The 72089-nt window shown below is 34.1% G+C and overlaps 7 protein-coding genes across 7 annotated transcripts; 4 read left to right on the top strand and 3 right to left on the bottom strand.

Moving 5' to 3' along the window:
• Window positions 1-4341: 4341 nt before the first annotated feature.
• LOC144545995 (jacalin-related lectin 19-like) lies at window positions 4342-6070 on the bottom strand. Its single transcript, XM_078294543.1, has 4 exons — window positions 5815-6070; window positions 5408-5617; window positions 4794-5027; window positions 4342-4581 (listed from the first exon to the last, which is right to left on the bottom strand). The coding sequence occupies exons 2-4, from the start codon at window positions 5549-5551 to the stop codon at window positions 4534-4536; spliced, it is 426 nt and encodes a 141-aa protein (XP_078150669.1). The 5' UTR covers window positions 5552-5617; window positions 5815-6070; the 3' UTR covers window positions 4342-4533.
• Window positions 6071-22598: 16528 nt separating this feature from the next.
• LOC144545994 (mannose/glucose-specific lectin-like) lies at window positions 22599-25221 on the bottom strand. The gene is made up of 6 exons (XM_078294542.1): window positions 25093-25221; window positions 24745-24954; window positions 24138-24368; window positions 23725-23934; window positions 23111-23344; window positions 22599-22898 (listed from the first exon to the last, which is right to left on the bottom strand). Exons 1-6 carry the CDS (start codon window positions 25093-25095, stop codon window positions 22851-22853), a joined length of 936 nt encoding a protein of 311 aa, XP_078150668.1. The 5' UTR covers window positions 25096-25221; the 3' UTR covers window positions 22599-22850.
• An 11100-nt stretch (window positions 25222-36321) lies between these two features.
• LOC144545631 (agglutinin-like) lies at window positions 36322-39865 on the bottom strand. The gene is made up of 7 exons (XM_078294193.1): window positions 39677-39865; window positions 38222-38444; window positions 37996-38009; window positions 37605-37835; window positions 37192-37401; window positions 36582-36815; window positions 36322-36369 (listed from the first exon to the last, which is right to left on the bottom strand). The coding sequence occupies exons 1-7, from the start codon at window positions 39863-39865 to the stop codon at window positions 36322-36324; spliced, it is 1149 nt and encodes a 382-aa protein (XP_078150319.1).
• A 12133-nt stretch (window positions 39866-51998) lies between these two features.
• LOC144545630 (uncharacterized) lies at window positions 51999-53496 on the top strand. Its single transcript, XM_078294192.1, has one exon. The coding sequence runs from the start codon at window positions 51999-52001 to the stop codon at window positions 53130-53132; it is 1134 nt and encodes a 377-aa protein (XP_078150318.1). The 3' UTR covers window positions 53133-53496.
• A 2197-nt stretch (window positions 53497-55693) lies between these two features.
• Window positions 55694-58984, top strand: LOC144545629 (uncharacterized). Its single transcript, XM_078294191.1, has 3 exons — window positions 55694-56109; window positions 56668-57191; window positions 57915-58984. The coding sequence occupies exons 1-3, from the start codon at window positions 55694-55696 to the stop codon at window positions 58982-58984; spliced, it is 2010 nt and encodes a 669-aa protein (XP_078150317.1).
• A 2510-nt stretch (window positions 58985-61494) lies between these two features.
• On the top strand, window positions 61495-62579 carry LOC144545628 (uncharacterized). The gene is made up of 4 exons (XM_078294190.1): window positions 61495-61768; window positions 62031-62231; window positions 62374-62509; window positions 62569-62579. Exons 1-4 carry the CDS (start codon window positions 61511-61513, stop codon window positions 62577-62579), a joined length of 606 nt encoding a protein of 201 aa, XP_078150316.1. The 5' UTR covers window positions 61495-61510.
• Window positions 62580-64396: 1817 nt separating this feature from the next.
• LOC144545429 (uncharacterized) lies at window positions 64397-66141 on the top strand. The gene is made up of 4 exons (XM_078294005.1): window positions 64397-64480; window positions 65594-65660; window positions 65826-65924; window positions 66021-66141. The coding sequence occupies exons 1-4, from the start codon at window positions 64428-64430 to the stop codon at window positions 66123-66125; spliced, it is 324 nt and encodes a 107-aa protein (XP_078150131.1). The 5' UTR covers window positions 64397-64427; the 3' UTR covers window positions 66126-66141.
• The last annotated feature ends 5948 nt before the right edge of the window (window positions 66142-72089 follow it).

Here is a 72089-nt window from a genome sequence, read left to right as displayed (position 1 = left end):
GAAGATCGAATTTTATTCCTCTTCAATTCCTTGCTCTATTCTCCATCCAAATAAGATGTTAAATTAACAAATGACATTATTTTTATCAACTCTAAATGGAGGGCAAAATTTCACATTGAAATTCTTCTAATACCTTGTTTCTATAATAGGAGAGGTAAATTAAGGACGGAAGGGGAGGGAAAAAAAGTATAGAAACAAATTTTGTTTGAGAGGGTAAGATCAGTGGAGATTATTTTTTATCCATTCCCGTTTAAAAGAAAAAAAAAACAACTATATCCCCCACAAAAAAGAAAGTGACATTCACATGCTATATTTCCTATTAATAAATATAATTTTACTAAATTATTAGTTATAAAATATATTTTTTGATTACAAAACGTATAGTCAATATATGCGTAGCATGACCTGAATCAGTTTTGTGCATCTTCTGCCATGATTAATTAATATAGCTAGCAGCTTAGCACAACTATGACATTTTGGAGAGAGTTTTTGAGATTTGGAACTGATAGAATCATATGACTCAGATTTTGTATCATAGTTGTGCTATTATTGCAAGAATGACTAAATGCATGAAACACATGCTTGCATGTGCCTTAGATTCAGCACGTGTTCTAGATCTACCTTAGATTTAGCACGTGTTCATACAATTTCAATTATTCTGGTCCCCACATGCACCTTATCAATTCGTCCGTTAGAATTCAAACTCAAAATAATTACTGTATTCTAATAAAAATTCTAAATTAGTGGGGTAATGCATGTGCATCAAATATTTTTTATTCTTGGTAATTTTATAGTTGTATGTTCTAATCCATCCATGCTGCTTGTACACATTTGTTATTTTTGCTTTTTGTTATAACAAAATCACCTAAATTAAAATTTTCTGCATACGGGCTTAAAAATATAATTGAAATAATTATGCTAGATGTTGGGGTTAGCTCGATAATGACCCTACCGAGCAGTTGCTTATGACTGTTTTGGTTTAAAATAAATTAAGCTATTTCTTTGTTTTTAACTTTTTATCGAACATTTTTTTGGTATCAATTCAGATCTTTGAACGTGAATGAGAGTAAATTTAGATCTAGGACGAGGCTGTTGATTTGGTCCCTCAAGAAGAAGGCATTAAATGCATTGAGTCGGTTTCACGCACTATCTCAAGAGGAAAGGGAAGAAAATGCTCGACCATAGAACCTCGAATGATTCTGGTAAAGTGAAAAAAAATTGCAGTTGTACTTGATGTCTAACTTGAAGTTTGATTTCATATTTTACATTAGTTATGTTACATTTCTAAAATTTTGAACTAAACAATGCAGATTAATAATGTTTAAAAGTTAAATTGACAATTTTACCCTCTTTCTAAACTCAATCATTTTATTACTGTTGTTGAGATTTTAAAAGTGAACGGTGAAAATTTATAGTAAGTAGCTCTCCTCCTTGTAAGAACCTTTCTTTCAAGTAGTTTTTATCAGTCCAAATAAGAGAGACTCATAGTTTTTGGGAGGCAAGACTGAAAACTCTCGTTCCGTTACCTCAAGAAGAAAGAGCTGAGGAAATGGCAACAATATGGTGAAACTTCACTACTACAGAAATGGTCATTGTACACTGCACATTCTACATGGATTTGATAATTTTACCTAAAAACCGTGGAGAAATTCTAATTTTTTGGAAGCCCGAAATATGTGTGGGATCTCTACACGGATGTTTACTAAAGAATCAGTGTAGAAAGCCGTGACAGAGCTACACGGACGTTTATTAGGAAATGTACACGAATTATTATTTAAATAACAGTGTAGAAAGCCTTGAGAGAGCTACATGGATATTTAATTAAAGAACCGTGAAGAAAAGTCGGCATTGTACACGGATGTTTGTTTAAATTAAAGTGTAGAAAGCTTCTGAGAGCTACACGGCCGTTTCATAAAAAGCCGTGTAGAAATGTGTCAATTATACACAATCTTTTGTTTAATTAATAGTATGGAAAACTTTTAGAGAGCTACACGGACGTTTAATAAAAAAAAACCGTGTAGAAAGGTTATTTTAGGGTTTTGGTTATTAAAGGGGGCGCCTTTTCCATCACCAAGTTGGTTATATAAAAGACCTTCTCCTTCCAGCGCCGACTTGATCAATTATCTCTCTCTCTGTAATCTGATCATTTCTGAGGCGGATGAAGATCATGTTGTAATAAAGAAAGAGCTAATCGAATAAAGAGTTGGATGAAGATTTTCAAAAAAAAAGAAGAGGTGAGATGAAGGACCTTCAGAGCCAGACGAAGAGCCGGATGAAGAGTCGAATGAAGAGTCGGACGACTCTTCATCCGACTCTGAAGGTTCTTCATCCATCTCTTCCCTTTTTTTTTAAGGTCCTTCATCTAACTTTTTATTTTCAGCTAGCTCTTTATTTATTACAACATGTATCTTCATCCTCCAAAAGAAAAGAACCCTACTGGATAATTAACTACATCGGTATGTCATTAAAAGAAATTTACTTGATGCATAATTTCAGCCACTACATCCCCACAATTATAATTGATTATTTTTCCATGAACATCAGCAGCGAAGAGAGAACGAAATGAATACAAAAGCGAATAAAAACAAAGAAGTTTTCTAAATAAGAAATGCGCATTTCTAAAATTAAAATAACAATTGTCATGTAGAATTAGAAATTAGAAAGCAATCATTATTGGAAAATGGAGATGCTCTCTATCTTTTTTTTCACGAGTCTTTGTTCAATTCACAAAAGCTGGAAGTATACGCTTACGTGGCGTATCTTTACTCAGTCGATACGATCGCCGATACTCCGTTGAAACTGCTGGATACGTCTGGGTACGGTCGGATCCACCGTGAACCGCGGTCCGTACCCATGAGCCGCACCCGCACCTATGAACCGCGATGAACCATCGCAATTTTTCATCCCTCAACGTGATTCAAAGTATTTTCTTTTGTTTAATACGGATATTCTTTTTTGGTTTCATACGAGTCTTCTTGTTTGGCAAGTATGAAAGGATCATCCTCAGATCCCCGTTTTGAGAAATCAACAATCGTAAACCCACTGCCATCAACTTCGACACCGCTCCTGATATCGACCCATCTGTGTGAAAGCACATTTGATGGTAAAGGGGCGATGGAAAAAATATTTTTTGTAGTAGTGTATTAACTGTGTATGTTAGTGCTATATATACACGGTTCGGTAACCGTGTACAATGTACACTCCTCTACATATACGACGCTTGCTGACACAGTTGCGTTTTCTATACTAGTATTCCCATCTTGGGCGGAAATAATGTGATCATGAAGTATAATTTTATAGCAAAAAAAACCCAAAAAAATAGGACTGTATGATCTCTCCTTCAGGTTATGTCAAATTCTAATAGTTGATGTCATTACCGAATTCCTATTCTCCATCTTTGGACCAAATATCACTCTACAACAATTCCTTCTTTAAAGTCTACAGTCTACACAGACAAATTAAAAACATTTATGAAGCACTGATAATAAATAATATGTCGAACAATCAACTTTTCTTTAGGGTGGTTAAATTAATCACAAATAAAATAAAATAATCATTGCTGCATTTATTAATTCGAGATACACATATATTCAACGGGCACAGACAAAAAGATCAATAAGCAACATGATTTTGGGTGCATTCATGTCTATTGCTGTGAGTAATAGTTTATGTTTGTATACTAGCTTTTAAGAGAAAAGGGGAGAGAGGGAGGGGTGGTGGTGAAAAAAAAATATTAAGTTCTTGTATTGAACCTTGGGAGAGTGAGGAAAAGAAGGGATGCTGTGTTGTGAATTTTTTCTTTACTTGATTGGCGCGCTTACAATTATCATATTTTTTTATTTTTTTATAATTTTGGTCATTAATTAATGCATTATTAAATATGTGTATCGTCTTTTTATATTCAATATATATTTCTTTAATCGTCTGCGGTGCGTAGCATGGCATTTTGTTAGTGGATTTAAAAATGATTGGAAAAATCAAATGGGATTTGAAAGGTTTTTTTTAGCAAAAAATGTGTGTGACGATCGAATTGCCATAGCTAAATTTCACCCACAATCATTTTTAGAAAGAAATGAGGACCAAATTAAGTCTCATATCGCACCTAGCTAGCAACAAGGAGTAGTAATTATATATTAATTTAGTTAATTAAGTCTATTTGTTAAATAAGTTATTGCGATATTGAAGGCATGAGGAACCGATAAATAACATAATTGATCCTATATACGAGCAAAAGAACTTAATTAATTTCTTGCATAAACCAAACTCCAGTTACACCCGGACTCAATTTTATTTTATTGACGTGCTTAACTTATTGGGCAAAGGATCCATAACATGCATACGAAACAAAGATAAGAAAAAAAAAAAAAAAAAAAAAGGAAACCAAGATAAGAATTGAAGAATTCCTTACTTGGAATCCGTACTAGAAATTACAAAAATGCAAAGATAATACCCATCCAATCTAACACAACTGGAAAGTGAAAACGATAGATATATCGATCTCTTATTAGGGAGTTCGGCTTATTTTCACATTGCTCACACAATGTTCACACGACCACTTGAGCTGTCCGTTGTAGTTTTAACCTAAAGATTTAATAAGAAATAGTGTATCAGTTACATTATGGTTTCGATTTATATATAAAGTGCTTAATAATATTCAATTATAAAGCAATATATTGTAATAAAACACCATTGATAAAAATTAATTCAAGCAATTATCTCAAGATCATTAATTTAATTGCCGTAAAAAAAATTAATGGTGAGGTTCTTTCACCAACAGTAATAATTTTACACACCTTGATGTAAACTCCAAGTGCATCAAGATATTCTCCGGGACGTCCATGGAAGCCAATAATTTGACCACCATTTGCTGAAAGTTCAAAGGGAACTCCGTTTTCGTCTCCATATGGTCCATAACTTCCCAAGTTTGTTTCAAATTTAAGTGATTTCACAACAACCCATTTATTGAAATTGAATTCCCCGTAGTGGCCTTTTACGGAGGTGATGTACTCAGAATCCCGAAGAGTGAACTACAAAACCAATATCATAAGACAAATATCATAAACTACCCTTTTTTTAGGCTTAGTTTAATCTAAGTTCAAACCTGCCGATGAAATGATTTCATTCCGGAATAAGTTTAGGAATTCCATTTAAAATCAACTTCTATATTTAATTTTACCTGCCACATTATTCTATTTCTCATCACATAGAAATCGTATTGGTATAATTATCAATACAAGTTCAAATGGTTCTCGTAATTGTAGGATGACATGTTATGCTTTTTTACATCATAATTAATAAAAGATCAATGTGTCATTTTGCTTTACAAATAAATTATAAGACGTTTCCACTTGTCACTCACAAAATTGAAATCTATTACTATTAGTATATAAATGCAAAGAGTTGGTACCTCTGTCAATTGTCCTCCTGACCGGCCCCACTGCTCGGTACTTTCCTCACGGCCATTGCGTAGAAAACGTACAGTAAGAGCATCAATAGCACCACCATGGCGAATGCTGATCTTAACAATGCGAGTTATACCATCGACATTCATGTCTTTCACTGTCCCTCCAGTGCCGCCGCATGGCCCGATCTTGTTTATGAGAACTTGAGTTGACACCTTCAATAAATCAACACAGTCCAGTCAACATCATTATCATATGAAGAGGTACTTGATTATCAAATTTTACATTATTTAATTTTTTTTATTATTTTGTTATACAGATAGAAAATTAATTGTTCTAGAGATTTCGAACTATATATATTTTTTATATCTAAAAGAATATTGGAAAATTTCACAATATTAATTTTACAAACCTGGACGTAAACTCCAAGTGCATCAAGAACTCCATGAGAGCGTCCATGGAATCCAATAATTTGACCAAAAATTGCTGGAAGTTCAAAAGGAACTCCCTCTTCGGTTCCATATGGTCCAAAACTTCCCAAGTTTGTCTCAAATTTAAGTGATCTCACAACAACCGGCCAATTTTTGTAGCTACCAATGTGGCCTTTTACAGAGGTAATATACTCCGAAGGCTTAAGATTAAACTACAAGACCAATAACATATAACAAATTAATCAAAGTAAAAAATAATAGTGATAAAATTAAGTCACTTGGACAAAATTCATTTCAATCCACCATATGTTTATCTATTCGATATGAAATGAAAGTACCTTCTATATTCTTCCTGTCAATTAATTTGCAAAGAAAGGTTCCTATCACTGCATTATTATGTTTTTTCTTCAGCTTGAAATCGAATTGGAAAAATTTCAATTAGTCGTGGTAAAAGTGGGTTAGCATGTTCTGCCTTTCACTTCACTTCTTATGTTATTATCTTGTAATTAATGGATCATTGTTGAATAGTTTTTTTACCAAGAAATAAAATTCCCACTACTTTCCACACACAAAGTCGAAATCTATCAGAATAGAATGCAAAAAGGTTGTACCTCTGTCAATTTTCCATCTTGTCCGCCCCACAGATCAGTACTCTCCTCAACGCCATTACGTAGAAAACTTATAGTAAGAGCATCAATAGCACCAGAATGGCGAACGCTGATCTTAACAATGCGAGTGACGCCATTGATATTCATATCTTTCGCATCCCCACCTTTCCCGCCACATGGCCCGAGCTTCTTGGTGATAATTTGAGTCGATGCCTTCAATAAATCAACACACGTACAGTACACAAAATTAATATGAGAAGATGATTAATAAATTTAAGGAATTTCTCGATAAATATTTTCCTTAGAAAACCAACATTTTGACCTCTTTATATAAGAAAAGTTAGCGTCTACCATTTGTAGTAAAATTGTAGCACACTAGTGAGGATTGACTTGTGGCTGCTTTTGTTTGTTGCTTTGGTGTGTAGGCTAGAGGTTCTTGGATGAGTATATTTATATTAGAGATGTTCCAACTTTTCAGAATTCTACATTTGAAACTTACAATTTAAAACATGGGCAAATGTTAAGTACTGCATATGAGTACGCATGCATACGCGCGCGTTTTTCATGAGGATGGAGCTAGTGAGATATGGACGAATTTTTTTTTTTTTTGAAACCTTGGCAGTCATTATAATTTTCATTAATTAAACATAAATTACATTCATCGTTCTACATCTAGAACGTCATCCACATCGAACTCCAACATCAAACATCAACATCAACATCAAACATCAACATCTAAACTCAACATCTAACAACTAAAATAACAAAATAAAATAAACCCTTCCCATTAGTAAGTAGACATCAATGACTTTCAACATCGACTGGCCAATCACCGGAGGAAAGGGGGCATCATTTTTTTCATTTTTTCCATTTGCGGGTGGGAGAGGCCAGCGCGGCTTCGGCCTCCCCTTCCGAATCAAGGTTTTGTGTAGCGAGGGTGTTGGTGGGAGGATTGAGGCGCTAGGAGATGGGAGGAATGGTAGCTAGGGCTATTGTTGCCAATTCTCCCTGAAACTCCCGACGAAGGTGTTAGAAGATGATAGAGTTAGCGACTAGGGCTATCATCGCCGACTCTCTCTTCTCCGTAAAGAGTAAAGGACAAAGAAATGCAGAAGTTGCTGTCAGTCTCCGTCCTCCGGCTCTTTCGGACGGAGGACGGAATGTGAGTTGATTTGTTGTTTTCGGAGGTGGTGGAGCGGCGGCTGAGAGGAAAGAGGGACAGGACAGGGAAGAGGGATGGACCCTGAGGCGCGACTGAGAAGGAGAGAGACGAGCACGGGACTGAATTCGGCCTTGCTGGCAGAGAGGTGGTCAGCCTAGATCATCACAGAGGTCAGCTAGGACGTGGCGGAGCGGGGCGGAGGTCAGCTAAGGCGTGGCAGAGGTCAGCGGCCAGGCGGAGCTCAGGCCGTGGCCAGTAGGGCCAGGCGACCCAGCTGGAGACCGGCGAAACTCAGGCGATCAGCTCTGGCGGGGCGGAGCTGATCTCTACCTCTGTGCTGAACCCGCGGACCAGAGAGAGAAGCAGCGGCGAGCTGGCGGCGATCTACAGTGCTGGCCGGCGGCTACAGTGGAGGTGGCTAACCTAACCCTAAACCTAGCTCTCAGCGGCGAGATTGGTCTCTGAGATTAAAAGTTGGAATATCGTTTCATCTATTTTGCACTAATTATTTATTTGTTCTAGTAATTGATGTTGTGCACTCCATGAAATTAGCAAATTAATTTGCATGTTTTATTTATAATTATATGGACGAATTTTAACATATGAAAATTTAATGAGGAACTTGTAATCGTGATACATATTGAAATAAATCAATAAAATGATGCTTTTTTTCTATGTAAAGATATGGATTATATATACAACACATCTAATTAATTAATAAGATTAATTATTTAAAGTTTTTTAAATGATTATTTGAAATATAATTTTCTTGAAACTGATTTTCATTCGTGATCATAAATATTAAATCCGTCCTTCACGTTAAGCTGGAATGTTAGGCTACCGCTGCTCAATCTGTAGTAGAATTTCAACTCATGGTGCAACTTCACGTTAATATGGAATGTTTATACTCCTGTAAATGTACGAATATTTTAAGTTTATAACCAATTTTCATCTTCGTATAATCGCATTTTTTGTGGATTATTCTATACATATATAACGATTTAGATACAATATTGATAATTATTTATCGACTAAGTTTGAAAATTTTACCTTAAAATTTGATTTACACTATTTATAGAATACAATGAAAAATTTAAATAAATAAATTCGAAGTGAGTTTAAATAAAGAACCGATTATCAATGCGCTCCAACATTCATACAATATTCTTTATTAAAAAAAAATGTGTACGAATGTTGGAGCACATTTATACATAATTAAGCAAGCACTGCTTTATACATTGAAGCTGTTATACATAGTTAAGTAAGCGCTGCTTAATTAGGAGTTGTAGCATTTCAACTCAAGTGAATATATATGTTTATATATACTCTTGTCATCATTCAGTACATGTACGAATATTATATCGAATTGTCTTCTTTGTAAATTCTCTTCTTTCTGGATTATTCTATATATATAACGATTTAGATACATTGATAATTTATTATTCACTAAGTTTGAAAATTTTCATTTCAAATGGCCATGATTTATACTATTTATAGTATACAAAGAAAACAAAATAACTAGATTGAATGCGAGTTAAAAATTTAACAGTTATTGATAAGACATCAAATTAATTACATTCAAATCATATGAAATTTAATATACATCTAATTTGTAACCAAATAACTATTTGGGACGAGTCTCTAATAGTAGCTATCTGACCCATCATATATAAATATAATTATAATTTTAATGGGATGCTCCTACGTACGTATGATGAGTTTCATATTCGAGTTAAAACAAATAAATATTAATTAAGGTCGACCAATCGACCATTGATACAAATTTCGAATTAAAAAATCTGCAAATTATTATTTCATCACAATTCCATGCCTGCATGATAATATATATGAAACATGAATTACATGCGATTTCATGCGATTACCTGCGATTTCTTCTGTGAATCCATAAATCAAGACCATGCCGTATTACGAAAATACCAAGGCTTTTTAAATTTCTTAGTAGTAGAACGTGCTTGTTGAAAATTTGAGTGGTGGTTGCATAAAGGTTTTGAGGTCCGATAAGGGTAATGAATTTGCATCAAATGAGTTTTTTTGTTAAAAATTTTCTGAAGAGAATGCTATTAATCTTTAGAATTGTAACCTTCCAACAACATATAAGCTACTAATATTTTTTTTTTCCTAAAGCGAGTTCCCCAACAACTGTAGCGACACCATCCGCTAAAATTTTTAGCCTTTTTGATGCATTGACCTCCCTGAACCTACAATATTAAATTGAGAATTCCTAATCCTCAACTTTTCAAGGAATCCTTCATCAGTGGTTGTGAATGACTGATCATTTCATCCTTTCGACCTTGGTTCCGTAGGAGCAAGTCATAAAGATTGATAAATAGAGCAACCGTATTTAGTAATTCGCAGAGAATTAGAAGAACGAAGGTGCAGAATGACTGAAGATCGAATTTTATTCCTCTTCAATTCCTTGCTCTATTCTCCATCCAAATAAGATGTTAAATTAACAAATGACATTTTTTTTATAAACTCTAAATGGAGGGCAAAATTTCACATTGAAATTCTTCTAATACCTTGTTTCTATAATAGGAGAGGTAAATTAAGGACGGAACGGGAGGGAAAAAAAGTATAGAAACAATTTTTGTTTGAGAGGGTAAGATCAGTGGAGATTATTTTTTATCCATTGCCGTTTAAAAGAAAAAAAAAACAACTATATCCCCCACAAAAAAGAAAGTGACATTCACATGCTATATTTCCTATTAATAAATATAATTTTACTAAATTATTAGTTATAAAATATATTTTTTGATTACAAAACGTATAGTCAATATATGCGTAGCATGACCTGAATCAGTTTTGTGCATCTTCTGCCATGATTAATTAATATAGCTAGCAGCTTAGCACAACTATGACATTTTGGAGAGAGTTTTTGAGATTTGGAACTGATAGAATCATATGACTCAGATTTTGTATCATAGTTGTGCTATTATTGCAAGAATGACTAAATGCATGAAACACATGCTTGCATGTGCCTTAGATTCAGCACGTGTTCTAGATCTACCTTAGATTTAGCACGTGTTCATACAATTTCAATTATTCTGGTCCCCACATGCACCTTATCAATTCGTCCGTTAGAATTCAAACTCAAAATAATTACTGTATTCTAATAAAAATTCTAAATTAGTGGGGTAATGCATGTGCATCAAATATTTTTTATTCTTGGTAATTTTATAGTTGTATGTTCTAATCCATCCATGCTGCTTGTACACATTTGTTATTTTTGCTTTTTGTTATAACAAAATCACCTAAATTAAAATTTTCTGCATACGGGCTTAAAAATATAATTGAAATAATTATGCTAGATGTTGGGGTTAGCTCGATAATGACCCTACCGAGCAGTTGCTTATGACTGTTTTGGTTTAAAATAAATTAAGCTATTTCTTTGTTTTTAACTTTTTATCGAACATTTTTTTGGTATCAATTCAGATCTTTAAAAAATTTGCATCAAATGAGTTTTTTGTTAAAATTTCTCTAAAGAGAATCGAATGCTATTAATCTTTAGAATTATAACCTTCTCACAACATATAAGCTGCTAATTTTTTTTTTCCTAAAGTGAGTTCCCTAACAATTGTAGCGGCACCATCCGCTAAATTTTTTACCTTTTTTGATGCATTGACCTCCCTGAACCTACAATTTTAAATTGAGAATTCCTAATCCTGAACTTTTCAAGGAATCCTTCATCAGTGGTTGTGAATGACTGATCATTTCATCCTTTCGACCTTGATTCCGTAGGATCAAGTCATAAAGATTGATAAATAGAACCACCTTATTTAGTAATTCGCAGGGAATTAGAAGAACGAAGGTGCAGAATGACTGAAGATCGAATTTTATTCCTCTTCAATTCCTTGCTCTATTCTCCATCCAAATAAGATGTTAAATTAACAAATGACATTATTTTTATCAACTCTAAATGGAGGGCAAAATTTCACATTGAAATTCTTCTAATACCTTGTTTCTATAATAGGAGAGGTAAATTAAGGACGGAAGGGGAGGGAAAAAAAGTATAGAAACAAATTTTGTTTGAGAGGGTAAGATCAGTGGAGATTATTTTTTATCCATTCCCGTTTAAAAGAAAAAAAAAACAACTATATCCCCCACAAAAAAGAAAGTGACATTCACATGCTATATTTCCTATTAATAAATATAATTTTACTAAATTATTAGTTATAAAATATATTTTTTGATTACAAAACGTATAGTCAATATATGCGTAGCATGACCTCAATCAGTTTTGTGCATCTTCTGCCATGATTAATTAATATAGCTAGCAGCTTAGCACAACTATGACATTTTGGAGAGAGTTTTTGAGATTTGGAACTGATAGAATCATATGACTCAGATTTTGTATCATAGTTGTGCTATTATTGCAAGAATGACTAAATGCATGAAACACATGCTTGCATGTGCCTTAGATTCAGCACGTGTTCTAGATCTACCTTAGATTTAGCACGTGTTCATACAATTTCAATTATTCTGGTCCCCACATGCACCTTATCAATTCGTCCGTTAGAATTCAAACTCAAAATAATTACTGTATTCTAATAAAAAATTCTAAATTAGTGGGGTAATGCATGTGCAACAAATTTCTTTCGATTCTTGGTAATTTCATAGTTGATAATGGTTGATTTGAGTGGGTCATGTTCACTACAGCAGAAATATTTTTCTGCGACCGTTATCAGCGACCGGCGCTTCCGCCGGTCTCAGATAGTTGTTCCCCCCCAAAAAAAAAGAAAAAGCAAAAAACAACTGCGACGATGACCTATCTGCGACCGTATCTGCGACCGGCGGCTTCGCCGGTCGCAGAAAGTATTTTTTTCCGAAAAAACAAATACGCGCCAGACCATCCTCCCTCGCGCCAAACCCTAACCCCGATCGTTTTTTTAGCTGCACCCTCCCTCGCGCCAGCAGCTCTCGTTGTACCCTCCCCTCCTCCCTCACTGCCTGTACCCTCCCTCATCCCTCGTTGCGCCACCAGCTCGCTAGACGGAGTGGCCGCACCACCGCCAGTCAGCAGCCAGCAGCCCCCTTCCCTTCCTCTCTGCGCTAGTCAGCAGCCAGGACGACCATCGCCCGACTGATCGAGGAAGGTCTGAGGAAGAGCCAGCAGGTCCGTCGCATCACTGTCTCTTCTCCTGGTATTTCACTGATTTTTATTGAATTTTGATTCGATTTTTTGAAATGCCTTGAATTGAATTGGATTTTATGAAATTCACCAATCAATTGCTGATTTGGTACTGTTTGATTTAGGATTAATTTCGGGTGAATTTGGGGCATAATTTAGGGTTATTACCAATTTGGGTCACAATTTAGGGTAATGGCCGATTTGGTACTCAATGCGAGCTACTGTTGTTATTAATTGTGGTATCTAATGATTTGGTACTCATAAGCTACTGTTATTCATCTTTGATTTGGTCCGGTTTTATAAATTGGGCATACATAGCTTACTGCATTGTCAGTGGCAGTGCACAACCGCAAAAGCCAATGAAAAGTTAACTGGAACAAAACAAAAAAAAATTAAGATGAAACAGTAAGCTATATATATGTGTGTGTGTTTGTGTGTGCCAAGATCAGGAGTAATTTTGCACGTATATAATGAATGAATGCAAAAGACATGAGCTCCACATGGGCTGTTACGTTCTACTAATTAATTCAATTATTGCATTGCATTGCATTGCTAATTAAAAAGTTATCTTCCCCTAAGTCCGCCCCTGATTTAGAGGCTAGAGCACACTTGTCATATATTTGCTGATTTTTTTTGTTTAATAAAATAGAGGAAACAAATTAAGCAATTTGCACAATCATACCCTCGAACTTTGTTTATTTTATTTTAAACCGCGTTAGTTAGTGTTATCTCTTATGGTTTGTTTTGTTTCCAAGCAAAGACCATTAAGTAGGGTTTTAGTTTTGAACAGATCCGACCCGATAAGGCATAATAGAAACTAGAAAGGTTAGTCAACTGAAAAGGTCAAGACGAAGGATGTAGCAGTAACAGTAGTAAGAGTACTGGTAGTCTGGTACTGGTGTACTAGCTAGCTAGCTAGCTTCATATAGCATAATATCACATATTCACATGCACCCAGAAAAAAAACACATGGCCATGGGTAGAAATCATGACTTTTTAAAATTTGGCAGTAGAGGATAGAGGTAGAGGTGCACTCCTGTTCCTCTCTGATCTTTTAATTGTGGGATCTTTCCTTGCACATGGCATTGGCATATATGATATAGTCACTTGAGAAATGTCATGTGTGTGTACATGATGCTACTAATTAACTTGTTAAGTGTTTCTCTGAAATAAGTTTTTCTCTTTTGTATTCTCTTGTTTCTTATATTAAAAATCATATGTTAACAACAGAACTTTCTTTTGATGTTGTTGTGAAATAAAGGTAAATTTATTAGCTCATCTCTAGATATGGCACCGAGTAGAAAGGGAAAGGGAAAGGGAAAGGCACCGGCGGAAGATGAAGGAGAGTCTAGTGAGAGAAATGTTCGCGGTCGAAATGCATACAAAGCGCCGCCTTCAGATCCGAGTTTGCGACCAGTGCTTCGGTTGGCGGGTTTCAAGTAATACTCAATTTTTTTGTATGTTGTAATTATGCTTTAATTGTAGTGATCGTAATAATTATTTCTATTTGCAGGACTTTTGATGCAGGGCACCCGGAGAAGACGAAGGATGTCGCCAAAATTATTTTGCAGGAAGTACGAAATAATTATCCTGGCCCGTACTACAGATACACGGATTTTCCCCAGGATAATAAAGATATTATCCAGACAGAGTTTTTGGTAAGTAAAATTTTCTGAAACAAAACCTGTAATAATAAGGATATTATCTAGGAAGTACGATATTAATTGTCCACTATGCATTGCAGAAGCTATGAAGGACAAGTATGGAGAGGATAAAGAGACATGGCCCAGATATGACGCCGATCTCTGGTTCACTACGGGCGTTCATGATCAGAATGCCCACGGCGATAACTACGGTCTCGGTGCTCTAGGTAAAATAAACATTTTTTTAAATTTGAAATTTATTTTTAGTTTTGTCAGATAATACTAATTGTCTTACTGTTAATGTTTCAGACAAGACGAGAGGCATGTTTCGCTCTGGTGGGTCTAGCGGTGCTCGGTCGCACTCGTCACAGTCATATTCTTCTATGCCGCCGTCGACGCATCTCACAGAAGATGTTGAGAGGATATCTTCCCGGTTACTTGATAAGATGGAGGCTCGCATCGAGGCTGAGGTGGAGGCTCGGTTGGAGGCTCGGTTCAGAGCTTCTTCGGTACGAAATTCAATATTTCAGTATGTTTTAATTGTGAAATGTAAACTCTAAATCATAATTATCTAAAATAGCCTTTTATAACTTCACAGGGAGGTTTAGGCTTGCAGTCGGCCTCGATTCCCGCTCCTCAGGATGATGAGGATGACGAGGATGACGAGGATGACAGCGACAATGGTACTGTTTAGTTTAGTTATTTATATGTTGTTCATATGTTGTCTTGACATTTAGATTATATGTTTATGGTACTTGATTAAATTATCTGTTTAACAATGCGAGTTAAACACATGCAATTTCAATTATTCCGGTCTACCTTAGATTCAGCACGTGTTCTAGATCTACCTTAGATTCAGCACGTGTTCATACAATTTCAATTATTCTGGTCCCCACATGCACCTTATCAATTCGTCCGTTAGAATTCAAACTCAAAATAATTACTGTATTCTAATAAAAATTCTAAATTAGTGGGGTAATGCATGTGCATCAAATTTTTTTGATTCTTGGTAATTTTATAGTTGTATGTTCTAATCCATCCATGCTGCTTGTACACATTTGTTATTTTTGCTTTTTGTTATAACAAAATCACCTAAATTAAAATTTTCTGCATACGTGCTTAAAAATATATCTAATTAAAATAATTGTGCTAGATGTTGGGGTTAGCTCGATAATGAGCCTACCGAGCAGTTTCTTATGACTGATTTGGTTTAAAATAAATTAAGCTATTTAATTCTTTGTTTTTATCGAACATTTTTTTGGTATCAATTCAGATCTTTGAACGTGAATGAGAATAAATTTAGATCTAGGACGAGGCTGTTGATTTGGTCCCTCAAGAAGAAGGCATTAAATGCATTGAGTCGGTTCACGCACTATCTCAAGAGGAAAGGGAAGAAAATGCTCGACCATAGAACCTCGAATGATTCTGGTAAAGTGAAAAAAAATTGCAGTTGTACTTGATGTCTAACTAGAAGTTTGATTTCATATTTTACATTAGTTATGTTACATTTCTAAAATTTTGAACTAAACAATGCAGATTAATAATGTTTAAAAGTTAAATTGACAATTTTACCCTCTTTCTAAACTCAATCATTTTATTACTGTTGTTGAGATTTTAAAAGTGAACGGTGAAAATTTATAGTAAGTAGCTCTCCTCCTTGTAAGAACCTTTCTTTCAAGTAGTTTTTATCAGTCCAAATAAGAGAGACTCATAGTTTTTGGGAGGCAAGACTGAAAACTCTCGTCCCGTTACCTCAAGAAGAAAGAGCTGAGGAAATGGCAACAATATGGTGAAACTTCACTACTACAGAAATGGTCATTGTACACTGCACATTCTACACGGATTTGATAATTTTACCTAAAAACCGTGGAGAAATTCTAATTTTTTGAAAGCCCGAAATATGTGTGGGATCTCTACACGGATGTTTACTAAAGAATCAGTGTAGAAAGCCGTGACAGAGCTACACGGACGTTTATTAGAAAATGTACACGAATTATTATTTAAATAACAGTGTAGAAAACTTTGAGAGAGCTACACGGATATTTAATTAAAGAACCGTGAAGAAAAGTCGGCATTGTACACGGATGTTTGTTTAAATTAAAGTGTAGAAAGCTTCTGAGAGCTACACGGCCGTTTCATAAAAAGCCGTGTAGAAATGTGTCAATTATACACAATTTTTTGTTTAATTAATAGTATGGAAAGCTTTTAGAGAGCTACACGGACGTTTAATAAAAAAAAACCGTGTAGAAAGGTTATTTTAGGGTTTTGGTTATTAAAGGGTGCGCCTTTTCCATCACCAAGTTGGTTATATAAAAGACCTTCTCCTTCCAGCGCTGACTTGATCAATTATCTCTCTCTGTAATCTGATCATTTCAGAGGCGGATGAAGATCATGTTGTAATAAAGAAAGAGCTAATCGAATAAAGAGTTGGATGAAGATTTTCAAAAAAAGAAGAAGAGGTGAGATGAAGGACCTTCAGAGTCAGACGAAGAGCCGGATGAAGAGTCGAATGAAGAGTCGGACGACTCTTCATCCGACTCTGAAGGTTCTTCATCCATCTCTTCCCTTTTTTTTTAAGGTCCATCATCTAACTTTTTATTTTCAGCTAGCTCTTTATTTATTACAACATGTATCTTCATCCTCCAAAAGAAAAGAACCCTACTGGATAATTAACTACATCGGTATGTCATTAAAAGAAATTAACTTGATGCATAATTTCAGCCACTACATCCCCACAATTATAATTGATTATTTTTCCATGAACATCAGCAGCGAAGAGAGAACGAAATGAATACAAAAGCGAATAAAAACAAAGAAGTTTTCTAAATAAGAAATGCGCATTTCTAAAATTAAAATAACAATTGTCATGTAGAATTAGAAATTAGAAAGCAATCATTATTGGAAAATGGAGATGCTCTCTATCTTTTTTTTCACGAGTCTTTGTTCAATTCACAAAAGCTGGAAGTATCCGCTTACGTGGCGTATCTTTACTCAGTCGATACGATCGCCGATACTCCGTTGAAACTGCTGGATACGTCTGGGTACGGTCGGATCCACCGTGAACCGCGGTCCGTACCCATGAGCCGCACCCGCACCTATGAACCGCGATGAACCATCGCAATTTTTCATCCCTCAACGTGATTCAAAGTATTTTCTTTTGTTTAATACGGATATTCTTTTTTGGTTTCATACGAGTCTTCTTGTTTGGCAAGTATGAAAGGATCATCCTCAGATCCCCGTTTTGAGAAATCAACAATCGTAAACCCACTGCCATCAACTTCGACACCGCTCCTGATATCGACCCATCTGTGTGAAAGCACATTTGATGGTAAAGGGGCGATGGAAAAAATATTTTTTGTAGTAGTGTATTAACTGTGTATGTTAGTGCTATATATACACGGTTCGGTAACCGTGTACAATGTACACTCCTCTACATATACGACGCTTGCTGACACAGTTGCGTTTTCTATACTAGTATTCCCATCTTGGGCGGAAATAATGTGATCATGAAGTATAATTTTATAGCAAAAAAAACCCAAAAAAATAGGACTGTATGATCTCTCCTTCAGGTTATGTCAAATTCTAATAGTTGATGTCATTACCGAATTCCTATTCGATCTCCATCTTTGGACCAAATATCACTCTACAACAATTCCTTCTTTAAAGTCTACAGTCTACACAGACAAATTAAAAACATTTATGAAGCACTGATAATAAATAACACTACAGCAAAATGAATCATCTGTGACCAATAGTTGAGACCGGTCCAGTCGCCGAACGCAGAAAATTCTCAAAAAATATTAAAAAAAAAGAAAGCTGGGACGGATTTGGTCCAGATCCTTCTGGGACCGGCGCCCTCACCTTCTGGGACCCATTTTGGCCCGGTCCCAGAAGGGTCCCTGAAAAACGAACCACCTCTCCCGCGTTTTGTGATAGATTTTCGGAAAAAAAACAAAAACAAAAAATAAAAAAGATGGAAAGATTGGCGCCGCCTCCTCTCAGTTCGACCATCGACGCACGCCTCTCCGCTCGACCACCGGCCACCTTCTCTCCGCTCGACCACCGATCGCCTCCTCTCTTCCCTCTCCGTTCGACCACCGATCATCTCCTCTCCGCGCGCTAGGCCACCGATTCAACTCTCAAAGCCTGACCTCTAAGCCTGTGCCTGTGCGCCCCTCAAAGCCTGACCTCTATTGCTGCTCCTCAAGCTCGATTCACCCCCATCTTTCTTCTTTCTTTCATCCTTCTTAGCTCGATTCCAGGTAACAAATTGTGAACATGAAATTGATTGATTAGCTTCAGCTCACCCAGATATGATTATATATTAAAATTTAATATTGTCAGGTCTCTTGGCCAAGAGATTTTTGTTTCTTACATAGTCCATTCAACTTCTGAGGTGTGAGGTCAGGGTTTTTAACTTTACTAGTACCAGTCAGTACCGTAGTGGTTTCCTATTCTGGTGTGCTTGAGCATTATGCTGAGGCTCTCTATACATCTCTGGATACTGGTACCAGTCGGTACCAGTTCTAGCTGGTGTACTAGTATACTAATAGCAATATTAGGGATTTATTCTATAAATTATGCAAATTATGAGGGCTGTTCTGCAAATTTTGTAAATTGTAAGGGCTATCTTGAAAATTTTGACAACTTAAAACTAGAATAAATGAAGCCATGATTTATATAACAAGTTTCAACCAAACAAGAACAGTTTAAGCCATCCTAACTTTGAATATGCAAATTTAATCCTCCTGAATTTTAAGTAGCAAGTAGCAACCAAACATACTCTAGTGAACCTGAAATGTAGAGAATGAAAATTTGATTAGATACTTTCATTGAATTTTGACAAGAATCTTTTTTTTTTTGTTTAAAACATTACCCCAGTAATCTGCTTTGCTCGGGGATTTGGAGCGAATCAATAAACTCAGTGGAGGTTTAGCATAAACTGAACCAAGCCAAAATTTTAAAATTGCATAGTTGTATACATTTCAGAAAATTAAATTGAAAACTACAAGATTTACCAGGGTACCAATTGAAGAAGGAATTGCTCGCATCTTCTGTCTCTATGGCTCTTTCCCTGACCTTACCAGCTGACTTTGTCTCTACGGCATTTTTCACGGTACGTAACTCCTTTATTATAATCTTTTTACTCCTGAAAGCTGCCTTCTTCATCAACTCTCTATACTCACACTTGTCAAATGGCCTCTTTAGCTCTCTAATTAACCTATCTTTGTACACTGAAGGCGGTCTACTTAAAACCTCTACTGGTATTTCATTCATTATCAGCTCCTCCTGGACATTTTTATCCAACTTTGAAATTAAATATTATAACTTTTAACATTTTTATCATAAGGCAATTTTATAGAAAAAGAAGTAGAATTGTAGCTTCATGTGATATAACACCTACTTTTTACTAATCATATTTTTTTCACTACAAATTCAAATACTTGCTGACCAATATAGATAACTCCTGAACAAGTAATAGTGACACCAATTCTTTACAAGAACATTTCTAAATTTGTTTTACTGAGAAAGATAATGTTCTTACATTGGAACCTGAAAACTCCTCTTTGTTGTACTGAGATTAAAATAAACTAAGTATATTAATTGATTGGTTAATTGGTTTTAGGAGTGTTTGCGAAACTAAACTTTGATGTGTTTGCTATGCAGATACTAACTGAAACTAAACTTTGGTTAATTGGTTCATTTAAACTTTGGTTAACTGAAACTAAACTTTGCTATGCAGATTAAAATAAACTCCTCTTTGGTTAATTGGTTCATTTAAGCTAGTGTTGATACTAACTGAAACTAAACTTTGATGTGTTTGCTATGCAGATATATGTTCCGACAAATCCAAGGGGGGCAGAGAAACTTGCACCTGGTATAGTGATACAGGAATCAGATTTATATCTACGCAGGTTGTGGGGTGACCCTAGTGAGGTATTGCATATAACGAATTATCATAAGATCATTTTCAGCAGTGTTAGTACTATAGTTTTTACAAAAAAACGAGAAATAAAAAGAAGCTATTTGTGTGGTTTTCACAAAACGTTGATTTGTTAATTACTTTACTTTCCATATATGTCAGGTGGTTTGCGAAAAGATTCTTGCACCCGGATATAGTGGCCCCGTTTGAGTACATTTTTATATGGGATGAAGATCTTGGGGTAGAACACTTCAATGCTGAAAAGTATGGTTCTCATTTTCTCTCTTGTATTTAAGTGTGTCATATCAGATTTTTAATGGCAGTATTAGTTCCGCTTCACCTTTGTGCGGCTGGAGATATCCGTATCTACCCGTGATCCATTTGATATATATTGTAGTGATCTTAGCCTATAAAATATGTATATTAAAAATTAGATGGGTAGGGTGGGTTTACGGGTGTGCTGACTTGAAAAAGTTTCCAACTCAGTATAATTGGGTTGGGTTTTAAGTTTTTTGACAAAACCTATTACCCCAATCTTTGTACACCCCTATTTCCAAGCTTAACTTTTTTCTGACGGTAAGCATAAAATAATTGCCAGTAGGTGCACTGGAAGTTAAATTTAGTACAAATAGCCAGTAGATAACTAATCTATCATCACATTTTGAATATTAATAAATGGGCAGGTACATAAAATTGGTAAAGAAGCATGGTTTGGAAATATCACAACCCGGCTTGGAGCCAAACCAAGGGCTCACATGGCAAATGACAAAACGAAGAGGCAATTCAGAAGTCCACAAGTATTTTTTTTTCTTAACTTTACCCATTTAGATGTTTCATGTATATGTTGTTTTGTGAATTGTTTGGTATGTATTAATTAAATTGCTTGTGAATTATTTGATATTTGATATTAAATTTTTGGTACGTATCAATTACATTGCTTGTGAATTGTTTGATATTTGATGTTAAATGCTTGGTACGTACGTATATACCAATTAAATTGCTTGTGAATCGAATGATATTTGATGTTAAATGCTTGTGAATATTATGTTTCGTACCAATTGAGGTAGGAGAAAAATATATGAACAGAATGAGTTTAATATTATATTTGTTTGATACATTTTGTACAAATTGGGAAAAAAAAAACAACAAAAAATAACCAAAAAAAAAAAAAAGCTTCTGCGACCCATCTGGGAACCTTCTGCGACCCATCTGGGAACCTTCTGCGACCGTTCAGTTGGTCTCTGATAGGTTCTAGTGACGTCAGCATGTCGCACCAGGGACGAATATAATCGGTCGCTGAAGGGGTCATCTGCGACCGGCACCATAGCCTTCAGAGACCGGTGACATCAGCAGGGCAGTCATCTGTGACGGAGCAACTGCGACCGGATCATCTGCAACCCATTTTAGTCATCTGGGACCGGCTCCCCCCTTCTGCGACCGGCGCCTTACCCATCTGCGACCCATTTGGCCGGTCGCAGAAGGGTATTTTTGCTGTAGTGTAATATGTCGAACAATCAACTTTTCTTTAGGGTGGTTAAATTAATCACAAATAAAATAAAATAATCATTGCTGCATTTATTAATTCGAGATACACATATATTCAACGGGCACAGACAAAAAGATCAATAAGCAACATGATTTTGGGTGCATGCATGTCTATTGCTGTGAGTAATAGTTTATGTTTGTATACTAGCTTTTAAGAGAAAAGGGGAGAGAGGGAGGGGTGGTGGTGAAAAAAAAATTTTAAGTTCTTGTATGGAACCTTGGGAGAGTGAGGAAAAGAAGGGATGCTCTGTTGTGAATTTTTTCTTTACTTCATTCGCGCGCTTACAATTATTATATATATTTTTATTTTTTTATAATTTTGGTCATTAATAAATGCATTATTAAATATGTGTACCGTCTTTTTATATTCAATATATATTTCTTTAATCGTCTGCGGAGCGTAGCATGGCATTTTGTTAGTGGATTTAAAAATAATTGGAAAAATCAAATGGGATTTGAAAGGTTCTTTTTTAGCAAAAAATGTGTTTGACGGTCGAATTGCCATAGCTAAATTTCACCCACAATCATTTTTAGAAAGAAATGAGGACCAGATTAAGTCTCATATCGCACCTAGCTAGCAACATGGACTAGTAATTATATATTAATTTAATTAATTAAGTCTGTTTGTCAAATAAGTTATTGCGATATTGAAGGCATGAGGAACCGATAAATAACATAATTGATCATATATACGAGCAAAAGAATTTAATTAATTTCATGCATAAACCAAACTCCAGTTACACCCGGACTCGATTTTATTTTATTGACCTTCTTAATTTATTGGGCAAAGGATCCATAAAATGCATACGAAACAAAGATAAAAAAAAAAGGAAACCAAGATAAGAATTGAAGAATTCCTAACTTGGAATCCGTACTAGAAATTACAAACATGCAAAGATAATACCCATCTAATCTAACACAACTGGAAAGTGAAAAAGATCGATATATTGATCTCTTATTAGGGAGTTCGGCTTATTTTCACATTGCTCACACAATGTTCACACCACCACTTGAGCTGTCCGTTGTCGTTTTAACCTAAAGATTTAACAGGAAATAGTGTATCAGTTACATTATGGTTTCGATTTATATATAAAGTGCTTAATAATATTCAATTATAAAGCAATATGTTTTAATAAAACACTATTGATAAAAATTAATTCAAGCAATCATCTCACGATCATTAATTTAATTGCCGTAAAAAAAATTAATGGTGAGGTTCTTTCACCAACAGTAATAATTTTACACACCTTGACGTAAACTCCAAGTGCATCAAGATATTCTCCGGGACGTCCATGGAAGCCAATAATTTGACCACCATTTGCTGAAAGTTCAAAGGGAACTCCGTTTTCGTCTCCATATGGTCCATAACTTCCCAAGTTTGTTTCAAATTTAAGTGATTTCACAACAACCCATTTATTGAAATTGAATTCCCCGTAGTGGCCTTTTACGGAGGTGATGTACTCAGAATCCCGAAGAGTGAACTACAAAACCAATATCATAAGACAAATATCATAAACTACCCTTTTTTTAGGCTTAGTTTAATCTAAGTTCAAACTTGCCGATGAAATGATTTCATTCCGGAATAAGTTTAGGAATTCCATTTAAAATCAACTTCTATATTTAATTTTACCTGCCACATTATTCTATTTCTCATCACATAGAAATCGTATTGGTATAATTATCAATACAAGTTCAAATGGTTCTCGTAATTGTAGGATGACATGTTATGCTTTTTTACATCATAATTAATAAAAGATCAATGTGTCATTTTGCTTTACAAATAAATTATAAGACGTTTCCACTTGTCACTCACAAAATTGAAATCTATTACTATTAGTATATAAATGCAAAGAGTTGGTACCTCTGTCAATTGTCCTCCTGACCGGCCCCACTGCTCGGTACTTTCCTCACGGCCATTGCGTAGAAAACGTACAGTAAGAGCATCAATAGCACCACCATGGCGAATGCTGATCTTAACAATGCGAGTTATACCATCGACATTCATGTCTTTCACTGTCCCTCCAGTGCCGCCGCATGGCCCGATCTTGTTTACGAGAACTTGAGTCGACACCTTCAATAAATGAACACAGTCCAGTCAACATCATTATCATATGAAGAGGTACTTGATTATCAAATTTTACATTATTTAATTTTTTTTATTATTTTCTTATACAGATAGAAAATTAATTGTTCTAGAGATTTCGAACTATATATATTTTTTATATCTAAAAGTAAAAGAATATTGGAAAATTTCACAATATTAATTTTACAAACCTGGACGTAAACTCCAAGTGCATCAAGAACTCCATGAGAGCGTCCATGGAATCCAATAATTTGACCAAAAATTGCTGGAAGTTCAAAAGGAACTCCCTCTTCGGTTCCATATGGTCCAAAACTTCCCAAGTTTGTCTCAAATTTAAGTGATCTCACAACAACCGGCCAATTTTTGTAGCTACCAATGTGGCCTTTTACAGAGGTAATATACTCCGAAGGCTTAAGATTAAACTACAAGACCAATAACATATAACAAATTAACAAATTACAGAGGTAATATACTTCGACAAAATTCATTTCAATCCACCATATGTTTATCTATTCCATATGAAAGTACCTTCTATATTCTTCCTGTCAATTAATTTGCAAAGAAAGGTTCCTATCACTGCATTATTATGTATTTCCTTCAGCTTGAAATCGAATTGGAAAAATTTCAATTAGTCGTGGTAAAAGTGGGTTAGCATGTTCTGCCTTTCACTTCACTTCTTATGTTATTATCTTGTAATTAATGGATCATTGTTGAATTGTTTTTTTACCAAGAAATAAAATTCCCACTTTCCACACACAAAGTCGAAATCTATCAGAATAGAATGCAAAAAGTTTGTACCTCTGTCAATGTTCCATCTTGTCCGCCCCACAGATCAGTACTCTCCTCAACGCCATTACGTAGAAAACTTATAGTAAGAGCATCAATAGCACCAGAATGGCGAACGCTGATCTTAACAATGCGAGTGACGCCATTGATATTCATATCTTTCGCATCCCCGCCTTTCCCGCCACATGGCCCGAGCTTCTTGGTGATAATTTGAGTCGATGCCTTCAATAAATCAACACACGTACAGTACACAAAATTAATATGAGAAGATGATTAATAAATTTAAGGAATTTCTCGATAAATATTTTCCTTAGAAAACCAACATTTTGACCTCTTTATATAAGAAAAGTTAGCGTCTACCATTTGTAGTAAAATTGTAGCACACTAGTGAGGATTGACTTGTGGCTGCTTTTGTTTCTTGCTTTGGTGTGTAGGCTAGAGGTTCTTGGATGAGTATATTTATATTAGAGATGTTCCAACTTTTCAGAATTCTACATTTGAAACTTACAATTTAAAACATGGGCAAATGTTAAGTACTGCCTATGAGTACGCATGCATAGGCGCGCGTTTTTCATGAGGGTGGAGCTAGTGAGATATGGACGAATTTTAACATATGAAATTTTTAATGAGGAACTTGTAATCGTGATACATATTGAAATAAATCAATAAAATGATGCTTTTTTTCTATGTAAAGATATGGATTATATATACAACACATCTAATTAATTAATAAGATTAATTATTTAAATTTTTTTAAATGATTATTTCAAAGATAATTTTCTTGAAACTGATTTGCATTCGTGATCATAAATATTAAATGTTAAGCTACCGCTGCTCGATCTGTAGTAGAATTTCAACTCATGGTGCAACTTCACATTAATATGGAATGTTTATACTCCTGTAATCAACCTGTAAATGTACGAATATTATAACCAATTTTCATCTTCGTATAATCGCATTTTTGTGGATTATTCTATACATATATAACGATTTAGATACAATATTGATAGTTATTTATTGACTAAGTTTGAAAATTTTACTTTCAAATGTGATTTATACTATTTATAGAATACAACGAAAAATTTAAATAACTAAATTGGAAGTGAGTTTAAATAAAGAACCGATTATCAATGTGCTCCAACATTCATACAATATTCTTTATTAAAAAAAAATGTGTACGAATGTTGGAGCACATTTATACATAATTAAGCAAGCACTGCTTTATACATTGAAGCTATTATACATAGTTAAGCAAGCGCTGCTTAATTAGGAGTTGTAGCATTTGAACTCAAGTGAATATATATGTTTATACTCTTGTCATCTTTGTAAATTCTCTTCTTTGTGAATTATTCTATATATATAACGATTTAGATACATTGATAATTTATTATTCACTAAGTTTGAAAATTTTCGTTTCAAATGTCCATGATTTATACTATTTATAGTATACAAAGAAAACAAAATAACTAGATTGAAAATTTAACAGTTATTGATAAGAAATCAAATTAATTACATTCAAATCATATGAAATTTAATAAACATCTAATTTGTAACCAAATAAGTATTTGGGACGAGTCTCTAATAGTAGCTATCGGACCCATCATAAATATAATTATTATTTTTATGGGATGCTCCTACGTACGTATGATAAGTTTCATATTCGAGTTAAAACAAATAAATATTAATTAAGGTCGACCAATCGACCATTGATACAAATTTCGAATTAAAAAATCTGCAAATTATTATTATATCACAATTCCATGCCCGCATAATAATATGGAAGCAGCTAACAGTCCCCCAACTCCAGTCCCCCAAAAATCCCCGGACTAATTCTGTAAACATCAATACCAAATCCTGTAAACATCAATACTAAATCCTGTAAACTAATTCAACAAATCCTGTCAACATAAAACTTTCAATTATGTGTGGTCCCCAATAACTTCCACTTTAACTTCAACTTTAACCACCACTTTAACCACTTTAACTACTTTGACTGGGACCACTTCTAGACCTTTGACTAGAACCACATATAGGAGATCTCTAACAACTTTTCAAAACTAAACTAACTATGACTACATTAAAACTTTGTAAAAAGAAATATGTAAAAAATATTCGAGTTTTTTTTTTCAAATTTTTTTTTTCAAAACTTTATTTTCGAAATTTTTATTTTCCAAAATATATTTTCGAAATTTTTATTCATAATTTTTTTTCAAATTTTTTTTTCAAATTTTTTTTTTCAACTAATTCTGTAAACATCAATACTAAATCCTATAAACATCAATACTAAATCCTGTAAACTAATTCAACAAATTCTGTCAACATAAAACTTTTAATTCTGTAAACATCAATACTGTAAACATCAATACTAAATTCTGTAAACTAGTTCAACTAATTCTGTAAACATCAATACTGTAAACATCAATACTAAATCATGTAAACTAATTCAACTAATTCTGTAAACATCAATACTAAATCCTGTAAACATCAATACTAAATCCTGTAAACTAATTCAACAAATCCTGTCAACATAAAACTTTTAATTCTGTGTGGTCCCCAATAACTTCCACTTTAACTACCACTTTAACCACCACTTTAACCACTTTAACTGCTTTAACTAAGACCACTTGTAGACCTTTAACCAGGACCACATTTAGAAGATATCTAACAGCTTTTCAAAACTAAAAACTAATCATGACTACTTTAAAATTTTGTAAACATAAATATGTAAAAAAAATTCAAGTTTTTTTTTCAAATTTTTTTTTCAAATATCCTTCTAGATGCTACTTTCAATTATTTTAAATTCTGTAAACCTTATCACATAACTCTATGGATAGTTTCGTTGAATCCTGTAAACCGGTAAACAAAAAAATTCAAATTTTAATTTTTTTCAAAATTTTATTTTATTTTTCAAATTTTATTTTTTAAAAATGTAAAAAAAATTCGAATTTTTTTTCCAATTTTTATTTTTCAAATTTCCTTCTAAATACTACTTTTAATTATTTTGAATTATGTAAACCTTATCACAGAACTCTGTAAATAGTTTCATTTAATCCTGTAAACCGGTAAACAAAAAATTCAAATTTTATTTTTTAAAAATGTAAAAAAAAAATTCGAATTTTTTTTTTCAAAATTTTTTTTCCAATTTTTTTTTCAAATCTCCAACTAGATACTACTTTTAATTATTTTGAATTCTGTAAACATGATCACATAACTCTGTAGACAATTTCGTTGAATACTGTAAACCGCTAAAAAAATTCAAATTTTAATTTTTTTCCATTTTTTTTTAAATTTGCATATAGATACTACTTTTAATTGTTTTGAATTATGTACATCTTATCATATCACTCTATAGAAAGTGTTGTTGAATACTGGAAACATAACAACTAATCTCAAAACACACATGCTATTAGATCTACCAATGAGACATCATTCTTATCACTAAACAAAATAAATTACCAATAAATAACATAAATGTTTTCCACCAAACATAACATTTCATACAAATCAAAGCAGACATGAAGAAGTATAACATAACACTACTTATAAAACATAAATGTTTTCAAATTTTCTCCCTCTTTGATTCTAAGATGGAGTGACCGATGAAGGTGATACACTTCCGCCCCTCTGGCATCAACACCATCACCTCCAGATAGCCATCAAGAAATTATGTAAACATAATACACGAATTCTATAAACCTAAGATAATATCAAGTTTTTAAAACCCGAAATAACAGGTCATGGTGTTATGTAAAGTGATATTCAAAATTGAAGAGAAAGATGATTACCAGTACTTAGAAAAAGAAAAATATTTTCACAAAATAGACTTGATAAAAATAATACCTGCATCACAAGCATCGGTTTAAAGAGTAAAAGGATTAGTAAAGTCCAGTGGCGCCAAAACAGGTGCCGAGTTTTTTGAAAGCATTCTCCGCTGCCTCGTTCCATGTTCATCCATTCTTCTTCAATAGGTCAGTAGAGTGATTCCTATATAAAAGCCTTAAATTTAACAAATGAGTCTATCAAGCATCATAAAAAAAAGGAACAAACAAAACAACCCAAAAAAATAAAAAAAAGTTGATACATATAGGAAAGTTTAGCTACAGCTTCAATAGTTAATAAGTATCCAATTAACTATGATTAACATAAGTTTAGCTACGACTTCAAATAAGTAGTGGTACTATATCAGCTGGTAGAACTGACATGAACGTTATCTAACCAAATCTATTATGAGTTGCATAATGCAAATCCACTTCCTAGAACAAGCAAAAAGAAAGACAGAAACCCAAAAAAAAAAATGGAGCAAAATAAAACCAAATGCAAAAATCTATTAGATTGTACTGTACCTGATTGGAAACCAAATTAAATAGAATAATAGGCACCGCCTCCTGGTACGCCATAACCATTACCAATTTTAACATTACCTAATGACTATTAATTTAGCTACATTTAGGATATAATAGGTTTATACCTGATTTGGTACTGGTACCAGTGTTATTGGTTTCACGTGGAAAGAACATGCACCTTGTTGTCATCAGTTTATCCATGACATCGCTAATTATTAGCTGCTTCATATGCTTTTTGTTTTGACAAAAGACAAAGATCCATTTAATTCTAGAAATACATGATACCACTTCAAAAAGAAAACAAGCATGCATGATTCAACGATTCATGTCACCAACTTTCCACATTGTACCAACCTTTAACATCTAAAGCCTAAACAATTGGATCGAATTTAGCAAATACTAACCCAACAACATATCTAGCCCAAATCCAACCCACTACTGACAAACCTAACTACTCGGACAGAGCCGAATTGTTGCTCTTTTGGTACTTCCCAATCTCTAGCCTTCTTCACGCTACCGGTCGCCAGAGCCGAATTGCGCGCCACCTTGGTGGCAAGATGCTGTTATCAGAAACTGGTAGGAGGAAAGACAGGTTGCAATAGATGCAGAATTTCATACCATCCAATAAAAAGTGTACTTATAGATCAAGTTCTGTACCAGTTTTTGTAATTTTAGAATCTGAACTTTGAAATGCCATTATAAATTGTAGAAAAATCATAAAAATGCAAAACTTGTTCCTATGCACTCATGAAAATGTCCATTATCTGTCTATAGGAGGAACTGGTTTGAGTCTAGCTATTTTGGTATGAAAACATGGTCTGGTTTGGGTATTTCTTGTACCAGTAGGTACATCACTTGGCCTGTTCATTCTTGCTGCCTAATGCAGTGACTTGACTGTATCTAGCTGATTTGAGTATGGTTCAAACAACATGATTGATTTGAAGATACACAAAAATAAAAAATTGTTGTGAATTTCAAATATCATACCCTGAATTCAAGAAAATTGATGTGAAATTCAAGCTAACTGGTTACATTGAGCTAATTTTGTATATATCCACTACTTTTAAGTGTAAAGTCAGCTAGTTTGAACAAATTGAGATCAAGCTTAAACCAGTTGACTAGTACATGATGGCAGTAACCAAAACATGTCCAAACTGGGAGGCATTTCAACAAAGTCAGCCAGTTCCAACAGAGGCATTTCAACAAACACCTAAGCCGCAACACCAATCGGCAATCTGCTTGACAAGGGAATTGAACATAATGGTATTAGCACCTCACAAACCTTTTGCTTCAGCAATGTTAACTAATATGCTATCATCTTGAATTTATCAGATTTAATTACATGAAAGCTTCACAAGCAAGGTTGATTAGAACACTAATAGTCACATTGAACTTGATGGCACTGAATTTTGAAAAAAGATTAAATAAACCTTACGAGATTGTCAGATCAACAAATCCATAGACAGATTACTCGAGCTTCGTCATGGATTGAATGGTTCGCATCCCTCCATTCTCGACATCAAACGGAGAGACGGAGACTTCTCCAATGGAAAGGCGGATACGCACCCTCTGTGCCGGTGCCTCCAGTGGGAAGGCGGTGGCGGCGCGAGCCAGGAGAGGGGTTCATTGTTGTAGAGGATAATTTTTTTCCAAAATATTCTGAACTTCTGAGTTAATTGTTCGAGATTTGATCAAACGGATCGCGATTTCAATGCTTGATGGCTTCTTCAGCAAAGGCATTGGTAGTTTTAGGAGCACTAAATGGTAAGTGCCCTGCATATACCAGATCCTAAACGCTTTCGCATCCCTCTCTCCGTGCGGTGGCGTCGCTTCCGTTGCGGAGGGGAGGAGATTGGAGAGCCGACGTCGTCAGAGGGAAGGTTGTCGGAGAGGAGGTCAGGTCGGATCTCGGTGATCGAGAAATTTGAAGAGAGGGAAAGAGAACACGGAGAGAGATTTGGCACAGAGGAGAAGAGGGGAAGTTAATTTTGGAGAAAGCAAGTGATTTTATTTTTCTGTTGAACTGGATAAGATAAATGGATTACCGTTAGAAAAGCAGTTAAAACAACATAAAAATTAGTAGGCGGGGATTATCCGGGGATTCAATGCCGGGGGACGTTACCTTTTCTCTAATAATATATATGAAACCATATGTTTTAAAGATAGAAAAGAGCCAATTTAAAGCATGAATTACATTCGATTTCTTCTGTGAATCCATAAATCAAGACCACGCCTTATTACGAAAATACAAAGGCTTTTTAAATTTCTAAGTAGTAGAACGTGCTTGTTGAAAATTTGAGTGGTGTTTGCATAAAGGTTTTGAGGTCCAATAAGGGTAATGAATTTGCATCAAATGAGTTTTTTGTTAAAATTTCTCTAAAGAGAATCGAATGCTATTAATCTTTAGAATTATAACCTTCTCACAACATATAAGCTGCTAATTTTTTTTTTCCTAAAGTGAGTTCCCTAACAATTGTAGCGGCACCATCCGCTAAATTTTTTACCTTTTTTGATGCATTGACCTCCCTGAACCTACAATTTTAAATTGAGAATTCCTAATCCTGAACTTTTCAAGGAATCCTTCATCAGTGGTTGTGAATGACTGATCATTTCATCCTTTCGACCTTGATTCCGTAGGATCAAGTCATAAAGATTGATAAATAGAACCACCTTATTTAGTAATTCGCAGGGAATTAGAAGAACGAAGGTGCAGAATGACTGAAGATCGAATTTTATTCCTCTTCAATTCCTTGCTCTATTCTCCATCCAAATAAGATGTTAAATTAACAAATGACATTATTTTTATCAACTCTAAATGGAGGGCAAAATTTCACATTGAAATTCTTCTAATACCTTGTTTCTATAATAGGAGAGGTAAATTAAGGACGGAAGGGGAGGGAAAAAAAGTATAGAAACAAATTTTGTTTGAGAGGGTAAGATCAGTGGAGATTATTTTTTATCCATTCCCGTTTAAAAGAAAAAAAAAACAACTATATCCCCCACAAAAAAGAAAGTGACATTCACATGCTATATTTCCTATTAATAAATATAATTTTACTAAATTATTAGTTATAAAATATATTTTTTGATTACAAAACGTATAGTCAATATATGCGTAGCATGACCTCAATCAGTTTTGTGCATCTTCTGCCATGATTAATTAATATAGCTAGCAGCTTAGCACAACTATGACATTTTGGAGAGAGTTTTTGAGATTTGGAACTGATAGAATCATATGACTCAGATTTTGTATCATAGTTGTGCTATTATTGCAAGAATGACTAAATGCATGAAACACATGCTTGCATGTGCCTTAGATTCAGCACGTGTTCTAGATCTACCTTAGATTTAGCACGTGTTCATACAATTTCAATTATTCTGGTCCCCACATGCACCTTATCAATTCGTCCGTTAGAATTCAAACTCAAAATAATTACTGTATTCTAATAAAAATTCTAAATTAGTGGGGTAATGCATGTGCATCAAATATTTTTTATTCTTGGTAATTTTATAGTTGTATGTTCTAATCCATCCATGCTGCTTGTACACATTTGTTATTTTTGCTTTTTGTTATAACAAAATCACCTAAATTAAAATTTTCTGCATACGGGCTTAAAAATATAATTGAAATAATTATGCTAGATGTTGGGGTTAGCTCGATAATGACCCTACCGAGCAGTTGCTTATGACTGTTTTGGTTTAAAATAAATTAAGCTATTTCTTTGTTTTTAACTTTTTATCGAACATTTTTTTGGTATCAATTCAGATCTTTGAACGTGAATGAGAGTAAATTTAGATCTAGGACGAGGCTGTTGATTTGGTCCCTCAAGAAGAAGGCATTAAATGCATTGAGTCGGTTTCACGCACTATCTCAAGAGGAAAGGGAAGAAAATGCTCGACCATAGAACCTCGAATGATTCTGGTAAAGTGAAAAAAAATTGCAGTTGTACTTGATGTCTAACTTGAAGTTTGATTTCATATTTTACATTAGTTATGTTACATTTCTAAAATTTTGAACTAAACAATGCAGATTAATAATGTTTAAAAGTTAAATTGACAATTTTACCCTCTTTCTAAACTCAATCATTTTATTACTGTTGTTGAGATTTTAAAAGTGAACGGTGAAAATTTATAGTAAGTAGCTCTCCTCCTTGTAAGAACCTTTCTTTCAAGTAGTTTTTATCAGTCCAAATAAGAGAGACTCATAGTTTTTGGGAGGCAAGACTGAAAACTCTCGTTCCGTTACCTCAAGAAGAAAGAGCTGAGGAAATGGCAACAATATGGTGAAACTTCACTACTACAGAAATGGTCATTGTACACTGCACATTCTACACGGATTTGATAATTTTACCTAAAAACCGTGGAGAAATTCTAATTTTTTGGAAGCCCGAAATATGTGTGGGATCTCTACACGGATGTTTACTAAAGAATCAGTGTAGAAAGCCGTGACAGAGCTACACGGACGTTTATTAGGAAATGTACACGAATTATTATTTAAATAACAGTGTAGAAAGCCTTGAGAGAGCTACATGGATATTTAATTAAAGAACCGTGAAGAAAAGTCGGCATTGTACACGGATGTTTGTTTAAATTAAAGTGTAGAAAGCTTCTGAGAGCTACACGGCCGTTTCATAAAAAGCCGTGTAGAAATGTGTCAATTATACACAATCTTTTGTTTAATTAATAGTATGGAAAACTTTTAGAGAGCTACACGGACGTTTAATAAAAAAAAACCGTGTAGAAAGGTTATTTTAGGGTTTTGGTTATTAAAGGGGGCGCCTTTTCCATCACCAAGTTGGTTATATAAAAGACCTTCTCCTTCCAGCGCCGACTTGATCAATTATCTCTCTCTCTGTAATCTGATCATTTCTGAGGCGGATGAAGATCATGTTGTAATAAAGAAAGAGCTAATCGAATAAAGAGTTGGATGAAGATTTTCAAAAAAAAAGAAGAGGTGAGATGAAGGACCTTCAGAGCCAGACGAAGAGCCGGATGAAGAGTCGAATGAAGAGTCGGACGACTCTTCATCCGACTCTGAAGGTTCTTCATCCATCTCTTCCCTTTTTTTTTAAGGTCCTTCATCTAACTTTTTATTTTCAGCTAGCTCTTTATTTATTACAACATGTATCTTCATCCTCCAAAAGAAAAGAACCCTACTGGATAATTAACTACATCGGTATGTCATTAAAAGAAATTTACTTATGCATAATTTCAGCCACTACATCCCCACAATTATAATTGATTATTTTTCCATGAACATCAGCAGCGAAGAGAGAACGAAATGAATACAAAAGCGAATAAAAACAAAGAAGTTTTCTAAATAAGAAATGCGCATTTCTAAAATTAAAATAACAATTGTCATGTAGAATTAGAAATTAGAAAGCAATCATTATTGGAAAATGGAGATGCTCTCTATCTTTTTTTTCACGAGTCTTTGTTCAATTCACAAAAGCTGGAAGTATACGCTTACGTGGCGTATCTTTACTCAGTCGATACGATCGCCGATACTCCGTTGAAACTGCTGGATACGTCTGGGTACGGTCGGATCCACCGTGAACCGCGGTCCGTACCCATGAGCCGCACCCGCACCTATGAACCGCGATGAACCATCGCAATTTTTCATCCCTCAACGTGATTCAAAGTATTTTCTTTTGTTTAATACGGATATTCTTTTTTGGTTTCATACGAGTCTTCTTGTTTGGCAAGTATGAAAGGATCATCCTCAGATCCCCGTTTTGAGAAATCAACAATCGTAAACCCACTGCCATCAACTTCGACACCGCTCCTGATATCGACCCATCTGTGTGAAAGCACATTTGATGGTAAAGGGGCGATGGAAAAAATATTTTTTGTAGTAGTGTATTAACTGTGTATGTTAGTGCTATATATACACGGTTCGGTAACCGTGTACAATGTACACTCCTCTACATATACGACGCTTGCTGACACAGTTGCGTTTTCTATACTAGTATTCCCATCTTGGGCGGAAATAATGTGATCATGAAGTATAATTTTATAGCAAAAAAAACCCAAAAAAATAGGACTGTATGATCTCTCCTTCAGGTTATGTCAAATTCTAATAGTTGATGTCATTACCGAATTCCTATTCTCCATCTTTGGACCAAATATCACTCTACAACAATTCCTTCTTTAAAGTCTACAGTCTACACAGACAAATTAAAAACATTTATGAAGCACTGATAATAAATAATATGTCGAACAATCAACTTTTCTTTAGGGTGGTTAAATTAATCACAAATAAAATAAAATAATCATTGCTGCATTTATTAATTCGAGATACACATATATTCAACGGGCACAGACAAAAAGATCAATAAGCAACATGATTTTGGGTGCATTCATGTCTATTGCTGTGAGTAATAGTTTATGTTTGTATAGTAGCTTTTAAGAGAAAAGGGGAGAGAGGGAGGGGTGGTGGTGAAAAAAAAATATTAAGTTCTTGTATTGAACCTTGGGAGAGTGAGGAAAAGAAGGGATGCTGTGTTGTGAATTTTTTCTTTACTTGATTGGCGCGCTTACAATTATCATATTTTTTTTTTTTTTTATAATTTTGGTCATTAATTAATGCATTATTAAATATGTGTATCGTCTTTTTATATTCGATATATATTTCTTTAATCGTCTGCGGTGCGTAGCATGGCATTTTGTTAGTGGATTTAAAAATGATTGGAAAAATCAAATGGGATTTGAAAGGTTTTTTTTAGCAAAAAATGTGTGTGACGATCGAATTGCCATAGCTAAATTTCACCCACAATCATTTTTAGAAAGAAATGAGGACCAAATTAAGTCTCATATCGCACCTAGCTAGCAACAAGGAGTAGTAATTATATATTAATTTAGTTAATTAAGTCTATTTGTTAAATAAGTTATTGCGATATTGAAGGCATGAGGAACCGATAAATAACATAATTGATCCTATATACGAGCAAAAGAACTTAATTAATTTCTTGCATAAACCAAACTCCAGTTACACCCGGACTCAATTTTATTTTATTGACCTGCTTAACTTATTGGGCAAAGGATCCATAACATGCATACGAAACAAAGATAAAAAAAAATAATAAAAAGGAAACCAAGATAAGAATTGAAGAATTCCTTACTTGGAATCCGTACTAGAAATTACAAAGATGCAAAGATAATACCCATCCAATCTAACACAACTGGAAAGTGAAAACGATCGATATATCTCGATCTTATTAGGGAGTTCGGCTTATTTTCACATTGCTCACACAATGTTCACATCACCACCTGAGCTGTCCGTTGTCGTTTTAACCTAAAGATTTAATAAGAAATAGTGTATCAGTTACATTATGGTTTCGATTTATATATAAAGTGCTTAATAATATTCAATTATAAAGCAATATGTTTTAATAAAACACTATTGATAAAAATTAATTCAAGCAATCATCTCACGATCATTAATTTAATTGCCGTAAAAAAAATTAATGGTGAGGTTCTTTCACCAACAGTAATAATTTTACACACCTTGATGTAAACTCCAAGTGCATCAAGATATTCTCCGGGACGTCCATGGAAGCCAATAATTTGACCACCATTTGCTGAAAGTTCAAAGGGAACTCCGTTTTCGTCTCCATATGGTCCATAACTTCCCAAGTTTGTTTCAAATTTAAGTGATTTCACAACAACCCATTTATTGAAATTGAATTCCCCGTAGTGGCCTTTTACGGAGGTGATGTACTCAGAATCCCGAAGAGTGAACTACAAAACCAATATCATAAGACAAATATCATAAACTACCCTTTTTTTAGGCTTAGTTTAATCTAAGTTCAAACTTGCCGATGAAATTATTTCATTCCGGAATAAGTTTAGGAATTCCATTTAAAATCAACTTCTATATTTTTTCCTGCCACATTATTCTATTTCTCATCACATAGAAATCGTATTGGTATAATTATCAATACAAGTTCAAATGGTTCTCGTAATTGTAGGATGACATGTTATGCTTTTTTACATCATAATTAATAAAAGATCAATGTGTCATTTTGCTTTACAAATAAATTATAAGACGTTTCCACTTGTCACTCACAAAATTGAAATCTATTACTATTAGTATATAAATGCAAAGAGTTGGTACCTCTGTCAATTGTCCTCCTGACCGGCCCCACTGCTCGGTACTTTCCTCACGGCCATTGCGTAGAAAACGTACAGTAAGAGCATCAATAGCACCACCATGGCGAATGCTGATCTTAACAATGCGAGTTATACCATCGACATTCATGTCTTTCACTGTCCCTCCAGTGCCGCCGCATGGCCCGATCTTGTTTATGAGAACTTGAGTCGACACCTTCAATAAATGAACACAGTCCAGTCAACATCATTATCATATGAAGAGGTACTTGATTATCAAATTTTACATTATTTATTTATTTTTATTATTTTCTTATACAGATAGAAAATTAATTGTTCTAGAGATTTCGAACTATATATATTTTTTATATCTAAAAGTAAAAGAATATTGGAAAATTTCACAATATTAATTTTACAAACCTGGACGTAAACTCCAAGTGCATCAAGAACTCCATGAGAGCGTCCATGGAATCCAATAATTTGACCAAAAATTGCTGGAAGTTCAAAAGGAACTCCCTCTTCGGTTCCATATGGTCCAAAACTTCCCAAGTTTGTCTCAAATTTAAGTGATCTCACAACAACCGGCCAATTTTTGTAGCTACCAATGTGGCCTTTTACAGAGGTAATATACTCCGAAGGCTTAAGATTAAACTACAAGACCAATAACATATAACAAATTAATCAAAGTAAAAAATAATAGTGATAAAATTAAGTCACTTGGACAAAATTCATTTCAATCCACCATATGTTTATCTATTCGATATGAAATGAAAGTACCTTCTATATTCTTCCTGTCAATTAATTTGCAAACAAAGGTTCCTATCACTGCATTATTATGTTTTTTCTTCAGCTTGAAATCGAATTGGAAAAATTTCAATTAGTCGTGGTAAAAGTGGGTTAGCATGTTCTGCCTTTCACTTCACTTCTTATGTTATTATCTTGTAATTAATGGATCATTGTTGAATAGTTTTTTTACCAAGAAATAAAATTCCCACTACTTTCCACACACAAAGTCGAAATCTATCAGAATAGAATGCAAAAAGGTTGTACCTCTGTCAATTTTCCATCTTGTCCGCCCCACAGATCAGTACTCTCCTCAACGCCATTACGTAGAAAACTTATAGTAAGAGCATCAATAGCACCAGAATGGCGAACGCTGATCTTAACAATGCGAGTGACGCCATTGATATTCATATCTTTCGCATCCCCACCTTTCCCGCCACATGGCCCGAGCTTCTTGGTGATAATTTGAGTCAATGCCTTCAATAAATCAACACACGTACAGTACACAAAATTAATATGAGAAGATGATTAATAAATTTAAGGAATTTCTCGATAAATATTTTCCTTAGAAAACCAACATTTTGACCTCTTTATATAAGAAAAGTTAGCGTCTACCATTTGTAGTAAAATTGTAGCACACTAGTGAGGATTGACTTGTGGCTGCTTTTGTTTGTTGCTTTGGTGTGTAGGCTAGAGGTTCTTGGATGAGTATATTTATATTAGAGATGTTCCAACTTTTCAGAATTCTACATTTGAAACTTACAATTTAAAACATGGGCAAATGTTAAGTACTGCATATGAGTACGCATGCATACGCGCGCGTTTTTCATGAGGATGGAGCTAGTGAGATATGGACGAATTTTAACATATGAAAATTTTAATGAGGAACTTGTAATCGTGATACATATTGAAATAAATCAATAAAATGATGCTTTTTTCTATGTAAAGATATGGATTATATATACAACAGATCTAATTAATTAATAAGATTAATTATTTAAATTTTTTTAAATGATTATTTCAAAGATAATTTTCTTGAAACTGATTTGCATTCGTGATCATAAATATTAAATCCGTCCTTCACGTTAAGCTCGAATGTTAAGCTACCGCTGCTCGATCTGTAGTAGAATTTAAACTCATGGTGCAACTTCACATTAATATGGATTGTTTATACTCCTGTAAATGTACGAATATTATAACCAATTTTCATCTTCGTATAATCGCATTTTTGTGGATTATTCTATACATATATAACGATTTAGATACAATATTGATAATTATTTATCCACTATGTTTGAAAATTTTACCTTAAAATTTGATTTATACTATTTATAGAATACAATGAAAAATTTAAATAACTAAATTCGAAGTGAGTTTAAATAAAGAACCGATTATCAATGTGCTCCAACATTCATACACTGTTCTTTATTAAAAAAAACGTGTACGGATCTTGGTGTACATTTATACATAATTAAGCAAGCACTGCTTTATACATTGAAGCTGTTATACATAGTTTTTTTTTTTTTTTTGAAAGTCAGTTAGCAAGCGCTTACCGACTATTCCATTAAAGAAATAAAAAGTGTTGTACATAAATATTTACACCACCGGACTCAGCAAATGTAATTTACAACGTTTACAGAGTGAACAAAACACTAAGGAAAATGGAAAACAGTGAAGCATGGTTGAATCCCGTCATTCGGTCAAATGACCAGCAGCCACTGTTGTATTTGTTGCTGGGTCTCTGCCGCCAGACGAATGGCGCTCTTCTCGTCGCCCTGAAATGTTCGTCTGTTTCTCTCCCTCCACAATGCCCACACACCTGCCGCCCACGTCGCATCCCACGAAACGCATGCTTCTTTATCCCCTGGGCGCCTATTTGCTATCCAGAAATCAATCATCGTGGAGATATGTCCAGCGGTACCGAGAATGGCTGCTACACTGCACAAGCGCTGCCATAATGCCTCGGCATATGGGCACAGTAAAAATATGTGATCTCTTGTCTCCTGATTGGCATTCCCACACAGTTTGCATCCATATGCGACATGGCATCCCCTTCCAACGAGAACCTGCTGAGTTAATATTTTGTTTTGGATTGCTACCCACAAGAAGACTCTAACCTTGTACGGGGCCTTTATCTTCCAGAGTTGCTTGTAGAAAGGTTATACGAGGCCTCTGTCTTGCATGATGCGATAGGCGGAGGCAGTGGTAGAGGTGCCATTCTCGGTCCAACGCCAAGACAGTGAACCGTCATTTGCCCTTACTGCCAAGATGACAAACAACGGTATGAGCTGTTATACATAGTTAAGTAAGCGCTGCTTAATTAGGAGTTGTAGCATTTCAACTCAAGTGAATATATATGTTTATACTCTTGCCATCATTCAGTACATGTACGAATATTATATCGAATTGTCTTCTTTGTAAATTCTCTTCTTTCTGGATTATTCTATATATATAACGATTTAGATACATTGATAATTTATTATTCACTAAGTTTGAAAATTTTCATTTCAAATGTCCATGATTTACACTATTTATAGTATAAAAAGAAAACAAAATAACTAGATTGAATGCGAGTTAAAAATTTAACAGTTATTGATAAGACATCAAATTAATTACATTCAAATCATATGAAATTTAATATACATCTAATTTGTAACCAAATAAGTATTTGGGACGAGTCTCTAACAGTAGCTATCTGACCCATCATAAATATAATTATAATTTTAATGGGATGCTCCTACGTACGTATGATGAGTTTCATATTCGAGTTAAAACAAATAAATATTAATTAAGGTCGACCAATCGACCATTGATACAAATTTCGAATTAAAAAATCTGCAAATTATTATTTCATCATAATTCCATGCCTGCATGATAATATATATGAAACATGAATTACATGCGATTACCTGCGATTTCTTCTGTGAATCCATAAATCAAGACCACGCCTTATTACGAAAATACCAAGGCTTTTTAAATTTCTTAGTAGTAGAACGTGCTTGTTGAAAATTTGAGTGGTGGTTGCATAAAGGTTTTGAGGTCCGATAAGGGTAATGAATTTGCATCAAATGAGTTTTTTTGTTAAAAATTTTCTGAAGAGAATGCTATTAATCTTTAGAATTGTAACCTTCCAACAACATATAAGCTACTAATATATTTTTTTTTCCTAAAGCGAGTTCCCCAACAACTGTAGCGACACCATCCGCTAAAATTTTTAGCCTTTTTGATGCATTGACCTCCCTGAACCTACAATATTAAATTGAGAATTCCTAATCCTCAACTTTTCAAGGAATCCTTCATCAGTGGTTGTGAATGACTGATCATTTCATCCTTTCGACCTTGGTTCCGTAGGAGCAAGTCATAAAGATTGATAAATAGAGCAACCGTATTTAGTAATTCGCAGAGAATTAGAAGAACGAAGGTGCAGAATGACTGAAGATCGAATTTTATTCCTCTTCAATTCCTTGCTCTATTCTCCATCCAAATAAGATGTTAAATTAACAAATGACATTTTTTTTATAAACTCTAAATGGAGGGCAAAATTTCACATTGAAATTCTTCTAATACCTTGTTTCTATAATAGGAGAGGTAAATTAAGGACGGAAGGGGAGGGAAAAAAAGTATAGAAACAATTTTTTTTTTGAGAGGGTAAGATCAGTGGAGATTATTTTTTATCCATTCCCGTTTAAAAGAAAAAAAAAACAACTAATATCCCCCACAACAAAGAAAGTGACATTCACATGCTATATTTCCTATTAATAAATATAATTTTACTAAATTATTAGTTATAAAATATATTTTTTGCTTACAAATTAAACGTATAGTCAATATATGCGTAGCATGACCTCAATCAGTTTTGTGCATCTTCTGCCATGCATGATTAGTTAATATAGCTAGCAGGTTATCACAACTTTGACATTTTGGAGAGAGTTTTTGAGATTTGGAACTGATAGAATCATATGACTCAGATTTTGTATCATAGTTGTGCTATTATTGCAAGAATGACTAAATGCATGAAACACATGCTTCCCGTACGCGTGGAGTAATGCATGTGCCTTAGATTCAGCGTGTTCTAGATCTACCTTAGATTCAGCACGTGTTCATACAATTTCAATTATTCTGGTCCCCACATGCACCTTATCAATTCGTCCGTTAGAATTCAAACTCAAAATAATTACTGTATTCTAATAAAAATTCTAAATTAGTGGGGTAATGCATGTGCATCAAATATTTTTGATTCTTGGTAATTTTATAGTTGTGTGTTCTAATCCATCCATGCTGCTTGTACACATTTGTTATTTTTGCTTTTTGTTATAACAAAATCACCTAAATTAAAATTTTCTGCATACGGGCTTAAAAATATAATTGAAATAATTGTGCTAGATGTTGGGGTTAGCTCGATAATGACCCTACCGAGCAGTTTCTTATGACTGATTTGGTTTAAAATAAATTAAGCTATTTAATTTCTTTGTTTTTAACTTTTTATCGAACATTTTTTTGGTATCAATTCAGATCTTTGAACGTGAATGAGAGTAAATTTAGATCTAGGACGAGGCTGTTGATTTGGTCCCTCAAGAAGAAGGCATTAAATGCATTGAGTCGGTTCACGCACTATCTCAAGAGGAAAGGGAAGAAAAAGCTCGACCATAGAACCTCGAATGATTCTGGTAAAGTGAAAAAAAATTGCAGTTGTACTTGATGTCTAACTTGAAGTTTGATTTCATATTTTACATTAGTTATGTTACATTTCTAAAATTTTGAACTAAACAATGCAGATTAATAATGTTTAAAAGTTAAATTGACAATTTTACCCTCTTTCTAAACTCAATCATTTTATTACTGTTGCTGAGATTTTAAAAGTGAACGGTGAAAATTTACAGTTGAGTACGCTTGAGATATTCAAAAAGTCACACAAAATATGAGATATCTGAGAGAATGAGATTTCCGGACAGCAAGGGCAAGGGCAAGTTGAACGGATAAGACTCAGCAGCCGCTGAAGTTTTCGACGATAAAACAAAAATGAGGAAACTAGCGCTTGAGGGTGCTCCAATGGGCCGATCCTGGGCCTAGCCATCTAATTAAACAAATTAGCCTTCAAAAGAATAATTATATTTGGAATCAACTCAAATTAAATTTAATACATATCTAATCTAAATTAAGATCGTAAAAAAGAAATTTTCAACCCATTCGACTCATGGGACCAATTTTTACCGAGTAATTAGGATGTGATTGGGTGAGTACCAATTTCAACTTTGACATGTTAATTAAAAAACTATAAAAGAACTTCTAATCATGTCAATTAAATTAATTTCGCGTGAAACACATATCTCAAGGGCATCCAAAAGTCGGAAGTTCATCTTTCCCACTATTCACAAGCAAAACCCAGCGCATAATATATCAATAGAAATGGGCTGAGTTTGAACCATTTTTGAAAGGCCCATTAAGTAGCTCTCTAACTCAATATATGTTTACATGCTTGAAAGATCCATTAGCCTAAACGCATCGATCTAATGCTCTCTCACTAGCTAGTCACCTGACTCACCTCCCGCTAGCTCTCGAACTGTACACCGCCTATCTCTACTCAGACTCTACCTCGGCTGTCGTGTCTCTCTCCTCTCTTCGACGCCTCTCTCACCTCGCCGTGCGTCGCCTCTCCTCTGTCGCCTCGGCTCCTCTAGGTAAACTCTATCAATCAATTTTTCTTAAAACTTTTTTTTTTTTCTAAAAGCAAAAATATATTGAATGGTGAATGGTGCAGTCGCTGGACAAGGAAGGGCCGAGGGAGAGGCACTAGATCGAGACCCTCCTTTGCTTCATTCTTTCAAAGTTTTGATTTTGGGTAAATTTGCCATTAATGGTGACTTAAAGCTTGAATACGTGCTTGCATGCTTGGTTCTTGGTTCGTTACTGGTTACTGGTATTTTTTTTTACTTTTTTCTACTTTTGCTGGTTTGACTGGTTGATACTTCATACTGGTAACTGTTATGTGAATTTTATGAAATTGAGATTTGTTTTTTATACTGTCTGAGATCTGAGGCCTGGTTGAAATTGTAGATTTTTCAGAAACACGAATTTGCAAGTTGCATAATGCATGTGCACAATAATAAATTTTATACACTCTGAATGGATGTTTTCAACTCAGCATTATAAATTGGGTGGATTAATGGTAGTACTGATATGTTAATGTATTTGATATTTTGGGTTTTAACTGAAACCCTGTAACTGAGCATAAATTGTAAATGAAAATCAGCTCTAAAAAGTGTCAATGACGTTGAATTTATTTGTTTAGCCTAGTCTGCTAATTTCTGACCAATTTTATAATGGTATTACCGGAACCATGCAACTTGCCACTCAAAAGCAAACATTTGTAGTGTAACAATTTATTGTGAAGCTGTTATACTAAAAAGAGTTGTTTTGCCTTCATACAGCGCGCTGACTATAGAATCATAATAACACTGCATCTGATCTGTACGCTGCATGAAGTTAAAACTACTCTGTTAACATTGAGCAGACCTCACTCCCAAATCCCGATTAAATTCTTCCCTTCTCTCTTACTAGCGGACCCCACACCCAAATCCCCCTTTTTCTTTCTCCTTCCTGGAGAAGGAGAGGCGCACCCCAAAACAAAATTGAACTTTTAAAATTGAACTCGAAAGTTCAAATCCGCGAACACCTCTCTCTCTCTCTCTCTCTCTCTCTCTCTCTCTCTCCTCCTGTCCCATTGGCTTCTGTCCCATTCATCCCAAAGGATCGGCGAAGTCGCCACCGTCGTACGCTCTAACCTCTGCGCTCATACCCGGTTCTCTCTCTAGGTTTTAAGTCTCTCTCTCTCTCTTCGGAGTGTTTTCTGTAGCTACTAGTGAATGAACCAAAATGAATACTGTTTTTAATACCAAATCACTTGCTAATCATCGCCTAAAAATTCAAACACTCACATAAGTTCCCTTCAACTCAAACATGTTTGATACTTCTTGGTTCCGATCACTTCCTAAATGACCACTGATGGTACTCAGGTCTAAATCAGATAAGAAACACAGCTTTTATTTGTACATTGTTGCAATATAACCTTTCTCTTACTGTATTTCTTTTCTCAACAGCCACTGCTCGGCCCACATCTACTTATTAATCAAGAGACCATTGACTGCCAGCCGCTCACACCATGACAAGACTATTGACTGCCAGCCGCCAGCTCTATCAGAGAGGTGACAGATCAACCTTGCGAAACTGGTCGGACCTACCTGACGGACTTCTTCACACTATCCTCAAATGTCTCATTGCTGAGGTTCTTAATTTTATTCATATGAATGTCAGATTTTTTTTTTTGAAAGTTGGCGAAAAATCTGTCTTGTCAGATCTTAGATTGCATCGAAAATCTCTTAATGAAAGAAAAAAGAAAGAAAGCATGCATGCTATTTATGTTACACTACCTTGTTCAAAATGCGCATTCAAAATCTGAATTTTCATTTCTATTTGAATTAAAAATTCTTAGGTTGATTTGCTGGTGAAGACGGCTTACTTTTCATATGGTTTTTAAGTTTAGGAGCACAAAATTTTCTCCAAGGTATCATAACTGATTTTTCTCGAATCCCCTTGAAAGAAGCGGAAAACATGGAGATGGTTAGAAATCTTGACATAACTCGGGTTCAGTCTTGCACTTCTCCTGCAAAAAATTAAAGACCGAACTTATGTCAAGATTTATAACCATCTCCATGTTATCCGCTTCTTTCAGGGGGATTTGAGAGAAATCAGTTATGATGCCTTGGAGAAAATTTTGTGCTCCTAGACTTAACTCGAAGCCATATGGAAAATAAGCCGCCTTCACCAGCAAATCAACCTAAGAATTTTTTAATTCAAATAGAGATGAAAATTCAAATTTTGAATGCGCACTTTAAACAAGGTAGTGTAATATATATAGCATGCATGCTTTATTTCATTAAGAGATTTTCGATGCAATCTAAGATCTGACAAGAGGGCTCTTTCGCCAACCTTCAAAAAAAAAAATCTGACATTTATATGAATTAAATTAAGAACCTCAGCAATGTGAGAGGCACACTCATGTCTCTGCATGATTAAGGTTGAACCTCCAACACATACCGAACCACAGTGACCAGCAAGAAACATAGGTTTCATTGACTTAGCAAGATAGCTTTTCATAAAAGGTAAATTTTGTTTGGGATGATTAATTATGTTGGGTGTCTAGGATGAGTGCTATTCTGTTAAATTGCACTAGTTAGGTCTATATTTGACATTGTGATCTACCAATTTTAGCAAGTTCATACAAATTCAGTATGTTTTTTTTCCTGGAAAATGCCTATAGGTTAATTTAGTTCAATTTCAGTGAAATTGAATGTAATTAACTACGATGAACTTTTAATTATGATGAAGAAATAAACCTTCTGTTTTGTTGACTAACAGAATATTTGTGGACCGGCTTAGTGTAGAAAGTAGATAGATAAAAAAGAAGTAATGAGAAGAGTTATTTTTTATTCATCCTTTGATTCCTTTCACTAATCTCTTACTGTTAGAAAAATAGGCACCAATGAGGGTTTATGGAAGCAGTACTGGTACTGGCATTGGTATTGATACACTGTACAGTACTGGTACTTGCATGTACCAACTGGTACACCATACTTATCTACTGTTGTGCAACCACAACTAAATGTATACCTCTGATTTAAGAAGATCCTTGGACAAGAAAATTAGCCATCGGTTATAATAACAGACAGAGAACTAGCACTTATGAATGCACAACAGTTTACTTTCTTATTCTTAATTTGGTTGTTAGAAAATTAATTTTGTTGTCAGAGATCTTAGTTTACCCTAACAGAGACATTTAGCAAAAATGCACACAACTATAAAACTAAACACCAAAAATAACATGCACACAGAATCACTGATTCAGAAAATGATCCTTGCCTAAAAATTAGCAACAAAGAGCACTGCAATACTGATATCAGCAAATTCAATATGTAGCTTGCTGTATCGAGAATGGAGCTATTATGCCAAAAATTAAAGTGAGCAATTAAGCGGATCAAAGAATACATAACCCACAATTTCGAATTGAGAATGCTGCACCTGATTGGTCGTAGTGATTCAAGGAAATTGTTCTTTGACACTTACTTTTAAATATATATATATATATTTATTTCTCTTATTAAGAAAGAATTCAAATAGTGAAAATGTATAATAATAATAATAATAATAATAATAATAATAATAATAATAACAAAGGACTTTGCATACTTGTTCTCTAATGCTCATTTTGATTAGCAAAACACAAGAAGAACAACAAAAATTGTACATAGTGTATTCTAGTAATTTTACAACTCGGCTATGTGGACCTTCATACGACTTGCACAAATGTTTTATGTCATCAATCCTCAACTCGAAGTAGCACCTAATATGATTAAGAAATGTCTTCATTGAGTCGGGAAGATCTATACCAGTCACGACATTTATTATGTACCCAATATCATACGCCTTGTAAAAGCCTATCCATGTATTCGATGGGTTGCAGAGTAAACCCCATGATCATATCAAATATACAAACCTTTTTACATAAACACCATGATAGTAGTTGATTCTGAATACGTAAATAGAACACCGACCTTCTTTGTCTCCACATCATTTCTAAAGAAAGTTACTTTCAAAGAAAAAAAAAAATAGATGTTGTTGGAATGTTAAGAAAAAAAAAAGAAGGATGATGTTTAAATTTTTCAATTTTTTTAATAAAAAAATTAACGCAAGGAGGTATTTGTAGCAATTTATGAAATGCTTAGTAATGTTTAAGACTCGGGTGCAAATATATGAGGGGTCCTTTTTTATTATTTTTTTTCCCCTATTTTGTTCATTTGGGGTTTCAGAATCGATTTATTCATAAATATCACAAACAAAGTGCAAATTATATAACAACCAAAATTATGCTTCAGAGAAATCGCATATGAGAATATTGATTGAACAAATTATATTATTTTCCATTCTGGTCTTACGTAATCCACAGTACTCTAAATTATCACCAATCATAGCCAAATAAAAAGGCTTAATTATATAGTTCACAACAAACTTAGTATTTCATGTAGTATATTATGTTGAGGCAGAGAAAAAAAAAACTAATGACCGCAATTAAGATTTTATACAATAAAAAGAATCGAAGAATGAAATAGTACATTGTTTTTCATTTGCAATGACAAAAACACAGCTCCGATCCATGGATTAATTTCGCAATATTGCATAGAAACTTAATTACTAAAAGTAACTTCGAGAAAACGAACTAAAATTTCACTACCTTCATAAGTTTCCTCCAAGATCTCAAATATTTTGCATGTTCAATCCAAATTTGCAGTGTTTTTTTTTTGTACAAAACAATGTATAGTTTATGATTCATCCAATGTAAACATAGAAAAGGATAGGACATCTCTGAAAGTCTATATAACAAAGATTGAAGAATTGAATTAAGAGAATCATTTAAAAATTGTGAACACTGTTAGATGAATCACACAAAAAAGTTAACTTGCAAAATTGCACCATGTAAAAGAATGAAAATGATGATATCAATTACTTTCACATTTCCTTGCTTCATGTAACATTTGGACAACTTTGTCATTAATGAAATTATTGCTTGGCGGTCCCAATCCATTTTTAAAGATTTTACAATTTTAATTTACAATAAATTACACAAATGGTTCATAAATATATTTTTTTTATAATTTTTTATTTCAGCGGATGTTAAATGTAGGATCAATTTCGTACAAATTTAAAACCTATAATAATAAAATTAATTAATACTTTTGAAACTTTAAGGACCAAAATAAAAGACGAGTGATACATAAGGACAAAACAATACTTTTAATTCACGAACTATAAAAGAACTTCTAATCATGAAAATTAAATTTAACTTAATGGCGTCCAAGGGGAGGAGCGCGCGGTAAGTGACGGCTTCAACAGCGGCGCCAGCAACAGCTCTGATACTGACGCGGCCGAGATAGGAGAGAGAGAGGTGGGGTTAGAGTTTTTCAAAGAGACGGAGAGAGAAGAAGGGAAAGACGTGTTAGATGAGAGAAACCGGTATTAGAGAAGAAACACCAAAGAAAGGCGAAAGAAGAGTTGTAGCAGCGGACGCGTGGACGAAGGGAAAGACGTGTCATCAGCGCAAGGAGAGAACAAACTGCGGATCGTTGAGAACTGTTGGATTCAAATCGGACGGCTGAGAAGGAGACAACACTGAATGAACAGTGCAAAACCCATTCAGGATTATATATATAAAACAGATTTCCTGTGGGCCCCATCTGTCAGCCTTACTGTAGTTATCACTGTTTCAGTACTGTAGCAGACTCCGATCAGGGTTATATATATATAATAGATATCTCAAGGGCATCTCAAAAGCCGAAGTTCATATTTTCCCACTATTCACAAGCAAAACCCAGCGCATAATATATCAATACAAATGGGACCATTTTTGAAAGGCCCATTAAGTGCATAATATATCAATAAAATCTGTCATAAATACACAATGAATTTTGTTTTCAAATGTAATTCATATACAATTCAGAATCTTCAACTTTGGTTATCGGAGAAAACACATTCTATGGCTATAATAAGCATCCAAAATTCTCATTTAAAATTAGCTTTTATGATTTTCCTTTTTGTCTTTTTTTTTTTTCCTCTTATTGTAATGAAAATAGGTACACAAGAAGGATTTTTCTAATTGTCCAGTCTTCAACAACAATTGAAGCGCCTGGAACTTGTGAGTTGGCATTTATATGTCTTTCATCTTCCACCATATTTCCTCCATCACTCACCTAAACTACAAGAGTTGGCGTTACCAATGAAATACCCTCTCTTCTAAGTTCTATCTCTTTAAGAAATTAGTAACTGGGAAGTTGGGTGATTGCCTATAACAATTCTTCTTACCAATTTTTCTTTCCTTTTACAATTCTTAGAAATAGGAGTATCTAATTAGTTATAGATATCTCAAATTATCCCCCAATCCCTATGTAACATCTTTAAAATTGAGTCTTAATTAATTAATTATATTTACGAGACTTTTTCATAACATAAGTTTTAACTTTTACAACATAATTTATGTTTATTTTTTTTTAAAGTTTTTTTTTAACAGAAATAGATATGGAGGATTAAGTAATTAAAAAGAAAAAAAATAATATTTGAAATAATTTTGTCATTAAGTTGCTCATTTAATTGTATTGAACCACTGCTAATGGACGTGATAGAAACATGATATGAAATTTATATTTATCATTTACTTCCTTGAAAATTAAATTTAATTGCTCATTTAAGTGAGCGGTTTTTGTTTTCTTTCTTTTGTCATTTAATTATGGAATTGCATTAAAAAGTTTTATAAAAAGAAACTAACATATAGCACTCTCTGGTAAGCAGATTTCATGTATTAAATCACTTTTAAATCTCACTAAAAGAAAAATCCCTAACCGACCTAATTAAATCCATTAAAAAGGGGAGTGCTATTTTGAGAGCATGAATTCTACTTTTTGAGTGCCGAGAGAATTTTTTTATTTTTAATACAATTTTGCTCCTTATTAAATACTTTCTCATTCTGATTCTAATTAATTCCTATTATTACTTATGGAAGGGAAATTAATGCTTACATAGGGTATGAATCTTTTTTTTTGTTCAAATAATTCATGTTATTAATTCCTACCTAATAGAATCGAATAAGAAACAAAATTATACATGTACAAATCTATATTGATTCAAATTTAGAACAGTCCCAAAGAAACTTTCTAAGTAATTCATTGAGATTAGTAAAAAAAAATTGTAAAATAAATTCTTTTCTATTTGATCCAAGGCAAATTATCTGAATAAAAAAAAGATGGTCGAATTTGATTAGTTCCAATATGTACAATTAAAAAAAATGAAAAAATATATATAATATGTTACATTTTGAAACCTTTTCAATTGAAGAGCCATCTACTAATCTTCAAAAGTTCATAATCATTATATAATTTTCTAAGTATTTTATTTGTTAATTACAATAAATAATTTTATTTTGTGGATATTATTTATTGTACATGTGCAAATGGATTTGATGCGGATTGGATAGTGATAAAAATTATATTTCTATATGCTTTTATTTTTCTAATACAAAGATACAAATACAGATTGGATACTAAATAGATACAGATACAAATTGAATATTAAACGGACATGAATACATATCGGATATTAAACAGACAAAATAATATTTTCTTCAATGTTAAACTTGTTATCTTATTATAAGATATGACAAAATAGCCAACACAAGTAAATTTTTAATTAATAGATACTTACAAAAATAAATATTTCTCTCCAAACATATATGATTCTAAAACAAAAGGATAAAAAAAATACAGTTACATATCATCATTTGTATCCGTACTGAATATGCACATATGGATATCTGAAAATTTAAAATAAAAATACAAGTACAGATAATTATTATCCATATCTGCTTCCAAAACCAAAACTGTATTCATATGTGTATCTTTGTAATTCATATCTACACCCGTATCCATATCTTATATACAAATTATACTTATTCAAATATTTGAATCCACAAAAGTTCAAATATATGTCCAGATACAGATGGATATTAACTGATCTGTCTACAATTTTGCATCCCTAGTTTATTGTATTTTAATGCTAATATTAATCTTGAAGATAAACTTAATTTGTTTATATCACGGTCATGTAGGTAAAATCAAAATAATTGCATTACTTATTAATGAATTCCATAAATATACAAGCCTGTTAGTCTGTCATGTGTATTGTGAAGCCTCAAATATTTTCTATATTAATAGTTACTTTATTTAAAATAAAAATTGGAAGAAGAATTTATAAAGGATAAATTTGATCTAAATGCGAAAAAAATTCTCTCATCTCTTAATAATAGAACTTTTGCGCTTAGAATAGCACTCTTCATTAAAAAAGGGCAAAAGCTATCTTGCAGAGAGGAAAACAAAAACTAAATAAAAAATAAATAAGAGAAGAAAAGAAAGCACAAAAAAGGGTTATTACGGCATGACAAGACCATCGAACGCCAGCCGCCAGCTCTGCCAGAGAGGTGACAGATCAACCTTGCGAAACTGGTCTGACCTACCTGACGGGCTGCTTCACACTATCCTCACATGCCTCTGTTCCCTAGTTGACTTCATCTCCTTCTCCTCTGTCAGCCGCTCCTGGCGTGCCGTTACCTCCTCCGTCTCACCTTCTTGGACTACCTCTCACTTCCCACCTCTCCTTCTCTGTCCCACCTTTTCAAACCAAAACTTCCTCTCCAGCGTCAGACTCCTCGACCCTGCCTCCTGTTCTTTCTCTTCCCCGCTCTCCCACAACTGGAACGAATGTCAGTCAGCTGGCTTCTGCTTCTATTCACACGGCCATTTGCTTCGCTTTTTGCTTTCGCAAAAGCGCATTGTAGTACTCAACCCTTTAACTGGCGACGAGCTTTCCTCTCCTCGTCTCCCGCAAAATTGCAAGACTTGCGACCTTTTTCCCATGCTCATCTCCCCTCTCTCCTCCCCAAACTCGGGAATATTAGTATTCACATATGATACCCTTTACCACTGGCATATCGGCTCACCTTCATGGTCCAGTCACTGTCCAAGAGTTAAACTCAGTGGATCCATTTTATTAATGAAAGCTGCAACCGTGCAAGGGAAGGTGTATGTAATGGACTCTATGAGCAACCTTTTTGTGTTAGATTTATCTCCTCAATTATATCTGAGACCACTTGCAGTTGATCGACTCCCTAAACACCCTTTCTGGTTTCAACACTTTATGGCTGTTTGTGATGGTGAGCTCCTGCTTCTTCTGTTGGTGCCGACTCATAAAGAGTCGATGTATGCACAGCTCGAAGTATATCGGCTTAATTCATCAGTGAATGGGACAAGATGGGTAAAGCAGGAAACATTGGGAAATTGGGCAATCTTTGTTGGCTATTACTCTCGGGTACAGGGTCTTGCAATTCAGAACCCCGAGAGATGGGGAGGGAGAAACAATTGTGTTTACTTTGCAACAGGGAATCAAAATGGTGATTGGCCTTGGGCAGTATTAAAATTGGGAGATGTGATTGATACAACTGACCCAAAATCACCTGATCTTCCCTTGTTTAGACATCGGCCCTTGTTTTCATGGGTTCATCCTGGCTTCTAGGAAATGTGATAGGAAAACTCTAGTCCTTGAATGACCTTCTGCCCTTTTTTCTAGTTAGTTGTATTACATAATGTATTAGTTTATGTTTTAAAACTGTCCTATACCAATTTCAGTACGGCATTAAAAGTTTTAGTGGTGCTATAATGGTTTTTTGGCGGTTTCATTTTGTGGTTGTAACCATTTGCAGTTGTTTTTGCTTGGGATGTGTGAAAATGTTTTGGATAGGAGCTGTGTATTGCTCCATATCAAGTTACTGATGTTAGTTTGTCTAGCGGTAAAAAATATAGTTGATCCTTGTGATTTCAATATATTGATCTGAAACTTTGTTCTTCTCTAGAAATGAATGATTTGTTGATCCTTGTGATTTTCATGGAGCAATTTTTGTTATTATTGATGAATCATGGTGCTGATTGAGGGGCACACTCATGGCTCTGCATGATTAAGGTTGAACCTCCAACACATACCGAACCACACTGACCCGCAAGAAAAACATAGGTTTCGTCGACTTAGCAAGATGGCTTTTCTTAAAAGGTAAATTTAATTTGTTTGGGATGATTAATTATGTTCACTAATGGAGAATCCACAATTAGTGTCGCCTCATTAGTGTCGGCTAAACATTAAAGACTGACACTAATAACTTAGTGTCGGCTAATTTTAATCACCCGACACTAATATGGTGTCTTTAGTGTCGGCTCTTTCTTATTATCCGATACTAAAACTTAGTGTCGGCTGATTATTAACAGCCGACACTAAAAATGGTACCATTCGTGTCGGTTAATTATATAGAGCTGACACTAAGTATTAGTATCAGGTAAAATTTAACAGCCGACACTAATTGTTGGTTGTTAGTGGCGGTTGATATTATTAGCCAACACTAAGTGTTAGTATCAGGTAATTAGAACAGCCGACACTAATAATATAATTTATATCTGCTTCTCGCTAGGTTTTAAGATAAACAGAAACAAACCCAAACCACGCTGAGCTCTCTCAACTGTTGTGTCTGTACGCGAATCACTGCGATTTTTTCATTTTCTGCACTTTGGCTAGGTTTTAAGATGAACAGAAACGAGCCACGCCGAGCTCTCTCTCAACTATTGTCTCTATAAGCGAATCACTGATGAGATCTTTTCATTTTCTGCACTTCAATTTCTCTCCACTGCATTTTCTGCATTGTAAGTTCGACTTTGTATATATTTTGATGATTAGGAACAATTTTGTATGATGAGCCAAATATAATTGGTTTTCACTTCTAAACCTTGGACCTTCCTCAAACATTTTCCACTGCTTGGTGTTAATTATTGATTCATATGGGGTATATTCTGAGGTAATTGAGTTGATGCGTAATAGTTAATACAAAGTGCTGAACTTTGAAATAAAAAGATGAGTGAGTCTATGGTACTATGCATATTACGATTTGATCCGTAATACGGTTCAATATTCGACTTTTCAAAATCTTAGTGGTCAATCCGAACCGTTCATGTTGTTCTCCATATTAATATGTGTTTGGAGACCAAATTGTACATTTTTTACTATTTTTTAAGATATTTAGAAAATCACTTGATCTGAAATTTCTGGACCTTCCAAAAACATTGATTTTCAATAAATATAAAAAAAATAGTAAAAAAAAATTTCAAAAAATGTAAAATGTGGTCTCCAAACACATATTAATATGTAGAAGAAGATGAACGGTTCGGATTGACCACTAAGATTTTGAAAAGTCAAATATTGAACCGTATTACGGGTCAAATCGTAATATGCATAGTATGATAGACTCACTCTAAAAAAATTATGCAAAGTGCAGGGACCATAATGAATCATTTGAGAAAAATAGCAACTTCCCTTTGTCCCTTAGGTATTAAAATTGTACTTAGTTTTAAAAAATTAGATGAAAATTATGATAATTGAATAAAAATATACATACTGTTTGTTTTACTAACAACTAATTAATTACAAAATTTCAATTTTAGGAGATTTATAAAAGAAATTGGTGCTATAATTTTGAGAGATTTGGTACGACGATCTCGATCTTCATGTCACTCGATCCGGCATCCCAAAACATTGTAAGTATAATATGAAACTCATGTTTAATTTTGGTGCATGAATGTGTATTATGATAAATGTATGTATAGTTGGTAGGTATGGAGCTAAAGTATTGTCTTATGAGCCATAACTGAATTATTAATGCCTTTAGGTCATGATACCCGTTCAAAATTAATCCAATAGGGATTAATTTTGAATAGTCCCCGTTTTGGGACTGCTCTTTGAATATTTTGTCTCAATTAGGATGTGAGCCCGTGTTAGTCGCGTTTAGTATTTAAGATAATTTCGGCAGCATTTCCCCTTAGTTCCCCGAGTATTCGGGGAACTAAGGGGAAATGCTGCCGAAATTATCTTAAATACTAAACGCGACTAACACGGGCTCACTATGGAGACAAAGTATTCAAAGAGTGGGATAGGATTGTAAACCGGCCCTGTATAAGCACTAAATTCAACATTTGACCCTAAATAAAATAGTTAATTGTGTTTTCATATAATTGCAGATGGACCGCAGTTGGATGTATATGGCATCACGTGTTTCAGATGAATATTTGACAGGTGTGGATGAATTTATAAAAGTTGCTATGGAAGACATGACAAATAATGGGAATGTGAAGATGGCGTGTCCTTGTCGTGATTGTAACAATAACCAGAAATGGTCTAATCCCATCCAAGTGAGGAATCATTTAATCCGTCGTGGGTTTAAGCAAGATTATACGCATTGGATATGGCATGGCGAGAGTTTGGAAACCGGCATAGGTACTGGTACTGGTACTGGTAGTAGGAACCAGGAAGACCATAATTACAATAGCGGAAGTGATGTGCAAGGTGATATACATGATGATATGGTTGAAGAAGAAGGTGTTAATTTTGATCAAATGTTACGTGATTTAGAAGATGATTTTGGTAATGATAAGCAATATGATGTATTTGAGAATTTGTATGAAGATTCTAAAAAATGTTTGTATCCTGGTTGTACTAAATTTACAAAATTGCAAGGTGTATTGAAATTGTATAATATAAAAACATCTAATGGCTGGAGTGATAAAAGTTTTACTGCGTTATTAGAAGTATTAAGAGAAATGTTGCCGGATGGAAACGAAATACCATGTAATGTTTACGAAGCGAAGAAAATGTTGTGTCCAGTAGATTTGGAAATTCAAAGAATACATGCATGCCCAAATGATTGTATATTATATAGAAATAAATATGCAGATCTTGATGAGTGTCCAAAATGTGGTACATCACGTTACACAAGAAAGAAAGTAACCAATAATAACAGTGATGATTCTAAATTGAAAAAAGGGTCTCCCGCAAAAACATTGTGGTACCTCCCTGTGATACTAAGATTCAAACGTTTGTTCGCAAATGCTAAAGAAGCAAAATTATTGCGTTGGCATGCCGAAGACCGGAAAAAAGATGGAAAATTACGACACCCCGCTGATTCTCCTCAGTGGAGAAATATCGACAGAAAGTTTGACTTTGGTGGTGATTGCAGAAACCTAAAGCTTGGGTTCAGTACAGATGGAATGAACCCGCATAGTAGCATGAGCAGTAAGCATAGTAGTTGGCCGGGTCTATTATGCATTTACAATCTTCCACCTTGGTTATGTATGAAACGCAAGTACATCATGCTGACCTTACTGATATCAGGACCCAAACAACCCGGAAATGACATAGATGTATATCTAGCACCGTTGATAGAGGACCTACAACAATTGTGGTTACCAGGAGTGCAGATGTTCGATGCATATAGCAAAGAAAATTTCACCTTACGGGCTATGATTTTCTGCACCATTAATGATTTTCCGGCGTATGGCAATTTGTCGGGTTATAGTGTTAAAGGAGAAAAGGCGTGTCCTATTTGTCAAGACGATACAGTTGATATGTGGTTAACTAATTGCTCTAAAACTGTGTACATGGGTCATCGTAGATTTCTTCCTACTAATCACGCACACCGAAAGAGAAAGAAAGAATTCAACGGAAAGACCGAGAACAACAAAGCACGTTATCCATTGACCGGTAAAGAAGTTTATTCGCGAGTTAAGGATATCAAAGTTGATTTAGGAAAATTTAAGAAAAAAAGGGGAAGAAAGAAAGGGGCTCCGAAAAGTTGCTGGAAGAAGAGATCAATATTTTGGAATTTACCATACTGGGAGCACTTAGAGGTTCGACATTGTCTCGATGTGATGCATGTAGTAAAAAATGTTTGTGATAGCATAGTTGGAACATTGTTGAATATTCCTGGTAAAACTAAGGATGGAATCAACGTTCGGAAAGACATGCAACTAATGAACATACGGCCGGATCTACAACCTGGAGAGAAGGAAAGATCAGATGGTAAAATTTGTACATATCTAAAACCCGCCATGCATACGCTGTCGAAAAAGGAAAAGATAAGCTTCTGTGAATGTCTTCATGGTGTCAAAGTTCCCTCTGGATATTCTTCAAATTTTAAAAAGCTAGTTTCACTGGAAGATTTAAAATTGACAGGTATGAAGTCTCACGACTGTCATGTTTTAATGACACAGCTTCTTCCTATTGCAATTCGAGGTATATTGCCACCGTGTGTTAGGAAGACCATCACGAGGCTTTGTTTTTTCTTAAACGCCATTTGTTGCAAAGTAACAGATTCTGATACGTTGGATGATTTGCAAAAGGAGGTTGTTGTAACTCTTTGTCATCTTGAAATGTATTTTCCGCCATCTTTTTTTGATATCATGGTTCATTTAATTGTTCATCTAGTCAGAGAAATTAAGATGTGTGGACCAGTTTTCTTACGATATATGTATCCGTTCGAGAGATACATGGGAATTTTAAAGGGGTATGTGCGGAACCGATATCGTCCCGAGGGCAGCATTATAAGAGCCTATGCTGCTGAAGAGGTTATTGAGTATTGTACTCAATATCTCGATGATTTAAAAACTGTTGGCGTCCCTAAATCTCGGCACGAGGGAAGACTTCATGGTGTAGGCACAATCGGTTCAAAATTAATCATTCCAGACCGTACAATAATGGCACTAGCACATTTTCATGTTTTACAACACTTAACCGATGTTCATCCATATTTGGACGAGCACATGTCCATCTTGCGACAACAAAATCCTAAGAAATCTGATAAGTGGTTGATTGGTGAACATAATGAAAAGTTCCAAACTTGGTTTGCACGTAGAGTCCTGGAAGCACCGAAGGAAGAAAACATTAAAGAAGTTGTCCAAAAGTTGGCTCTTGGTCCAGTTCAAGTTGTGAGGTCTTTCCAGGGATTTGACATCAATGGGTATACATTTTACACCAGAAGTCAAGATGAAAAGAGTACCGTGCAGAACAGTGGCGTGACATTAGTAGCTGTTTCGAGTGATTTTTCAGGAGCTAAAGGTGCCGGACCATCACAAGCATCGATGTCGTATTATGGATTTATTGAAGAAATTTGGGAACTAGACTACAGAACATTTAAGATTCCTTTATTTATGTGTAAATGGGTTGAAAACCATAAGGGGGTTAAGGTTGACAACGATGGTTTCATTTTGGTGGATTTCAACAGGTTGGGATATAAGGATGATCCATTCATACTAGCAAGACAAGCAACACAAGTGTTCTATGTAATTGATCCTAGCGATCGTACAAAACATGTGGTCCTATCCGGAAAAAGACGTATTATCGGGATTGATAATGTAGTTGACGAAGAAGTGTATGATCATTTTGACGAGATACCTCCATTTTCCATTGGCATGCCAACGTTACCAACTGGAGATTACACTGAAACAAGTTACATGCGCCCCGATCATAATGAAGGAGAATGGATTGAAGAAAGTTGATTCCTTTAATTGTTATTGGTATGTTACATATAGACCCTATTTTGTTTTAACAAGCTGAAAATAAGTTTTATATATATTATTTAATTTTGATAGATTCAAGATTTTTTTTTCCAGGTTGCATTAAATGACGGAACGATGGTACACATGCAAGTAAAGAAAGATTCTATATGACAGTAAACTTGTAATATTCTATATGACAGTAAAGTTTATTGATTAATGCATTTTATTTTATTTTATTAGTTCCAACTTGTTGGGTAATTTGCAGAAGGATTTAGCCATCATCAGGTGATCTTGAATATTCCATTGAGAATTGAAGACAGTGAATTGGAATATGTTAATTTTTCAGGACTAAATTGTAAATATGTTGATTTTTCAGGATGAACCATAATTTATGGCCGAAGATGCAGAGTCCTTTGGTTACCCTTTCCCCTATTTATTTGATAAAGGTACTTTGTTGCATTAATATACCCAACACACATGAATCTTTTTTTTGCAACTTGAAAAGCATATTTTTAATTTACCAGTGTAAAATATTACAAGTTGGGCTGACATTTTTAAAATTGGATTTGAAGAATGCCTAGGACTAGTTTGCAAATGTTTCAAAACAGTTGACTTCTGTTGCAAAAGGATGAAACAATATGCATATTTTTCAAATGTAGGGATTTGAGTCAAGCAATAGATTCTGTTCTTAGTGGCCAGAAATTGCTCATGGAGCAAAAACCTAGGTAAAGATTACATTAATTAATCTTTTTAGTTACAGCTAATCTTAATTTATTTCAATTTCATTTCTAGTGTTGGATGCAGCATCAAAGGGCATCCTTCATAAAGTTCCATTAAAACAGTTTGCAAAGTTTGTTTTTTTATTTTATTTCGGCCTCTTAAAAATGGACTTGTAAATTTGTAAAAATTGAAGAGTGAGTCTATGGTGCTACGCATATCACGGATTGTTACCGTGCTACGGCCCAATATTTGAGTTTTCAAAATCCTAACGGTCGATCCGAACCGTTCATCTTGTTCTCCATATTAATATATGTTTGGAAACCAAATTTTACATTTTTTGAAATTTTTTTACTATTTTTTTAGATTTATTGAAAATCACTGTTTTTGGATGGTCCAGAATTTTCAGATCAAGTGATTTTCTAAATATCTAAAAAAATAGTAAAAAAATTTCAAAAAATGTAAAATTTGGTTTCCAAACATATATTAATATGGAGAACAAGATGAACGGTTCGGATCGACCGTTAGGATTTTGAAAACTCAAATATTGGACCGTAGCACGGTAACAACCCGTGGTATGCGTAGCACCATAGACTCACTCAAAATTGAAAATTTGTATGCATTTTCAGCAGGGAATTTTCCTTTTTTTTTTTTATTTCTTCTAGACATGTTAGTACTATTAATTTGATTTTGATAATCACATTTTTTTTGAGTCATATTTGATTACTAAAAGTTTAGAAGAATTTACTTCAAATTAAACTGATTTAAACTATCTTATTTGGTGTCCATCTTGTTACTTAAATTAATTACGAAACTGAAAATTTTCGCAACTATTTCCATTTTCAGTCTCGCGTCTCTCTTTCATTTTCATTTCCGCACATCTCTCTCTCTCCCGCGCCTCTCTCACTCCCTCTAGGGTTTTTCAAAACCCACCGCCTGTCATCGATCGCTCTCTCTCCCGCCGCTATCTCTCATCGCTCATCGCTCATCAAAACGCGCCTCTATCTCTCATCGCTCTCTCTCCCGCCGCTCATCTCTCCCGCCGCTCATCCCTCCCGCCGCTCTTTAATCCTGCCGCTGATCGCTGCTTCAGCTGTTACAAGGTAATTAGCAGCCCCAATTAATTAATTTGTCCAATTAAATTCTTGTACTCCTCCAATTTTTTGTTTTGAACATTACTCCTTTTGATTTATAGGATGTTATCCGAGTAATGTTCTGTTAATTCAAGGACGCCAGACATGGCAACTTTTTGTTAGAACCATTTTCCAGCTAGCTAGAGCAGCAACACTCAGGCAGGACTCTGGTAGTAGTGCTGATACACACTGTACATGCTTAACTGTCTTGGTTTGAGGCGGGCACATGGTGAGCACATAGCCTCCATACTCCTTAGCAGCCTGGTAAGCATCAATACATTTTTCATTTTTACCAGAACCATTCTTTATCGGTACCAGAACCATTAGGCAGGACTCTGGTAGTAGTGCTGATACACACTGTACACAGGGCCTTTAGTTACGGGTTGCTTAACTGTCTTGGTTTGAGGCGGGCACGTGGTGAGCACATAGCCTCCATACTCCTTAGCAGCCTGGTAAGCATCAATACATTTTTCATTTTTACCAGAACCATTCTTTATCGGTACCAGAACCATTCTTTACTGGTACCAATTTAGCCTGGTAAGCTATCAATACATTACTATTGTTTGGCTCTTTCTTTTTTATTTACTTCTTTATATTGTTTCTTGGAGCCCACAGCTTCTTTTCCAAATTAATAAATGCTTGGTTCACCTTTCAGGAAGTCACTGCAATCCTTATCATGTCCAGCAGTGGTGGTGATAGTGAGTCTGCTTCGTCCAAAAAAAAAGGACGAGGTCCTACGAATATTAAACGTGTGATAAATAAGCCCAATAAGGAGGTGAAATTTGATACACTTGGGAGGGCTGTTATTAATGATGAAACAACACCTTTTAGTACGCAACTTGGTGTTTCAGTGAGAGCCCACGTTCCTATAATTTACCGACAGTGGCCTGACGTACCAGATCATATAAAGAAAATTGTTTGGCAAGACCTGAAGGTATTGATAGCTTATTTCCTTTTGCAAGTTTTTTATAAGTTTACGTCTTTCTTTAGTTTCTCATTTCGTTTATTAGGCTTATGTTTTGCAATTAAAATAAAATGTAATCTAGACATCTTGTGTCATCATAAATGAAATTTGGGAGCTTGATCCTCAACTTTTCTTTTAAAAAATAAAACAAAAAAATAAGGAATTGAAGAACAATGCTCATACACATGCAGCATATTAACTAATTCCAAACTTATTGTGCTTTCTTTTGCAGCTCGGTTGGAAATTACCTGATGACAACATAGATTTGCAGAAGGAAATCACTAGTCAGATGGGTGTTTTGTTTAGAAGATTCAGAACTACACTGAATAAAGATTTCCTCATGAAGGGTAAGACGCCCTTTGGAACCTACAAGTCCATTGAACCAAGTCAGTGGGATGCCTTCGTCGAGTATCACCAGTCGGAAGAATTCCAGGTTTTTTTTTGTTTGTTCTTCAATACTTAAAATGTTCTGTCTGTCTATATTGCTAATACGTGTAAGACCAGATCAGATTGTATGACTATCCAGAATTTCAAATGTTTTGTTAATGCCAATTATTTTCCTGTTGAAATTATAGAACCTAAGTAGACAAGGGAAGGAGAATCAGGAGAAAAACTTGTATCCACATTTATTGGGAAACAGAGGTTATAAGGGTGAACGATTCCAGAAGAGACTGAAAGAACGCTTGAAGGAGATTGCAAATGAGACACCAAGTGATCTGTCATCGTGTGGGTCAACTAGTGAAATGTCGGAAGAAGAATTTTTAAACAAGTTGGAGGTTGAACATAGGCACGTCTCATGGAAACTCGCAAGAGAGAAGGTGTTGGATGATGGGGAACTTGTTCATCCTAACCCGGAAACAAGAGAAATGATCAAGACAATTGTAAGCATCTAGTACATGGTTGAAGGTCTCTTAAATTTAAGTTAAAATTTAATTAATTATGTTACAACCTATTGTCATTGGTTTAATCATATCAGGAAGAAAAAGAAGAGGCTTTCAAGGAAGGCACGTTGAACCCCGATCGATACGATGATATTCTAGGAAAGTCGCTACAAACTCCAGAACATCCAGGAAGGGTCAGAGGCATTGGATCTCTTGTGGGTATAAAGAAAGCTTATGCTAGGTGCGGAAAAAGGAAAAGGCACACTTATCTCGAGTCTGAGGCGAGTGTTGAAGAGAGAATACAAAGAGAGGTAGCGGAGAGAGTACAAAGAGAGGTAGATGAGAAAATGAAACCTTTATTGGAGATGGTTGAGAGGCAGGGGAACCAAATAACAATGTTGATGGGAAAAGTAGCACTGGATAATCGAGCAACAAGTAGCACTGCAGCTGTTCAGAGCCATACCAGTTGCCCGTCAGTGCAATCAACACATTTTCTCGATTTAATTGAGGTAAAATTGTTATAGATTGAATTCCCCTCTGTAGAACCATATAAAATACCAAATATTCCACTGTTTATATTGTCCAGAACCATATAAAATACCAAACTGTAAAACAATTACAAGTTTTGTGATCTATTATTCCTTTATGCCTTTAAAGGAAGAGCGCAGTTGCCGACTCCATTTGGTTCGGGATGGGCAAAAGATTCAAGTGGCCGTAGGGACTATATATGCAGGCACAGTTATTCACGGTAGACCTGTACCGCCTGGCCATGCGAGAGTAATGGTGGATGATTATGCTGCGGGTGAAGATGAGACCCCTGTACCCGTACCAAATGACGAGGTGGCTACTCTTCGCTTAGCTCGTTATAGTTTCACGGCATGGCCCAAGGATATGATATCTTTAGATGAGGTAAAAATGCTTACTTACAAATTCTTTACCTTACAATTTCGTAACAGATCAAGTTATTATCTTTCTTATTTTCATTCCGTAACAGATCAAGTTATTATCTTTCTTATTTTCATTTTCTAATTGCAGGAACCAAGCAAAGAGTCACAAGTTCCCACAAGTGGGAAGTCAGTTCGTAGTGATGGGTTTCAAGAAAGAGATCAATACAAGGGGTTTCAGGGTATAAATTTTGATCTGCTGGGTCCTATCTTCAAGAATCTACGTGATCGGTTTGTGAAGCAAGTAGGCAACGCATTCCAAATCGATCCACCAATTGACCTTTTCAATAGCGAGGACCTCATTTCTGTTCATGCAGATGATTTGAAGACTTTGATTACACCAGAGACAATGCTTGTTGGACCAATTTTGCAGATCTTCATGATGTGAGTTAATAATTGTAATAGGTTCAAAATTTACTAGTAATTCAAATTTACTAATAATGACATTTCTGTCTTTATTTACAGGTATGCTCATAAATACTACAAGGATGAATATCCCAATGAGCTCGTTGGTTTCATGGACCCTGGGAAAACATGTGGCCAATTTTTGAAGGGTGATGATCATGACAAACAATATGCCGAGGATTACATAACAGCAACATTGAAAGAAAATAGGGACAAAAAGATTATATTCTTACCGTATCACGAGGAGTGAGTTATCTAACTCTCTATTTATATAATTTCTTCCATTTCTGTCATTTTGTAGAAATTAAATATTATAGCATGTTTTACATCATATGCAGTGTCCATTGGATATTGCTTGTGCTGATGCCAAGAGAGAGCACGTTTTATGTGTTTGATTCCATGAGTGTCAAATGCCCGAAAAAAGTTTACTTGATCATCAAAGCACTTGAGGGGTAAGTTTTTGAAACCGCTAAGTATAATTGTAAATCATGCGCTCTTTTTTCTATTTCCATATTTTTCTTATTTAAAAACTTACTGCCCTCATATCTGTGACGGCATATACCAACTGATATTATACTCCTTAATATTTACCTTATTTCTCAAGTCTTAATGACATTTAATCTTCAAATAAAAAGGAACCTTTTCATATTGTTTATTTCCTGCACATGACTTGAAAGCTATCTAGAAAATTGTATATAAGTTTGATCAAAATTTTGTTCTCATTTAATCAAATGAGAAGGATTATAATTATCTCCACAATAATAAATTTTGGGCGAAAATTTGTTCTCATTTAATGGCAATGTTGTTCTCATTTTGCAAAAAAGAAAAGGAGATTGTGTCCAGTGGAATACTGGTTGGAATCCTCTTGCTGGTACGCTACTGGTGCTGTTGCGCCAAGTACCCAGCTTTGTCAGTAATTCACTTGAGACAATTATTCACTTTAGTCTACGTGTATTAGACATATCTAACTTTCTAATGGAACGAAGATGAGTTTTATTTGTACAAGGGTTGTATATAAAAGAGTAAAAGACGCAAGAACATTAATGTGCATGATTCAAACTTATTGACAGTGTGTGACATGCAGCACGTTCTATTTTAGTTGCCATTGGATCCTCATCAAGGTCGTAATTTATATAATTCAAATAATTAATTTTTTGTCATCATTTTGAATATCTTCTATCTTTCATCAGGTTACTTAATTCATATATTATATTTGATGAGGCCCGTATGAAAATGACCTAATTCAATTTTAATTTCAAGGCTTATTAATTCATGTTACATGTTTCTTTTCTGTTGTGTTTTATTAAAAATTATTTTCGTTTTTTATATTGTGGGAGGCAGAAAAAAGAAAAGAAAGGAAGGGAATAACTTAGAAGAAGTGGAAGGGAGGGAAAATGAGGGGAGAACTGGGGCCACAACGTCATTTTGTTAATAATTTTAGAGAATGGGTATTTTGTTTGATCATTTTGGAAAGAAGGGCATTTTATCAAATTCCCTTCAAATTCTCGTGCAACCCATAAAGTATCGAATTTATGCGCTCTCACAATTGAATTCTTTTCTAACAGCCCATTCCTAACGGATTCATGTACCGGAGGACCTGGAAAAACTAGGTGGAAGCGTTCAAATGTTAAGGTAAAGCAGCTCTGTTTTTGCATTTTTTAGGACTAAACTGTAATTAATTCAAATTTGTTCATGGAAAAGAGATGACATGAATAATTCAAATCTTTCGACTTCATATATGTTTGTATCTTTCGACATTTTGGATAGTGTTCTAATTTGAATTTTTTTTTAATGCAGTGCCCACAACAAGTTGGAGGTTGGGAATGTGGATATTATGTCATGCTATTCGTGTATGACATAATAACTCGATTCCTTGATATTTTTCCGAATCTCACGGTATGTGCATATTTTTTTTTGTGCAAAGTATGCATAATTAATTTATCTTGCTTCAAAAATAAGAAATTTTGATCTTTTATCATTTCAAAAATGCAGCACTTCCCCAAAAAGTACACCGGAACAAACATCGAATACATGCGAACATTGTGGGGTAAATTTTTCTTGAAGGAAGTATTAGGAGTTCAAAGTAAATCAATTTAGGAAGTGTTATTTTGTACTATTTGGTGAACTTTGTAATTTAAACAGGCTTAATTTTAGGATGTGTTATTTGAGATGTTTAATTTAGGATGTTTAATTTAGGATCTGTTATTTCATATGTTTATATAGGCCAGCAAAAACATAACATATGGTAGCTGGCCAAATCTAAAAATTTATTTTTAAAAAAAAAAAAACAAATAGTGTCGGATATCTATTTATAGCCCGACACTAATAAATGTTGGTATCGCTTCTGTTCAAACCTCGGCCGACACTAATAAAAACTTTGGCCGACACTAATTCTTGGGCCAGCAGTCGATATAATGATTTAGTGTCGGCTCATTATTAATAAACCGACACTAATTAATATTAGTGTCGGCTCATTATTAATCATCCGACACTAATGTGTATTAGTGTCGGCTCATTATTAATCATCCGACACTAATTCATATTAGTGTCGGCTCATTATTAATGAGCCGACACTAATTCTTAACCTTTAGTGTCGGTCGTTTCTATGTATTAGTATCAGTCCGATTAGTGTCGCCGGTAATCCGCCACTAATACTCAAAAACAGCTGACACTAATTCCATGATCTCCACTAGTGGTTGGGTGTCTAGGATGAGTGCTATTCTGTTAAATTGCACAAGTTATAAGGTCTATATTTTACATTGTGATCTACCAATTTTAGCAGGTTCATACAAATTCAGTATACATATTAGAACAACAAATATAAATGCAAATTGGAATTTTGTTTGTAATTTAATTATTTTAAATGTTATATAACATGTTTGTGAACATTTTGTAAAATTATATCTCAAAGTCCCAATAACATACAACCTTAAAATTATATCTAATGCTTGTGTAGTGTTGGTTCACCCCTTGGACTATGATAAATTGATAAGTGTGGATTTTAATTTGTTTGTTTTAGGTGTAAATTATATACAAAATTTTGGACTTCACTTAAACCTGTGAGGTTCCTTCAGTTGAGTGCGAAAAAAAAAAAATATCATGCAGTTATAACTATATATATATATAAGATTTGAATTAAAAGCTTGACAAACAAATTAATCTATTCCAGCAATACAATGCTTTATTCAAAAACTGGCATGGGAACCGAGAGATAAAAGACTAATTAACACATTAACATTCAAAATATAAAATCAAGATGACACATGTACTTCCGAAAATTACAAAACTATAATTTGGTGACAATCATAATCAGTAGAGCACAAATTTCATCTCAATTTATTTATTTGTCGACATCTATATATATTTTCGGATATTCTCTTTTGAATTAACATATTGTGTAGTCCAAACTAAATCGAAATTTTGTGAACTTTTAAATAAAAAATTATGTAGATTATTTTTATTTCCCATTTGATATATAAGATTTGAGTGTTTACTCGTGTAACATATATTTATTGATATGTTAAGAATGCTCCAATTTTAAAACATTTTTGTTAGTAGTCAAGTTTAAGCATTTTATTAAGCTCTATCTTTATTGTTTTCTCTAAAATCTCAAATTTTGTGAACTTTACAAACGTAAATACTATATATATAAAACTGTGAATTACTTATTAGAGATGACCTAACATCTTCTATTGGAGTCAATAAATAGCAAATATATGTACAGATGTTCTCACAATATCATTTATAATTTGTGAATAGTGTTAGATAGATCACACAAAGATGACTAAATGAAACTATACTTTATTAAAATATTAATTTTAGATTTATTTTTTATTTGGTACAATCTTAATTAGCAAACAAAAATAATGATATATCCAGCCTTAATTATATAAATGGGCCAAGAGCCCATACTTTTGGACCAGCTAGCATATATCGATCGATTCACCAAATTAAATATCAAACTAGCTATATAGACTTTTGTATAATAATTCAAAAGTATTTTCAATTTTTCCATATCAGCACTTGTTGGTACCGAGAACTTAGAAAAAAAGTATGAGGCACACGATCCAGAATAGATCAAGTGCAGTGGGTCAAACTGAGTTGTGCTCAGTTAGGCGAGTCGGAAGTCGGAATAAACGGGTGGTTCTAGACCGTGTGTGCAAATCATTTTGTTAAATAGTCCCTAATAATTTAAAAATGGGGCACAATGAAGTATCAATTGGGCCGATAATACGAAAACAAGTTTTGTTTTGAGAACACACAACCATTTTTTATTTATTTGTTTGTTTGGATAAGCATGTACAATTTTAATTTACCTCCATAACAAGTTCATATTCATATAATATATATAGTTGTATCTATATGACCAGAGGCAGACGTACATAGTTTGAGAGGGGCAACTCCCGATTTATTTTTTGGCCTATCTCTGAATGTTTGATTTGTTATTCGGATTAAATTTAAGGTTAAAATTAAAATAAATTTTTTGAATTCTAATTGGTAATTAGAATTATAGGTTAGAGAATTAGAAATTACAAATAAGAGTATTGAAAAGTATAAGTTAAAGCATTGTTTTTTATCGAGCACTTAATTAGTTAGTTAATGGGTTTAAATCCGATTTGTCGACGAAAATTCTAGGTCCGCCGCTGTATATGACATTATATCTCGCTCATTGTGCCCATACAAGTCGTTTAGGAATTCATACACTAGTGGAAAATATGGAATCAGGATCGGTTATATACGCATATCAGTATCGGAATACAACTGATCCTGATGAAGGCGATACTGATACTATCAGGATCGGTTTTTTATTTTTTAAAGAACCGATCCAAATAGCAACTATTAGGATCGGTTGTTTATTATAACCGATCTTAATAGCAGTTATCTGGATCGGTTTTTCTTAACGAACCGATCCAAATAGTTATATTCTGGATCGGTTCTCTAAAATAACCGATCCAAATTAATACCTATTAGGATCGGTTCCTTACCGATACTATTTTTTTTTTACCAACTTTGAAAATAAATAGTATTAGGATCGGTTGTTTATAAAAAACCGATCCTGATACTATTTTTTTTTTTTTGCAGAACCAACTTTGAAAATAAATAGTATTAGGATCGGTTGTTTATAAAAAACCGATCCTCATAGTATCAGGATCAGTTTTTTATATAAAAACCGATCCTGATACTTTTTTTTTCTTTTTGGAATGAGGATCTGAAAAAAAACACTTTTAGGATCAGTTATTAAAAAATAACCGATCCTAATAGTAGTAATCTGGATCGGTTGTTTAAAAGAACCGATCCTGATGTTTTATTAAAGCTAAAAAAAATATTTTTATTTATTTGACCAGCTTCCATATATATTTTGCTGGCCAGCATCCTAAATATTTTTTTTTTTGCACAGTAAGAAACAATAATCAAATATCATATACACATCCTAAATTAAATATCATACACATCTTAAATTATTACAAAAAAATCATGTTCATACAAAGTTTTGTGAAGCATTACATATTATAACAAGAAATTTAAATCCAAAAAAAATTAATTAACAAACATACAAGTGACTAATTGAGCTATTTCTTCAATTAACACACATTTATGCAATTAATGTAAAGCACACCAATAAAAAAAATCAATAATTACCTCTTTTGCAATCACATCACTTGAGATTAAAAAAGATCCTAAAAATAAAAACAAAGGTAACAATTAGATGGAAAAACATTTTACAATAAAAAAAAAGTGTTTTTAAAGTATAATAATGAGAAAATTAGATAAAGCTAATACCGTGATAGTTGATCGGCCGGATGATTAAGTAACTTGAGCGAGATGTCCTCAAGACTGTAAAACAATATACAAACACCATTAATTAATTTTTGAAACAATAAAAAAAATTAAAAACTGACACAATTGAGCTGGAGGTGCGAGAGGCTCGGCTTTGAGAGGAAGAGACGGAGAGAAAGAGAGAGAGAGACACGGAGGAGAGGGAGAGACGGAGACAGAGAGAGAGACACAAAGAGTACTGAGGATTTGAGAGGGAGATACGGAGACACAGAGAGAGAGACGCTAAGTTGAAAATGAGAGGCGCGAAATGAAAATAAGAAGAACCCTAAGCAGGTTATATAGGGAGTAAATAGTATTAGGATCGGTTGTTTATAAAAAACCGATCCTAATAGTATCAGGATCGGTTTTTTATAAAAAACCGATCCTGCTACTAATTTTTTTTGGCAGAACCAACTTTGAAAAAAATAGTATCAGGATCAGTTTTATTGCTAAAAACCGATCCTGATAGTATCTGGATCAATTTTATTGCTAAAAACCGATCCTGATACTTTTTTTTTTTTTTTTTTTTTGCAGAACCAACTTTGAAAAAAAAAATAGTATCAAGATCGGTTTTTTATAAAAAACCGATCCTGATACTATATATAAGAAAGATCACTGAGGTAAACCCCACTCATATTGATGGTCTATCAACCATCAAACGGCTACCATTTATTTTCTTTTCTGTTTGGTAATGCATGTACACAGATAAATATTAAGAAAAATGTGAAAAATATAAAAATTATTTATTTGTGTTTGTATGGCCAAATCAACTCTACTATGATCAATTTTGTACAATTTTATTATTATTAATGGTATCAAATTGTTAAATGGAATGCAGACCGTTCATTTCTGCATAATCATCCAACGGTGGGTCTGTAATTAAATGACATGTAATAATTTTTAAAATGATCAAGATATAACATGGAACATTAATAACGTAAAAGTGCCGAAGGCCCGACAACTGTAAGTTTTGATCCAACGTAAATTATTTACGGCCGTGCGATGTTGCTATATTGTTTTGCTTTGATGAACTAGTACACGAATCCCGAATTGTATCAAATTTTATAATGGTGAAATTAATATGACATTCTTTCATTTTAACGGTTCCGATCGACCAAATGCTAATATTCGTATTCGTTCCTTCACAACCCCACACAACAAGGGTTCAAGTCCTATGTATATTATTATATGGCACAAGTCATTGATGCATCATGCATGATTGTATAAAAAAATTCAATAGTCAAAATGACTTCAAAATGAAATATCAATGTCAAATAATTAATTATTTATCACATAAATTTTAATAATATAAATTACATTACTTTTCATCAAAAAAAATTTATAATTGAACCATATGCCATATACAACAGCCATATATATATTCTATTAATCACCACACTAATTATAAAATGAAATTTGCTATCTCAATTTTGAAGCTGTCACTGTGCCAATTTGCTTTCAATCCGAACAGAGAATTTTAGACTACATACAGCGCACCACACCAAGTTGGTTCTGCAAAAAAAAAAAATAGTATTAGAATTGGTTATTTGAAATAACTGATTCTAATACTATTTTTTTTTTCAAAGTTGGTTCTGAAAAAAAAAAAAATATCAGGATCGGTTTTTAGCAATAAAACCGATCCAGATACTATCAGGATCGGTTATTATGTACAGAACCGATCCAGATGCTATTTTATGATATATTTTAATTTGTTAGATGTATTTAAGTTATCTGGATCGGTTATTATGTATAGACCCGATCCAGATGCTATTTTCTGATATATTTCAATTAATAAGATTTATTTGAGATATTTCAATTATCAGGATCGGTTTTTTATTAGAACCGATGCTGATACTATCAGGATCGGGTTTTATACACAACCGACCCTGATAGTTGAATTATTAAGATCGGTTATTTAGAATAACTGATCCTGATAGTATCAGGATCAGTTCTAACAAAAAACCGATCCTGATAGTTCATAAATCAGGATCGGTTGACAATAAAACCCGATCTGAATAGTTTTTAAGATCGGTTTTTTTAAGAAAACCGATTCAAATACCTTTTAGGATCGGTTGGCTCATATAACCGATCCAAATAGGCCGATCCTGATTCCAGTTTTTACACTAGTGATATCACCTAAGGTACCTTTATCTTTGAGTTTAAATCCAGTCCGTTGGTTATGTAATAGCATTAATCTTAAAAGAGCTTCATGTATTATATTTTTTTTTTAACCTAATTAATCTG

Source organism: Carex rostrata, chromosome 28 (assembly GCF_964058835.1).
Source record: "Carex rostrata chromosome 28, lpCarRost1.2, whole genome shotgun sequence".
Classification (NCBI taxonomy): domain Eukaryota; kingdom Viridiplantae; phylum Streptophyta; class Magnoliopsida; order Poales; family Cyperaceae; genus Carex; species Carex rostrata.
Note: the sequence above shows the minus strand (reverse complement) of the source record. Positions and strands in the feature narration are given on the sequence as shown.

Coding starts and splice junctions, on each gene's coding strand:
- LOC144545629 (XM_078294191.1), top strand. CDS start 55,694: ATGGCATCACGTGTTTCAGATGAATATTTGACAGGTGTGGATGAATTT. Junction 56,110..56,667: donor TATGATGTATTTGAGAATTT/GTATGAAGATTC, acceptor TGGTGATTGCAG/AAACCTAAAGCTTGGGTTCA. Junction 57,192..57,914: donor AGCACGTTATCCATTGACCG/GTAAAGAAGTTT, acceptor TTGTTCATCTAG/TCAGAGAAATTAAGATGTGT.
- LOC144545994 (XM_078294542.1), bottom strand. Junction 23,935..24,137: donor CACTTGGAGTTTACGTCCAG/GTTTGTAAAATT, acceptor CATTTATTGAAG/GTGTCGACTCAAGTTCTCGT. Junction 23,345..23,724: donor CAGGAGGACAATTGACAGAG/GTACCAACTCTT, acceptor TTGGTTTTGTAG/TTCACTCTTCGGGATTCTGA.
- LOC144545630 (XM_078294192.1), top strand. CDS start 51,999: ATGACAAGACCATCGAACGCCAGCCGCCAGCTCTGCCAGAGAGGTGAC.
- LOC144545631 (XM_078294193.1), bottom strand. CDS start 39,865: ATGATTGATTTCTGGATAGCAAATAGGCGCCCAGGGGATAAAGAAGCA. Junction 36,816..37,191: donor CAGGAGGACAATTGACAGAG/GTACCAACTCTT, acceptor TTGGTTTTGTAG/TTCACTCTTCGGGATTCTGA. Junction 36,370..36,581: donor CACTTGGAGTTTACATCAAG/GTGTGTAAAATT, acceptor TTAAATCTTTAG/GTTAAAACGACAACGGACAG.
- LOC144545995 (XM_078294543.1), bottom strand. CDS start 5,551: ATGAATGTCGATGGTATAACTCGCATTGTTAAGATCAGCATTCGCCAT. Junction 5,028..5,407: donor CAGGAGGACAATTGACAGAG/GTACCAACTCTT, acceptor TTGGTTTTGTAG/TTCACTCTTCGGGATTCTGA. Junction 4,582..4,793: donor CACTTGGAGTTTACATCAAG/GTGTGTAAAATT, acceptor TTAAATCTTTAG/GTTAAAACTACAACGGACAG.
- LOC144545628 (XM_078294190.1), top strand. CDS start 61,511: ATGTCCAGCAGTGGTGGTGATAGTGAGTCTGCTTCGTCCAAAAAAAAA. Junction 61,769..62,030: donor TTGTTTGGCAAGACCTGAAG/GTATTGATAGCT, acceptor TTTCTTTTGCAG/CTCGGTTGGAAATTACCTGA. Junction 62,232..62,373: donor ACCAGTCGGAAGAATTCCAG/GTTTTTTTTTGT, acceptor TTGAAATTATAG/AACCTAAGTAGACAAGGGAA.
- LOC144545429 (XM_078294005.1), top strand. CDS start 64,428: ATGAGTGTCAAATGCCCGAAAAAAGTTTACTTGATCATCAAAGCACTT. Junction 65,661..65,825: donor GGAAGCGTTCAAATGTTAAG/GTAAAGCAGCTC, acceptor TTTTTAATGCAG/TGCCCACAACAAGTTGGAGG. Junction 65,925..66,020: donor ATATTTTTCCGAATCTCACG/GTATGTGCATAT, acceptor TCAAAAATGCAG/CACTTCCCCAAAAAGTACAC.